Source organism: Dermacentor andersoni, chromosome 9 (genome assembly GCF_023375885.2).
Source record: "Dermacentor andersoni chromosome 9, qqDerAnde1_hic_scaffold, whole genome shotgun sequence".
NCBI lineage: Eukaryota > Metazoa > Arthropoda > Arachnida > Ixodida > Ixodidae > Dermacentor > Dermacentor andersoni.
The window spans coordinates 73,961,890-74,019,053 of NC_092822.1; the positions used below are offsets into that span (position 1 = coordinate 73,961,890).

Below are 57,164 nucleotides of genomic sequence, written 5' to 3' on the forward strand. Positions count from 1 at the left end.
ACAACTGATTGGTACTGCTCTACTGCGTCGTCGCTCGCAGTTCACATTTGGGACTTTCTCACCGAATGCCCACATCATGCCCAGCAGCGAGCGACAGGGTGCTAAACCGTAAAATTTTTAGGGTTCGGTTCGGGTTCAGGCTCCTGCGTATTTTCCTGTTCAGTTCAGGTTCAGCTTCGGAGAAAAAATATAAAGGTTTGAACCGATTTGAACCGGTTCACACGGGATTCATAACGGATCGGAATTAAAGATAATTAAATGTACAAGGACGACGCAAAATGAGTACTCCCCTCCACCTCGAGCGAAGATGAAAACATAGATTTAATGCATTCTCTTACGTTCTGTGACTACCGAATGGCTGTTATAATTATATCAAAAACAGTTGGTTCGGGAAAGTCAGCAGTTCACCGGATTTTGACTGAAATTTTTGAATTTAAAGAAGTTCCCGCCAACATGATGACGAAACTGCTGACTCCTGAGCGAAAGTCGCAATGAAAACTATAAAATTCATTGATTAGAAAACTTCTGACGACAGCGATGAATTCATGCAAGAGGTCGTCGTCAGCGGCGGCGAAACATAAATTTACGAATACGACATCGAGCTGAAGTCGCAGAGAAAGTTGTAGGGAAAGAAAGATAAGCCCCGACCAAGAAAGGACACCGAAGAACAAAGCAGAAAAAAAAAAGAAATCTGTCATGCTGGCCGCGTCTTTAAATGCCACGAAATTGTGTACCACGAACCTCAGATCTCCAACAGTTGACCCGAAGGGCAAACTGACAAAGCAGCTCCTATACGTGGAGGTCCTTAAGCGTCTGAGAGATCTCGTGCACCGCGTGCGACCAAACTTGTTAAACGAGAGACGCCGGTTTCCCTACCACGACGATGCCCCTGCGCACTCTGCATTGATAGTCCGTGAGTTTTCTTGGCACACAGTTTCCACCAGTGAGCTGGAACAACCTCCTCTACTCGCCAGACTTGGCCCCCTCCGACTTTTCTTTTGTTCCCCAAATGCGAACTGTCGCTCCAGAGGCTGCATTTCGAGACTCTGACCGTTCCGAGAGCGATTCGAAAGCGGACGACACCGCTGCTGAAGTGCTTAACAGAAGGAGACTTCCAAGGTTGCTTCCAGCAGTGAAATAAGTGAAACCAGCGTGCTTTACCTGTCGGGGGCAGTGTTTTGAAAGCGACCACACTGATGAACCTGAAAGATTGTGAAAACACGTGCATGCACGAACGTTTTGGAAAGAGCTCGTATATCTGTTGTCTTTAATATTGTTACAAACGTGAAGGTCTTGTATGATTTGGCTGTGTGCTGCCAGCAGTAGTGGGACACGGGGAAGAGAAAAAAAAAAAGAGAAGACGTTCGCCTAGCGATAACGGAGCCTCGGCTGGCGCTCAGGACCGTCGGTTGCGTCCCAATAAACCCTCTCTACACAGAGAGTAGTAGTGCGTAACAGAACCCGCCTCAACGCCGTTGCCAAGAAAGACGTATACCCTTTGTCACGGATTGATGATGCTAGAGAATGCATCTCTTCGGCCTCTCACTTTTCGAGTGTAGACTTGCGGTCCGGATACCGGCAGATTCTGATGCACAAGGCAGACAAGGAAAAAACGGCATTCGTTACACCAGACGAACTTTTCGAATTTAATGTGATGCCATTCGGGCTGTGTAACGGGCCTGCAACTTTTGAGCGCTTCATGGACAACATCGTGTGTGGTTTGAAGGGGAAAGTCCGCACGTGTTATCTGGATGATGTCGTGATTTTCGGATGCACGTTTAGCGAACACAAGGCTCGCCTCAGTCTTTTTACTAGAGTGCCTAGGAAAGCAGGCTTGGTACTACACTCCAAGAAGTGTCGCTTTGGAGAACGCCAAACACTAGTTCTAGTCCACCTAGTGGACAAAGAGGGCATAAGACCTGATCCAGCGAGAACGGCTGCGGTCGAAGCCTTTCAGCAACCTCGCTCAGTAAACGAGCTACGAAGCTTCTTGGGCCTTTGCTCATACTTCCGTCGGTTTATTCCCGGATTTGCTCACATCGCGCACCCGCTGACGCGTCTGCTTCAGAAAGGCGCTCACTTTGACTGGACCCCAGAATGTGCGTGTGCTTTTCGTGAACTGAAGTTCCGTTTGACGTCCCATCCAGTTCCCAAACACTTCGACCCCTTGGCTCCCACAGAACTGCACACGGATGCTAGCGGTATTGGTGTCGGCGCTGTTCTTATTCAAAGCTTCGACACCAAAGAACACGTCATAGCGTACGTGAGACGCTCTCTAATCAAGCCCGGGCGCAGTTACACCGTAACGGAAAAGGAATGTCTCGCGGTGATGTTCGCAGTACAGCGCTTTCGGTCATACCTGTACGGACGCCCTTTCGCTATCGTTACAGACCATCACTCTTTGAGCTGGCTCGTCAATCTGCGTGATCCATCTGGTAGGCTTGCACACTGGACACTCCGTCTACAGGAGTGCGACTTCACCATTGCCTATGAAAGCGGTCGACGACACGCCGACGCCGACTGCCTGTCGCGGCTACCGCTTCCCACGACGGACTGTGACGCGGACAACTTTGACCACTACATCGTATCCTTGGAGCCCGCATTTCCTTATCTCAATGCCTTTAAGATTGAGCAGCGAAACGACGACACTTTAAAACAACTGCTTGCTGCCGAACAGAAATCAACAGCCAATCGTTTTTGCACACGTAATGGGCTTCTATACAAGCACTATTCCCCCACAGGCTCACGATATCTCGTGGTGGTCCCGAAAAGTCTGCGCACTTCCGTCTTGCGGGCTATGCATGACGAAACAACCTTCGGTCATTTGGGAGCAGCTAGAACGCTTTGCCGTCTTCGAGAAATATTTTACTGGTCTAATATGCGTCAGACAACGCGTCAGTACGTGTCTAGCTGCAACGAATGTCAGCGTCGCAAACGTCCCACAAGTACTCCTCCTGGTAGACTACACCCTGTGCCACACCCAAGGACCCCATTCGAGCAAGTCGGCATCGATCTTCTCGGCTCGTTTGCACGGTCCTCCAACGTAGATCGTCGGATCGTAGTGTGCACTGACCACCTGACACGCTACTGTGAGACGGCTGCAATACCATCGGCGACTGCAGTCGACGTGTGCCTTTTCTTGCAACGTTTCATCATTCTCCGACACGGGCCTCCTAAAGTCGTTATTAGCGATCGTGGGCGACAGTTTACTGCAGATGTGTTTGAAGGGATGCTTCGTCTATGTTGTTCAAGTTTTCGACACCTTACGCCGTACCATCCACAAACAAACGGCCTTACGGAACGCACCAACAGAACTCTCACGAACATGTCCATGTGCGTCTCGAGGGATCACAAGAACTGCGACAGCGTTCTACCTTTCGTTACTTATGCATTTAACACCGCCCAACACGAAACTACTGGCTACAGCCCCTTCTTTCTCCTTTACGCTCGGTCGCTACGTTATACCCGTGATACGATCTTCTCATTTATGAACCACAATGACGCCTGCATATCTGAGACCATCTGTCGTGCACAAGGAGCCCGCCGCCTTGCTTATTTGCGCACTCTTGCTTCACGAGATCGCTCGAAGGCACGTCACGACCGCCGACACCGACACGTCACATATGATCCAGGTGACTTAGTGTGGCTGTGGACGCCTACCAGAAAACTTGGGTTGTGCGAAAAGCTACTGGCGCACTATGTTGGACTTTACGTTGTGTTAGACGTTGTGTTAGACGTTCGCACATATGTACCGCCACGGTTTGCCGAGCGCCTACAGGCGTTCAGCTGCTGGACACGCGGTCACGGGTCCCCGTGGTCGAAATTAATCGCGAACCTTTTCCCTATACGGCGTCTCCGAATAACCTTCCTTTTGGATACTCGATTCCACAAAATTTTAAACGGCCCAGTGCGGAGTTTTACGAGAATTGGAGAGCGGGGTATAGGGCGCGCCGGTGCTGCTATAGGCGATGATGTTGCAGCAGCTCGCTGGCTCGTGCGCTGTCGTCCAGCTGTGCGACGTCCACCAAGCACAGTTCCCCGCGGGTCGACTCCTTTACTGCAGGCGAGATTAGTGAATAGGCATGTCATAAGAAGGGTAGAGAGGCGCTGCGACGCCTCACACTCAGATTTCATTCCTCGGTGTAATAGGCACCTTGAAACTTCTAAACAAGCCTCGACTCAGCTATGACTAGCTGTCAGGTCCACCGCGAAATTCCACCTCCGCGCAAAACTTGAGCTCGAACTAGTCAGAGGCTTAGGCAGAAGGTATACACCCGTCTCACTTATTTGCTCTACTCTGTAGTGCTGTTCGTGGGCGCCTCTCTACCCCCATATCTCTCTTTCTCTCCCTTCTTTATAGTCCCCTCCTCCCTTCCCCCAGGGCAGGGTGGCCAACCGGACTCTTGACTGGTTAACATCCCTGCCTTCCTTTCATCTCTCTCTCTCTACTGAGTAGCAGACTAGAGCGCACTAACTCAGCTCTACCTATGTCTTTCCTATCAATAAGATATCTGTCTACTCTGCATTTGTTATTTGTGTGCTGAAAACATTTTTCTACACAAAGCAGCGAAAAAAGCTATAAAAATACAGAGGTTTTACGTGCCGAAAAACCACGATTTGGTTATGAGGTACGCCGCAGCGGGGGACTCCGGAATAATTTGGACCACCAGGGGTTCTTTAACGTGCACCTAAATCTAAGTACACGGGTGTCTTCGCATTTCGCCCGCATCGAAATGAGGCCACCGTGGCCGGGATTCTAAGCATGGGATCGCGGCATCGAATCCCGGCCTCGGTGGCCTCATTTCGATGCCGCGATTCCATGCTTAGCAGCCCAACATCATAGCCACCAAGCAACCACGGTGGGTAAAAAAAAAAAAAAATCTCGTGTGACCTGAAGCGCGAAATGGCCCGTGCAACGGCACGGAACACGAAGACGCATGAGCGTTTTGAAAAATTCTTAATCTTATACTGTCAAATATTCTACGCCCTCTTAAGCGGTGTTGCTCTTGGAAAGTACGTTCACCTACCACCTCTCTTTCTTACGAAACATTCTTTTCTTTTTACGCACTTGCTCAAAATTTCACTCGCACTACATAGGTGTACTGTACAACCTCCTACAAAAAAAAAAAAAAGCATCTGCCCACATACGTGTCTCGATTCAAAAACAATTTTGATGAAACAGGTGAATTGATACAAAAAAAAAAAAAAAGAAGAGGTGAGAGTCGAACTGTTTCCGCGGCCGCAGGCAAGCTATCGTAACGTACGCGAAATCGTCCATAGATATTCTCGTTGCTTCCTGGTCACAGGTGTGTGCTGTTCGTTGCAATCTCGCTGTGTAACCTATTTCCTCTCGGCCTAGCTTATCAGCCTCGCGGGACGCAATGCAGTAAGACGGATAAGGGGGCAGTGGCAAAGGTCACCGCGCCTCCAGAGCAAATGAATAATCGAGTGCCGCCTTCTCGCCTTCTAGACGCTTCTCTCCCACCTGCTTATCGGTAGCGCAATGGATGTGAAGGAATGCTGCTGGCGGCGGTGTGGCATGAACGCTACGCACGCCGAGAGGGGGATTCCATTCCTAATACGACCGCACGCGCGCGGACGGCGCGACGTCACATCTCTCTGCGGAGAGATGCTTCGAATTCCCTGAGCACAGCGCATTCCAGCTGTCTTCCGCGAGTAGCCGCTGACGCGCGGCGGGAAAGATTGCTCCGCCGCACGACGGGCGTGCAATGCGCCGAAGCTGCGTCAACTTTGAGTGATGTGGCAGTTGGCATGCCTACGTGGCGCGTCACAACTTATCCCGGAGTTTGGAAACTGGCCGACTGAGCTCGAACACCGTAGCGTGCGTGCGTGCGTGCGTCCGTTCGTTCGTTCGTTCGTTCGTTCGTTCGTTCGTTCGTTCGTTCGTTCGTTCGTTCGTTCGTTCGTTCGTTCGTTCGTTCGTTCGTTCGTTCGTTCGTTCGTTCGTTCGTTCGTTCGTTCGTTCGTTCGTTCGTTCGTTCGTTCGTTCGTTCGTTCGTTCGTTCGTTCGTTCGTTCGTTTTTCTGACTTTCACGAGATATTTGTATTTGGTAAGAACCAGTGAATGAAATGAATGAAGTAATGAATTCATCAATTAGTTCCTGGCTTTGCAATTTAACCAGTAAACGAAATAAACGAATGAGTAAGCGAATATATTAATTTATTCGTATGCTTACCTACTTGAACCGAAGCCCGAGACGTGGATGAGGCGTGATGTACAAATTAACAAGAAAAAAAAATATGAGAGTTCCCTGCCGGTCCCGCATAAAGTATCGACCAACTCCTATCATTAGGCATCGAATCAAGGCAGGAAGAATTCGGCACCGCTGACACGTTCCAGCCAATAGAAACTCGAGGCCTTCTCGAAACCCACTGGCTGTAGTTGTACAACATGTCTAAGTAAATGGGCTCGCTAAATAGCAAATGCTTTACTTTGAGGATGACCAGCAAGTTGCACGAATAGAAAACGACGACTTAATTTATCATTTATACAATCAGTTGCCGTTCCAAACGCGACGGTTGCGATCGAACAACCGGAACCTTATCGTGGGTAAACAATAGCTATTTCCTCCTCCGCCTAACCTCAAGGCAAACAAGGGAACCCGATATAGGGTGCGTCACACCGCGCTGACTGCGGAACAAAGCAACGCCTGCGAGATCAACGCAAGCTCTCCACGTCATGGGAACCATACGTGAAGCCACGCGCGTGGCCAGTCAGCCCACGCACTCTGCCGCTGCGCGGATGGGGAAGGCGCTGGCGTAGTTTTTTTTTTTTTCTTTTTTTTTTTTTTTTTTTTTGCAGTCGCTTATTTTTTTTTCCCGCAAACAGTGCGTTTGACAGAGTTCTTCGTTCCTAAGAATTCCGAAACTTTGCTTCGAACTGTGGGTAGACTGTGTGGACAGTCCCGTCGTGTACGTCCTGTGGCTCCTGTGAGACACTTAGACGTTATATTGGAGTGTCCCGCATTAGCACATTGGTCACGCAACGTGCTGAACGACGTGCACTGCTAACTAAGGAGCACGGACTCATTGGACTCAAGTGTACGACCCTTTATGATTGCCTCTTTCCGAGAGGGAGTGTTGCTGCTCAACGCGACCAGGCCCACAGAGCCTTGCTAACTTTCATGCAGAGAACTGATCTGGCCTCCTATGTATAGATATTTTTTCCGTGTTATGACTTTCTTTTGTCCGTGTCTCTTTCATTTGTTTATTTCCTATTTTCTTTCCTATTTATTTGTTTCCTATCTTCTTGTCCTCTTCACCTCTTTTCATTTCCTTCTCTCGGCAGAGTAGGCAGGCGTCGTGCCCCTCTCGGTGGCAGTTGTCAGCTTGCTCCCTCCCTGTTTCCTTTGTGTGCTTGTATGTTTCCATATATAATAATAATAATAATCATAATCATAATAATAATAATAATAATGTAGTTCACAAAGCCGCCATGCAGTGAGCGAAAAAAAATACGAAAGGAAAAGAACAGGCACCACGATTCATAACTTGTACGAGTAACGCGAAAATAAAACGGGATTTGATAAGCAAACGGGACAAGGAACTGACATCTTTTATAAGGTTGTACGCTTCCGGTCCCTCTTGCGAGCTAATTCCGGACTGCAGCAACCGGTGCTTCCCAACATAATCATCCAATTAAAGCACCCTGGCGCCGGACCTGTTGCTCCTGAAGAGCGTCGTAATGTATTGAATCATGTATTTTCATTCTATGTTCGTGGCACGAAGCCTGACACTTTCCCACTTGCACGTAATTCAGGATTTTTGTCTGTAGATCTAATCACTACTGTCTGGATTGGCGTCAGCTGCCTAACTGGCAAAAAAAGAAACAATCTTCGTCTGCCGGCTCACGCTATCTCAATTCTAAAACCCCGAAATTTTACTGACGTATTTCCTGCTGTTATATTGTCGCATATATTCGCACAGTCATCGCAAATCTCAGTTCCCCAGTATGACGTGGAAGAGGTGATTCCAATCAATAAATCAGGTAACGCGCACTGAACAGCCTAGGCGTCTCACTAACAAGCATTCTGTGTAAAATGTTCGATCATATAATACCAGCTAAAAAAATTATGGGGTTTTACGTGCCAAAACCACTTACTGATTATGAGGCACGCCGTAGTGGAGGACTCCGGAAATTTCGACCACCTGGGGTTCTTTAACGTGCACCTAAATCTAAGTACACGGGTGTTTTCGCATTTCGCCCCCATCGATATGCGGCCGCCGTGACCGGGATTCGATCCCGCGACCTCGTGCTCAGCAGCCTAACACCATAGATATAATACCAGCTGCTCAAAATTAAGCTTTATGGTTTTCTTAAAATTGGGCACTGGGAGGCACGCGAAGACCACCAGTGCAAATAAGTTCTGTGGCCAGGGGGACCCAAAGTGAGATGATAATTATCGCTGTCAGTAGCCCAATCAACCAAAATTGAATAATTAAACTTTTGTTAACTGCAGTAAGTGGGTGTGTTTGTATTGAACATTTAGACGCAGTCGTTTTCCTGGACACTATCAGTTGGAAGAATTCTTCTAGCGTGTCTGTGCTCCGAGACATCCGACTATAAATTTTAATTGTCGTTCGCTTGATTACTCATGCAAGAGAGTTAGGATCGGCGCCAAGTTCCTCCCTGATCTGACGCGGCCGTTGCGTGCGGAGTTCAGTCTGACAACAGGACGGATGCATAGGCAAATATGATAACTCTACCCCTTCCCCTCTCGGCTGGCGAAATCAAGATATGAGAGAGCGGTGCGCCGTGCAGTTGTTGCTCTTGATTTCAATAAAACTTACTGTACTTGCAAATCAGCAGTCACTTTATTTGGGCAACACAGGCAAGGGCCATGCCCGCTCGTCTAGTCACCTTTACGCATGCGCGCCGCCCACCGGCTTCTCCGCTAGCGCCATTATCTTGGCATGGCAGCTGCTGCCATTCGTTACACGCTGCGCGGTCGCGTGTTACGACAGCGGTTCCGGGTTCGTCGATTTTTTTATTTCGTCAGCCGAGAGGGGAAGAGGAACGGTTATCATCTCTGCCAATGTATCCGCCTCGTTGTCAGACTAAACGCCGCTCGCAAGAGCCGCGTCATACCAGGGAGGAACTTTGCGCCGATCCTCACTCTCTTGCATGCGTAATCGCGCGAACGACAATTAAAATTTGGAGTCGGATATCTCGGAGCACATACACGCTAGAAGAATTCTTCCAACTGATACTGTACAGAAACACGACGGCCTTATCAATGCAAGCATACCCACCTACTGCACTCAACAAAAAGCTAATTATTCAATTTTAGTTAATTGGGCTGCTGACAGCGATAATTATCATCTCACTTTGGGTCCCCCTGGCCACGGAACTTATTTGCACAGGTGGTCTTCGCGTGCCTCCCGGTGCCTAGATTGAAGAAAACCATAAAGCTTATAATTTTGAGAACCCTGTATATTGGCACATAGCAGAGCTTTTAGAATCTAACCGCTCTTTTAGCACCCTGTCAACGTGATTTTCGTAAGTTCTTCCCGTGTGAAACAGAGCTCTCATCGTTCACTAACGATTTGCTTGCATTTTCTGATCTTGGTACTGACTTCGACTGTGCATTTCTCGATTTCGCCAGAGCATTCGAGTCTGCGTCTCACGACTTATTCATGCTAAACTGAACTAAATGTATATATAAATCTGCATGGCTGGATGTCCTTCTTTTTTTAAGTTGTATCCTATACTATAACCCGCTCAGGGCGCGCATCTGCGTGGTATATAGCTCGGAGAGTTTTTCTAGCACAGGCAGGTTGGCCGTAAGGTGTACTCCACCCACGCCCAGAGACCGTCCAAGGTTCCCCTTTATTTTAATATATGTATTCTCTCTCTCTCTCTCTCTGACTGTGAGGTGGCCGGTAATTGAGAAGCGAGATGGTAATGTTATTCTAGGAAAAAGTAAAGGCCTGTTGCATGCAAATTAAATGGTGATTGAAATAGGGCGTCACTATTATAGATATCGCGGAGCCACATTTCTATTTTTTTTTATCTTCCTGTTTGCCAGATTCCCACGCAAGGACACATTCTGACGTTAATGGGAGGCATGCATGGCGATTATTGCGCGCATGTTATACAGGCTGTTTCACGCAACTTGAGCCAGACTTTGAAAATATGCAAATGCCACGTAGATGGACAGAACCAAGATAACGTTGTTTGTCGTCGCTTGGAGATACTCTATCTTTTTATTCCGCCTAATTAGATAATTAGACTCAATTAATTAATCAACTTCTCAAATATAATTAGATGAAAAGTGCCAATGAGAAAATTGCAGAGCGACAGGAGAAACTCCCGATACAGCTTTCTGTTGCTCAATACGTGCTATATAGAAGTGTTTTTACCGAGCGTGAAAGAAGTTCGCAAATACATGCAAAACTACCGCGCAACTAGCCGCTAGAGGCACTTTGAGTGCATTTGCGCGCGTCTTTCACGCTTGCATATTTTTAATCTTTGGCTCAAGTTACGTGGGACATGCTGTATAGTTGGGAGACCCGCATTGATTTTGACCACCTGGGATGCTTTGACGTACACATAAATTTAAATATACACGAGCGTTCATGCGGCCGCCTCTGCCAAAATTGCAACCGCGACCCCAAGCACAGCTGCACAAGGCCACGACCACTGCATGGGCTACAAGGTAGCACTGATTCGCATCGCTGGGCAAAGCTCGCCTGCGAACTGCGCCCGCCACCCGTGCCAAGAGCAAAGTACTCGGCGCGAATCGGGTTATGGCAGTACGCGAAGGAGACGCGACGAGAGTCGTGGTGGAAACAACAATAATGCTGACCTGCTCAGGAAAATTAAACTTTAGAGTTTCTTACGCAGGTCGGCGTGGCAGAAAATGACTATACATAACTTTGTCTGCACCCAGCGACAGCGTCAGCTGGATATCCTATGAACAACTACCAGGACATGGACATCCTGGGGATGTGTCGAATACGTCCTTGCGGGACGTCCCTGGGACGATCGTTTGCCCGCACTTTTCGTGTCCTGCGGAAGTCCCTAGTAAGTTCGCGAGGGACATCATGAAGACATGCTGCGTGCATTTCACGGACATATGTGCCAGGGCATTTTGCACAGCGTTCGCGGTCTGTTTACGTTCGCAACGCACGCTCTGCGACAGATGCTACAGGCAGAGCACGCCCGCATCAATAGAGCAGATACATTAGAGAGTTTTAGTTTACGGGACGCAAGCGGCTTGCGTACGCAAGAGCTAGGGGCAACGGTACTGCGCATGCGCAGACCCTAAACTAAAACTCCCTATTGTGTGCGCATGTTACGTGCGCACTCCCGCACGCAATTGGAAGTGCGGTATATACTTTCTCATATTCTTCTGGTCCTTCCGCCACGCGCTAGTGGCCCATTGATCAACTGAAGTTTCCAAATTTCAAAGTAAGTTGAGTCAGAAAACTCGCCAATTACGACGTACACACAAGCTGCCGACACGATGACTTCGAACTGTAATTCGAGCGTACGAGAAAGTATAATTATCTTACGAAGAAATTCAAATACAAAGCCTCTTGGAGGACAAATATTCCCATGTATGCCGAGAAAGGTCTACGAGCGATGTCATTGGGACATCCGTTGTAGAATATCCGAAGCAGGTCTATGTGCAGTATCGTTGGAACGTCCGCGGCAGGATATCCGAAACTGGGCGTCCGGTGGGTGTTCTATTTGTCTCCGAAACTGCCCATGCGTATATTGGGACACGATCCGGATGTCCTAAGGACAATGTGTTTTCACAGGGATGTTTCCTCGTGATCTAGTCAGAATGCTCTCGAGTCGCGCAAACAATCCGTCATAATCATCCCGAGTATATCGTGCATTTAATTCGCTTCTAATGACTTGATGAGCGTAAGCCGCTATGTGTTGCCGGCGGTTACGCGACAGTTACCGCGCAAGATGTAGACCAAAGGAATTATTACAGGCTTGAATGCTGCAGTTTGACGAGCGCACCGTGATAGGGAAGCACGGTGAACCGTGGCCACCCAGATAAGAATTTAAAGCATGCCGGTTTACACGCGAATAGTCGCACTTACCGAAACGATGCGAAACCACCTTGTGTGCCAGGCACGTACCCAAGGGGGGGCCCAGGGGGGCCCGCCCCCCCCCCCCCCGAAATTAAGACGCATACGCCCCCCCCCCCCTTCCCGCCCACGCCACCACTTCTCACACACATTCTATAGCGCCGTCAAATCAATGTTGAAACTTGACAGCTATTCCGCGGTCAACATTTTGTTGCCTTTTTCACTCCTTTTGGATGGCGGTAGTTATCGGCATTTTTTGGGGTGTGAAGGCCAGTTTCGTCATCGATTCGGTGCCCACGCGATTAACTCGAGATGCATTCAGTTGTCACCATCTTTTTGACGGTCACGCGCTTCGCTGTTGCTTCGTTAGTGCAGCCTTCGTCGTTTAGAGTGATCCAGGGACCAAGAAAGGGATTCGGTTCGGGGTCAGCTGGTCTGTATGCACGTGGAATGAGTTGCGGCCAGAGAAAACGCCAATTGCGTTTAATTTTTTTCTTTTGCTTCATTATTTCCTCGAGTGACGGCTCGCCGCGACGCTGACAGGTTCTCGGAACCATATAACCGCGATATGGGTTAGATAAGGTGAAAAATAAAATAATCCGAAACAGCGTTCATCATGAAACCCTGCAATAACCGTTAAATCCATAAGCAACATGAATGTCACCGTTACCTCGTCTGGTTTTTGCCTAATTGTAGAACACTTTTCTTGCAAAATTGCCAACTGTAAACGAGAGTCGCAAGGTGTGGAGAAATTAAGCGATCTACTAAGGAGTCCATTTTCGGCAACCGAAGCGCAACAACCAAACAGGACGAAAAAGCGAAAGTTAACAAATTTAACCGTTCTTTATGAAAATATTTATACATCAACACCTTTTTATTTAAAGAGGAAGTAGAAAAAACGCCACCGGAAGTGGAGAACAATTCCGTGTGCTTTGAATGACGCTTCTACAGTTATCAGTCGAACCGCCTGACGTAGCCACTTCTATGCTGTGTTTACATAAGTGTCTTGCTAAGCTTCCGCGGTGGGGGTAGTACGTCTAGAATCGCAACGTCCTGCACCCTTCGAGGTTGTACTGGACTGGCAGCCACGCATCGTTACGTAACTTCCCAAATAACAATACGAGTGGTTGCGGCACTTCACATCGTAGAGCATAAGCGAGAGATCCAAAAGAACTGTGACGGTCCCTCAAATATATATTTCTCTATAGTTCTTCCAGAGCTAATTAAAAAAAAACGCTACTATAGTCGGATACAAATTAAGTCTCTAGTGAAGCCGCGCCCACGCCCTCATAACCGCCAGCCACTGTTCCTCCGGGAGGCTGCAAATAATTCATACTTCAAACTTTTTCTGTTACCCAAATAAGGCGGTAACCACAAAAATGATATTATTAGCGCGTAATTTTATACATTTTGCCTCGCCTATTACAGTGGAATGGCCAAACCCTAATTCTTTATTGAACTGAAATAACATGCTTGCTTTGCTGCCACTATTTATTGTCAAGTTTCGCTTTAGTTGGCAGTGAAGTTTCATGAGTAAAACGGTTTCAGCAGTGAAATGAACGGCACCGCAGACTTTTGAAGAGTGAAATGCTCAGACTACATACACTTTGTCCATGTCTGTAGCAAACCTCATTGCTTTCGCTGATGAAAAGACTCTTCAAGAACAGCAGACCCTCCGGAGGTGTCAAGTACGACTACATTTCGAAAAGGCCGCATGACGACGATTTTGTTTGCTTCTGTGATTGGCTGGCGAAGTAACACAACCGCGCGCGGTTCGTGTGCTTTGGTTGCCAACTGCTGTTTTTTTTTTAGTTGTATTCTACTAATGTAATCTTTATTTTACACTTCGGCTTCTTCACTTCTCCTTGGCAGTGTTCTTCCGGCGCTTCTTTCCTGCGCAAGTCCATTTGACGTAGTTCCTTGTTTGCCAAGTAAATGAGAGGTGTATAGCACAGGGCGTACCTGTAAAATACACCTTATTTCATTTCTCTTTTGTGGGTTTACGAGTTTTTATGGCGAATGGTGGACGTTATTCACATTTGTACTAGTAAAGTACCCCCCCTCATTTGCATAGAAGTTACCTTGGGTTGGGCCCTCCCCGAAAAAAAAATCGGCGGCGCCGCAGGCGCGCACAGCACGCCCAGCGGGCGGCAGGATCGCGTGGCTTCGACACAGCTAGCGGCGGAGAAGCAATGGCGGGAGAGAAACCCTTCTACTCCCCTCACCGCAACAAATCGGCATCGAGAGGACGCTCCCGCTCCCGATCCAGAGGGCGATCCAGCAGATCGCGCTCTCGCTCCAGAGGGAGCGACAATAGCAGCGGACGCTCCCGTTCGAGAGGACGATCGGGTTCCAGGGTCCGAATCCAGGAACCAATGTCCTGGGCAGACAAGGCCAGGATAAACATCTCAAGCGGCAAAAAGGTAACACAGGGCATCTCGCCGGAGCATAAAAGAGAGCAATCTGAGATTTTAATGCTTAAGAAGGAAAATGCAGAGCTAAAAGAGGCACTACGAACGCTGAGGGCTGAGTTCGAGCTCTTCCGTAACTCGCGTGAACCCCGCGAAGTAGCCTTACCCATCCCAGTTCAAGCAGAAGGGTCGAATAAGCGCAAAGCTATTTCCCCCCCCCCCCCCCCCCCCGCGACCACGGAAAGAGAGCCAATGCAAACTGACGAGTCCCCCGCTCAGGACCCTAAGCCAGAGCCAAACATACTCGCGTCTTTGAAGGTAATTGAGGAATCGCTCACGCAGATGAGAGAGGCCTTAGCTATTCAATCTAGCACTGTCGAGCATATGGACAGTAACATCTCTCACCTAACACGTAGAGTTGGCATCCTCGAGTCTAAAATGAAAATGATAGACGCTAGCAAAATCAAAAGCATCTCCACTGGCACCACTGCAAAAGCTAAGAAAGTACAGCAGGATCCCGATAACACGAGTCCCCTGCAGGCTCTGCTAGTTCAATAGAAATCAAAATGGCGGGACAAACCGGAAACCTAATTATCTGGCAGTGGAATTGCGCCAGCTTCTTAAGGCGCAAGGCTGCTCTATTGCAGCTCATCAAAGCACAAGCGATAATGCCGCACGTCCTGCTCTTGCAAGAAACGCTTAGTGAGAAGGTCAAATTATCGGGCTACCGTTCGGTTAGCCAAAAAGGAGAAAATGGCAGAGGTATCGCCACATTCGTCAGGAAAGACACCTCTTTTCAGGAGCACGAAGTCAAAATTTGTAACTCGGATAAGAAATCCGGTCTCGAGGCACAGTTAATTGAAATCATCCCCCACGGAAAAATTCGACGAAACATTTTCATTCTCAACTTGTACAACTCTCCTTCCGCTCATAAGCATAATCTCCGGTCACTACTAAATGGGGTCACAACCGCTGCGAAATCACAGCCCTTAATAGTCGCAGGAGATTGCAACGCTCCCCACCCGGCCTGGGGTTATGTAACACGAACAAAGAAAGGAGCCAACCTAGTTGCAGCGAGTACAGACCTAAACCTGACGCTGGTCTCGGACCGACGTTTCCCCACGAGGCTGGGAAACTCGGTCGCCAGAGACACGACCCCTGATCTCAGCTTCACTAGAAATGCTGTGGCCACGTGGTCCAACTTACAGGAGAACTTGGGGAGCGACCACTACATAACAGAACTCAGGATGGAAATAATAGCAGCTCCTCCCAAAACCTATAAATACACGGACTGGGACCTCTTTAGGAAAATAAGAGGTGAAGATGAGGCAGTATACGACACGTTCAGTGAACTGCTTGTACAGATACAAATGGATGTCGAGAAGGCCACCAAGGAAATAGTTACGGATTTTGATGCCCCAGGGATGGACGCAAGGTTAGCGCATCTCCTGGAAGCCAAGCGCTCTCTCCTCGAGAGATGGAAAACACAAAGACTCAATCGCAGGCTACGGAAAAAGATCGCGGAGCTCAATAAACTCATTGAGGAGCATTGCTCCGAACTTAATAAACAGCAATGGAGAGACGCCTGCTCGGCAGCGGATGGAAAAATGCGCAAAGGAGGCAAATGGACCCTCTTTAAACATCTCTTAGACGATGGGCAATCCAAATGTAATCAGAGACTAGTCATAGACCGATTAATTAATAAGGAAAAAATGGAAGGCATCTCAGAGTCCTCCATATTTCGGAAACTAGCGAACAAATACCTTCCAATTGGCCAAAGCCCAGGTTCTCCCCTCCCTCAGTATGAGGGCGCGCCTGTCCCAGAGCTGGACGTCCCCTTCTCGGAAGCTGAGATCAGGGAAGTGCTGCACAATTTAAACGGAAGGTCTGCCCCAGGCCCCGACAGAGTTACTAACCGGCTCTTAAGAAATTTGGACGACAAAGCAATTCAAGCTTTAGTGAAGGAGATAAATGAGGTATGGGAGGAGGGCGTTGTACCAGAGAGTTGGAAGAAGGCCACAGTGGTCTTAATCCCCAAGCCAGGTAAATCACCCAGCTTGGAGAACCTCCGTCCTATCTCCCTTACTTCTTGCATTAGCAAAGTAGCGGAACATGCAGTGCATAACAGGATATCGAGACATATTGAGCGCAACGAACTATTCCCGTACAATATGGTTGGTTTCAGGCCCTTGCTTTCAACGCAGGATGTCATGCTCCTGCTCAAAACACAGATAATCGACTCTCAAAGCAAAGATGTAAAAGGGGTCCTCGCACTGGATCTATCCAAGGCATTCGATACAATTGCACATGACTATATCCTTCAGGAGATATCGGCCTTGAACTTAGGAGTTAAATTATTCTCCTTCGTTTCATCCTTCCTCGAGAGCAGGACGGCGGCGATAAAGTTGAGGCAATCAGTCTCGGAATATTTCACACTCGGAAACAGGGGTACTCCCCAAGGGGCAGTTATCTCACCCCTTCTGTTTAATATAGCAATGCGCAAGTTGTCGGAAAGCCTTGCAGCAATTCCTTACGTAGGTCATGCATTATATGCTGACGATATTACAATCTGGTGTCCTGGAGGATCGGAGGCTACGGTCGAACAAGCTCTGCAGGAGGCTCTGGATGTTACAGAGTCTTTCTTGAAAGGTACGGGACTGGCACTCTCGCCTGGAAAGTCGGAACTCCTGCTGTACAGACAGGCTAGACGAGGTGCTAGGGGACTCACCCCACTCGATCAGGTGCCCATTAGCGTTCGTACCAAAGATGGGCACGCCATCCCGAGAGTCGACTCTATCAAAATACTAGGGCTTTCAATAAACTCAAAGGGATGCAACGCTAAGACTATAGCCCAACTCACCACGAAAACTGAAAACATTATTAGATTAATTATGAGAGTGTCCAACAAGAAAGGTGGCATAGGCGAGGATATACTCCTTAGGGCTCACCATGCTTTCCTCATCAGCCATGTCATTTACATAGTCGCGGCCCTCAATTGGACGAAAACAGAAATGGATAAATTAGACACGCTTATGCGCAAAAGTATCAAAAGGGTGATCGGCGTGCCAATCACGGCTAGCACAGAGAAACTCATGACATTGGGAGTACACAACACAACTTCGGAATTAATAGAGGGACAAAGATCAGCACAAATTATTAGATTATCAAACTCCAAAGCAGGTAGAAGACTTCTGGATGCGGCAGGCCTCCGTCCTAGCTTCAATCAGGGAAATATCACGCAACTTGATATTCAGACAAGGAACTCCTTTATTGTAGACCCTTTTCCAAGAAATATCCACCCCCAACACAATAAAGGTCGAAGGTTAGCGAGGGCTAGAACTTTCCTAAAGAACATATCCGGAACGGAGACCTTTGTTGACGCGGCGCGACACGCCAGTGCCAACAGGTTCTCCGTAGCCGTAGTCGATGACAGAGGAGAACTCCTCTCGGCAGCCTCGCTGAAAACCTCCTCGGTCGATGTTGCAGAACAGGCTGCTATAGCTCTCGGATTACTGGACTCAAAACGCACTACGGTGTACACGGACTCCCGAGCAGCTGTTAGAGCGTTCGCATCGGGATTGATAGCCAAAGAAGCAGCCAGGATTCTAAACGGCAAACACCCGTCTGACATTGTTCACCACATAGTCTGGTTCCCAGCTCACATGGGACCAGATGTATTACCGGGTCACCTGAACCCCAATGAGATAGCCCACGACCGTGCGCGAGGTTTTCTATGCCGCGACGGGATGGTGTCTCGGGAGAGTTCGGGAGAGCTCGTCCACAGTGATCCACTGGTTACTTTTCATGAAATCACCTCTCATTACAGAGGGAATAGGCAGAGTTTTCCTTTCCCCCATCATAAACTCAACAGGCCACAAGCTAGCACGCTTCGCATGCTCCAGACAGGGTCCTACCCCTCTAGGGGCTTTTTGAACATCCTCCACCCGGACATCGATCCACTCTGCCCAGATTGTGGCACTGAATTTAGCTCATTAAATCACATGCTCTGGCAGTGCCCTGTGTTACAGGATTTTAATACAGAAGAAGACTGGACGAAGGCCATTACAGACCCGAGGCAGGACGTCCAGCTCCTGGCTGTCCAGAGGGCCCGTGAACGAGCGGAGAGGCATCGCCTCTCTGTTCCGACATGGGGCTAGCCAACGGCTGGGTAGGGACCTACAGGCCCCCGCTTAGCTCCTCAGGACCCCAATAAAGTCGTTTGCTGCTGCTGCTGCTGCTGCGTGCGTGCCTGGTGTGTGCAATCATTGTTTGCTCTATCATCTGGAGGTTGGGAGTATCTTATGGCTGATTTGTTATTTTCATTTTTCTAGTGGCACAACTCTTCACATTACTTCGAATATATTTTTAAAAAGCTGGTAGGAAACTTAAGCTTCGCCTTTAAGAGTAGAACGCAATAGCATTTAAAAATCCCTGGCTCTCCTCACGCTTCCCGCCAACTGCAGCTTCTGTAGCCGTAATTTTTTCCTGGAATCACTGGCGGCGAACGCTATGCACGAAGGCGAGCTTACTGGTTATTTTTTTTTTTTTCAAGCGAAGCTTGTATTGGTTTACAAGTGGCGTTGTCGCGGTCACACAAAAACTCAGTTACTCCCAGAGCAGAGCAGCTGCGGGAAAGGGCAGTTTTACGAGTTGACAGCTGCGCCGGCGCCGGAAGGATTTATTACGAAGGATTACAGCTGCATAGGCGCGCGCTCACGCCAGGCGCGCTACCGATCAGAGCCGTGTCCCTTTAGCTGGGGAGGGAAAGGGCAGGCAAGTATACCGCGCGCACTGCGCCAGCTTCGTTTCCGTTTAGTTCAGCCTCGGAAAACGGATGGGATGGCTACGCGCTGTGCGTTCTCCTGAGGAACGGGCAGCGTTCGACGAGTAGCGGCGAGAACTCGCCCGTGAAACGGCTCGCCGAGCCAGCCGTCGGAGCTACCCGAGCTCAGGGAATACGACAGCAACGAGAACACCTGGAGCTGAGGAAGCGGGAAGCCGAAGCAATCCGGCACCGTTACCTGTGGGCTACTTAACCGTTACGAAAGGCAGGTGCGCGCAGGACAAGCTTCGCTTACCCCCATTTTCCGGTAGGGGAAGGTTTTTTTTTTCTTTCCTCGCCATGGCGGGCGCCACCGCTTCCGCGGGGGCGCGGAAGCGAACGTCATCTGGATGGTGTTTCAAGGAACTGAGCGGGCGCACCGCTCCTACTTAGACGGACCTCAACGGCAACTGGAAAGAAGGTTTGCGTTTGCTAACGCCTAAGTGAATTATGTTTTCTCGTATATTCAGATTACAGTCCGACGCTATCATATTTGTAGGTTGCGTGCAAGTCGTACTTTACGAATTTTCTGGCGCATTTTACTTAGAGAAATTCAATTAGCTCAGTAACGCCTATGCGCCACGCGGAGGGCCTGCGTGGTTCGGGGGCGTGGTTCAGGATTTTTCTCTAACGGACAATGCCGCCGACATCTGATTTCCTGCGACACGGGGCCCTTAACGCTCTCGCGTTAAGACACGTATTCATTTCTTCTATATAGCCGCTTATCCCATATGGCTGTCTGCACTATATATCATATATAGAAAATACACGGATAACTACGGGATTATAATAGAGACCAGCGTTTCATTTTAAATCGCAGCTATTAGGAGCCCGTTCCCGCGTCCGCGTCGTCCCTCGTAACCGAGCGAATGAACACAGCGAAGAATGAAAGCGACCGCTGAGCGCAGCGGAAGATAAAAGACGGCGACAGCGGAGAGAGCGCGAGGAGGAGGCGTATAGCGCGTGCATGGAGTCTCATTCCTGCTCTTTGGACAAACGGGCAACACACTACTGCAAACAATCACAAGAGCATTTATTACACCTTTCATAAACTAATGCCTGCTAGCCGAGTTGCTAGCCACAAAACATGCCGATGGGCGCGTGACAAATCGAGGAAGTCCGACTCGTCGCGACCGGATAGCGAGCGAATATGTTCGCCCCATGCTAGACACCAACGCCTGGTCGTTCGCGTGTACGGTCACGCGAACGGTGACGCGTTCGAACGAGACCTCGCTATACGGTCTCGCAGAAGCATGGATCGGCGCACGCGTGCAACGTCTGCGCCGTTTGCCGAGCCAAAGAGGAAGAGCCTACTCCCTGTCGCGCCCGACCAACCCCGCCGTCAGGTGGCGCTAGCAGCTAAAGTCCCTTGCAGGTACAGTAATAGAGCAGCAACTCCCAGGTTTATTTTATGCGGACGACATTGTGTTGCTCGCTAACAAGCAAAGCGATTTGCAACGTCTGGCTAATATCTGTGGACAGGAAGGTAACAATTTAGGTTTGAAATTTAGTGTTAGAAAATCAGGTGTTATGGTATTCAATTGAAAACAGTGAACAGACAGTGGAGATACAGGGCCAAGAAATACCTCGGGTAACAGAATATAAATACCTTGGTATATGGATAAACGAAGGCAATGGATATATGGAAACACAGGAAAAAAACATAACAGTCAAGAGGAAGAGAAATGCAGCCATAATGAAGCACAGAGCGCTATGGGGATACAATAGGTACGAGGTCCTCCGAGGTATGTGGAAAGGGGTAATGGTTCCAGGACTTACTTTTGGAAATGCGGTTGTTTGCTTTAAATCAGGGGTACAATCAGGATTCGACGGGAACCAAAGGTCAGTGGGTCGCCTCGCATTGGGCGCTCACGGGAAGACTACAAATGAAGCTGTGCAGGGGGATATGGGCTGGACTAGTTTTGAAGTGAGGGAAGCTCGCAGTAAAATTGAGTATGAAGAACGGCTGAGGAATATGGAAGAAAGTAAATGGGCCGGGAAAGTGTTCAGGTATCTGTACAGGCAAAACATTGATTCACAGTGGAGGAAAAAAACTAGGAAGCTTACCAGCAAGTATGCGGCCTGTCGGGTGGGCAACACAGCAACAAGGAAGGTCAAGCGGATAGTCAGAGAGGCTGAATTAATCTCATGGGTGGCGGCAATGGAAAAGAAACCTGCCATGAGTAACTACTTAAGAGGAAAAAACGAAATCAGGAAAGAAACCATTTATGATAACTCAAAGGGAAGCTCATTACTTTTCGAAGCGAGATCGGGATGCCTTAGAACACGCACCTATAAAGCGAGATATAAGAAGGAAGAAGAAGCATGTGCTTGCTGCGGTAAAGCTAGGGAAACGACGGAGCATATTTTATTAGAATGTGAAGACGTCTACCCAGCGGTCGATTTAGGCACCACTGGCCTCCTTGAAGCCCTTGGGTTCAGCGGGAGCAGTGGTAAAGCAAACAGGTCCGCAATAGACATTAGTAAGAGGCGATTGGAGGATTGGTGGAAGAAAAGTAGGGAAACGACAAAAGACGGAGACGTACAAAAGCACAATTCGCAATAGGGGATCAGAAAGTTTGGACGCGGTAGTTCATAGTGTTTTTTTTTTTTCTTTTTTCATTGGTTAACCTAGGTTGGATATTAGGCAGCATAGTAGCAAGAGCTTGGTGGCGCAACCCACCGCCCCGTTCCAAAGGGGACGCTGATAACATCCATCCATCCATCCACCATCCCTTGATAATTTGAAAGTAGCAACACTCTTTGAACTCTGCCGCCGCCGCGCGACCTCCTCGCTTCCTCCTCGCCCCTTGCGCGTTCCCCCGCGGCAGCCAGTTTTGCCCCCGTTTTTCTGCACGACGATTGGTCTCCCTGCCGTTGCCCTTGGAAACGCCCGGATCTTGAGTTTTGCTTGTGTTTTTCTTTTTCGTTCGCGCCATTTTCCTCCTGAGCACGGCTGGCTCGGCGCTTTAGCTCGGCGTAGCGAACGTTGTCCGCTGTGTTTCCTGCTCTATGTGCTAGCGCTATGCCGGGCTGTTGCGCATATAACTGCAGTAAGAAGCTTGAGGATGGTTATGCCGTGTTTATGATACCACAAGGAAAGCGTGACGGCTTGCGCAGGAAGCAGTGGCTGCATGACATTGGCCGAAATAACTTCGTTCCGACAAACAGCGTTGTTTGCAAGCTGAGGCGTTTTTCTTATAGCTTGTAGCAAAGCATCCCGTAATGCTGAATTTTTTTTTTCATTCTTCCGGCTTGCTCACCAGCGTTTTTGTTGCGGTTGTCCTCAGTATGCTTAATATTCTGGGGCGGCTCCATCACCTCGCACGTCGCTAACTGTTATTCAGTCGGAAGTGCAGCATTATAGATTCTGCTTTGCGCCCTGAAAAAATTAGTGGCAAGTATACCCGTGGTATTGCGGGTGATGAGCGTTAGCTAGTCAGCATTGAGATTCTTTTTTTAAGTTTTAAGGCGAAAGCCTTTAGATCTCTATGTTTCAAAGTCGCGTTGTAAATTAGAAGTATCCGTGACCCAAGGAAGGCCAGAGGTGACCCAAAGCATGTCCACCACTGTATAAGAGAATGATTACCCAAGTTAATTAATGAATCATTAGTGATTGACATAAGGTGGATTAGGGAGGCTTAAGGTTGACTAGTGTATTAAAGAAGATTAAGGTGGATTAGAGTGCATTGAGAAGGATTAAGATGCATGAATAAAGATTAAGGCGGGTGGAGGATTAAGGCGGATTATGGTGGATTAAAGTGAAGGGCTGATGAAAGGGTATTAAGACTGATTAGGGTGGATGAACGAGGATTAGGGAGGACTAAGGTGGATAATGAAAGATTAAGGTCGACTAATGCGGATTAAGGAGAATTAGGGTTGACAAAGGAGGATTAAGACCGATTAGGATGGACTAGGGTAGATTAAGGTAGATTAGGGACCATGCAGCTTGATTAGGTTTGATAGAGGTGGATTAGGGTGTATTAAGGTAGGTTGGAATTAAGCTGGATTAAGGTGCATGAATAAGGATTGAGGATGGAGGATTATGGCGGATTATGATGGATTAGGGTTGATAAAGGAGGATTAAGACTGTATAGGGTAGGCTAAGGTGCATTAGGGGCGATGTAGGTTGATTAGGTTTTATTAAGGTGGATTGGGAGTATTAAGGTGGATGAAGGGGCATTAAGGTGGATTAGGGTGGACGAAGGTGAATTATGGTTCATTGAGTATTAAGACCGATTAGTCTACCATAATCCTCCTCAAGCACATTATTCCACCGAATCCACATTCATCGACCTTCATCTTCCATCTTTCACTTTAATCCACCATAATCCACGAGAGTCCTCCTTAATGCACTTCAATCCTCCTTAATCAACCGTAATGCTTCCTCATTCACCTTAATCCACTATAATCGTCCTTAATCCACCCGAATCCACATTAATCTACCTTAGTCCACCCTAACCCTCCTTAATCCACCTTCATTCACTTTAATTTATTCTAGCCCACCTTAATCCTCCTTAATGCACCTCAGTCCTTAATCCACCCTTATTCTTCTTCATGCACTTTAATCCACCCTAATCCTCCATAATCGTCCTTAATGCACCTTCATCCACCCTAAGCCACCTTTATCGACCTTAATCCAACCTTGTCCTCCTTTATGCACCTTAATCCACCTTGATTCACCCTAATGCATTTTCATCGACTTTAATCCATATTAGTCCTCCTTGATACACCCGAATTCATCTTAATCCAATCACTTATCAATCGTTACTTTGCTAACCATTAATCATCTCTTATACGCGGTTGCACATGCTTTTGTTCGCTTCCAGCCCTCCTTCGGTCACGTGATATTTTCTGTAGCTCACAACGGGACCTTGAAACAGAGGTATAAGGCTTTCGCTTAATAAGCCACACACAAAGGGATGTGTCACAAGCAATACTAGATCAGACGCACGAAGTAAAGCATCTGATCATGTGGCAGCAAAATTGTCTGGAGTATAGAACTCGCCTCAAAGCTCCCTTCACATCGGTATACCCCGTTTATACGGCTTTAAGAAAAAACCAACCTCCTCATAAACGTTGCCTCCAGCATTATCGATGCTGTTATTAGCATTTCTCAAAATTTTCAACCCCACTGGAGCGCGCAACTGGCCCAAAATAACACGCCTCCATAGAATCCTGCGGCCCGTCCGCGGGAGCCCAGGAGGAAAAGCGCGCCGTGCGCAGCCGGCGAGCGAGGATAATCGAGGAGGAAAGCGCCGTGAGGAGGAGAGTGTCGCTTTCAAATTATCAAGGGGCTTTACTAGCAGCGCTTTACTAGCAGCCCATCTCTCGTAATGCCCTGCAACCAGGCCGACCGCCGCCAGCACTTGGCTACGCGGAGAAAAGCGATTAGAGACGCGAGAACCGTGCGGGGAAAACATCAGGGCGAGTCGAGCGTCCCCGAAAGCGTGAGAAAAGCGCAGTGCCGCGCAAGACGGGCTTTGCGGCGACGATGGCTACGAGGTGGCGCCAGAGCAACGCGTCGTCTGTATGGAAACAAAGCGCTGCGTGAGCGGAGGTCTGTCTGCGGCACCTCTTGTAAATCGCGCCTACGCGCCGCCTCTCGCGACATTTCAATTAGTGAGGCCGTCGCGCCACATTTTGCTCCGTGTGCAACGTGCCGCACGAGACAGACTGTCCGCGCAAACCAATATATCCCGAAATGAGAACACTTTTACAGCTGCGCTCAAATTTCCCATTGGGTAGTATCGTAATCGTCGAACTTTTTTTTTTATTTACGTCTCCTCGTTCTAGGACAGTGGTTCTAAAACTGCAGGTCATGCAGTTTAGAACGCGAATGTAAGCGAATGGGTCCTGAACCTTCTTCAGGCAGGCCATAGAGGATCCAGCTATGGGTGCATTCTGCTTGCCAGAACAGAAATGAATCTTCAGTGTTGGTTCCCGAGCTCTTTCAACTCCGTTTACATTGAGCTATGCAATATGTCACCCCGGAAATTATAAAATGTTTACCGTGCCGCATTAGTTTAGGTCACAAGATGGACCGCAAAATGGCAAGACAAATGGCTATCTAGGCCTTCGTTTGCCACAAAAACTTCACCAAACACAGTCTCCCAACCTAAGCCAGCTTTGTTCCACTGAAACTGTAAAATTGGCAGTCGGCAGATATGACAAGAGATATGGACGGCAGAGATAGCACAAGCAAATAGATCCTTCTCATTAAAATATATGATCAATCCTTGTTAAACGACATCGTTTTTGGCAGCTATCTCTGTTGTGGTTTACCTCTTTTAAATAAATTATAACGTAAATATATCTGCGTCAATGAAAAAAAAATGTTTTTCAGAAGGCTTATAAAGGTGGAAGGTCATGGCAGGTTCGTTAATACGAAGAGGGGTCACGTACTAGAAAAGTTTGAGAAACAGTGTTCCATGGCCCAAGTCTCCCCTCTCCCCTGCAGGGTAGCATGTAAGCGAATACTTTTATATGCCGGGAAACCTATCTGCTCTTCAATAAGCCCGCTGTCTCTTGCAAGCGTTTTTCTTTACTACAGGCGTTAATTCGCTATATGCGGGTTCACATAACGATCACGGTTCTACTCTCTTAAAGCTTTTTATACGAAAAGCGGAAGAAGCATGTCAGACAAACCTGAAACCCCCAATACAAGGCCACGCTATTTTTTCACACTTCGAGATTCCTGGGCACACTCGGCTTGCATCACGGTAGCCCATTTAACACTGCTTATCTGTCGCTTACCCTAATGTCACATTCTGCTGCAATGCCGCCGGACTCACTGAATGCATGAAGGTGCCACAGCGACCACTTAATTTATTAGAACAGCATCAAATGTCTTTTGCGAATGGGCGGCAACAAACCTAAATATCCGTGGCCAATGGAGCGTGCGACCAACCATGCAGGATGAGCTGGTCAAAGGCAAACCTGAAACACGGCAGCCAAAGGCCCAATGCTGCAGTTTATCATAAAAGAGTGGTCGGCAAGTTACGAGTGCACCATAACCATGCCGTACACACACACGTGTGCATGCTGATGGCTAGCAGACAACTCAAGCAGCAACCCACACTAATCCTTGTTGCAATAGCGACATCACTCAATTTTGCAGGGAATAGTGTTTTAGAATGCCATGTTCACTGTAGCACAAACAATTGCCGAGTCACGACGTTACAAAACTCAAACAGAGTAGGTTGACCGACCGAGTGAAGCAGCCTTCACGTAGCGAGCACACATGCTGCATAGCAGCACGTTGGCAGTTTTCCACCTGCCGTCACACGCGTTAGGGCGCCACTCAAACTTCCCTGGCCTAACAAAGGTTAGCCTAACAGCTAACCCAACTTATAACCGAGATATCAGGTGGCTACAGCATGATGGAGTATGGTATTTGCAGTCAGCAGACTGACGAGTTGCACATACAAATGATATAATGACCACTGCTCACAAAAGGTATTCTTGCATCATTTATCTACGTAACGTACATTTTGGATTTCTTTATACATCAGTTTTTTTGCAGGCTCCTTCCTCATATTTGCTGTTTCAATGAACAAAACACGGAGCGTACCCAAATTTTCGTGTGTATTAATCAAATTTCTTTTTTAGAGTTTGCATTGCTGGAAACATAAATGTGGCATTTTTTAAATGCTGTAACATATGCTAAAGCACTCACTCAACGGTCTAACAAGGAATGCCACTGGAGCCAACATTTCGACAAGAAACGTTTTTGTCAGAGTAGTAACTACTATTAGCAGCGTTTATGCAGCGCAGTGGTGGCAACAATAAAATTTTTAGACCCCTGAAAAAAATTTTTAATTCCTGAAAAATAGTTTTCTCCATGATAATGAAATGTTTAACTAAGGTTCTTCAATAGCAAAATTCTTAAATGGAATCAAGTACTACTATTTGAAAAAATTGATATACCAAAATCGCATAAAATATTTCCTCATTTCTAAAAATAGAGAGTGAAAGGCACATGAAATTTGTGTGATGTCAGTCAGGTAACAAAGGCTTAATTACATTACTGAACACTTGCACGTACCGCTAGGAGCTTGTAAACGATAACTTCTGTTACCTAATGCACCATAACGACGACAGCATTAAAACAAAACAGACCGTAAACATACGCACACAGTATGTTCTGCTCACTGAAGCAGCAATATGCAATACTGCACTTGGCTTAAAGGGAAGTAAACAAGATGACACTGGTGTAACGAAAGAATGAATGACTGGGAATATTGTTTCATGCCTTTGGCGAGGAAATGGTTCCTCTCTTAAGCCTTGACAGTGGTTCTACACCGGGAAATTCGAAACAGTCCTTGCACGTGTCGGTCTTTCTCCTGGAGACTCCAATAAGTGTTATCCCTTATGTCTGAACAGAACCAAATATTTGGCAATATTGAGAAGCGAATTCTGGAATCGAAATGAACAGGCTAAACTATTCAATTCATGCTTGAAATGCTGGTAACTTGGAAGAAAAGTTCTTTCAAGTTCCTGTACCTTTCGAACACTTGTCTGGTCTTTCACTATAGATGTACAAGGTTGTACATACAACACTGAACACTTTCCATTATCTTTCTTTTTGTGAACAGCCTTGAGTAAACCTGGGTACTCCTGTCAATTTATTATTGGTGTACAACTCTATCATCCTGCTAATATTAGGCTAGGCTGTGGCAATTTGGGACCCATACAAAGACTTGCATTCACAAATTTGAAGAAGCACACAACGGAGCTTTAAACACACATAAACAACAGAACTTTAAACATGAGCCAACTAATCCTTTTTCCAAATAAAACTGCTCTTTTTGATAAATGTGTTTGTATCAGTTAAAGATTTAAAAAGTCGAAGGATTTTCTATTCCTTCAAATTTGCATGCTGATCACAAACCTACGTCTTTCCAAGGCAACCATTTCAAGTTCCCGAGATAGTAACTAACTTTGGTACAGGTAACACTAAGTTAATTCAACTATCCCAATATCAACCCCGATTTTAATTAACTGTGCACACATATCAATCACAATGGCCTTCATACCCCAGCAAGATTTCATCCCAATAAAACACTCTCTCGTGCACTATGCATGGACGTTTCTGGTGTGCACAAATTTTTCCCAAACCTTTTCTCTGCATCCTTAGGACTAAATATATTAGTTTAACAGCTATAGCCACACTGTTCAGCAGGACGTTTGTGCCATTACATCCCCCCAGCTGCTAAGAAAGCTGCAAAACTTTTCACGATATTAAAATTGTGCAAGCTCCCGTGGCCTAAAGTAACTTTTCGAACTGTGTACACCCACGTTTCAACACGACCTGCCCGTTGCTCAAGGTACCGATGCCCACTCAAAATGCAAGCAGTGCTCTTTCTAGAAGAACTGCAATTTATTCAACAAAAAAGAGGAACGCTTATTGTACAGTAGAAAGAATGTTGCCTCACTGGGAGCTCATTCTTATTAACAAAGAAGGCATTGCGACATTGCTGGCAGCAGATCGTGAGAAATCGATGTAAAAGAAACAGACTTAAGCTGTGAAAACGCAACACCGAGAAAAGGGGGACTCAATCGCACTGAAGTAAGAGTAAAGAAACAAGCTTTGCCCAGTGCAAGCGATACTGGTGCCCGACAGCGAGGGGGGGAAAAAAACAGATAAACGGAGAGATGGACCATAAGGCTTATAAGCAAGCTAGCCAATGGGAAAGGGCAGGGAAGTTAGATAAAAAAGGAATAAGAAAGTCAGGGGGAAGGGACAAATCAAAATGAGTTCACTACACAGTCTTTTTCACACAGTTGTGATGGGCTCCAAGTCCTGCACATGTCAGCAGTGTTCGGTTCCTCCGCCACTCCTTCGGTCGGATGTGACTTGCCTTTGCAGAACTCGTGTACGAAGTATTTCGTGAGAAAGGAGGAGCTAAAAAAAAAACTGTGCACTCTCCAGTTGCAAAATTTAAAAACTGTGCATTCCGCAAAAGTGAGGCAAGCACAAACCAGTTCTCCCTCTCCTTTCTCTATCTCTCTCAACGAAATGGGCAAGACAACCCGACCAGGAGGAGGAGAGATCATTTAAGGCTCTAAAATCAAGTATGCTAGTGCAGATGACGAGAGGGCGTGGGAACTGAAAGGGGGGAGGGAGGTGTAACCGCACAGTGCGACAGGTGGGAACGCGCTCTTGCCCTTGGCGAACCATGTGTCTCAGCAGCAGCAGCAGCAGCTTCTTTGTGCAGAGAGGCCAATGAGAAACTTCACACTGCATATCGTAGCCGCACCCTTTCTTGCCACTTTTTCAGCCAGTCTGCAGACACTAGCTCCACACCAGCATCACCTTGATGGCGGCACAGTCAGAGGCGCGCGACGCTTTGTCAGAGCTCGGTCTGGGCACCACGCACGCAATGTCGAACAAGGTGAATGATGACGCAGTCAATGTGCGCACCCTAGTGGCGATGATGGGTGGCACGTTTGTCGTCTGGTCTCACTCCAGGCGTGGGGGAGGCAGCTTGACGGCGAGAGTTCAAGGCCTCTCTTTGCAAAGGTGATATCAAAAGCCCCAGATTGCTCTGGGAAAGAAGAAACTGTGGCAGCTAAACAACAAGCAAACCAATAACGGTGGGCAAAAGGAATTTAAAAAAAAATAAGGGAGGAAGCTTGTACACAGATACGGCACACACATCTCAGTCATCCACTATCACAATGGGGCCCGAAAAATAGGCCCAACAGGGTTTAGAGACGGGAGAAGGCTGGGAGAGAGCCAAGAGATCGCCGCTGCTCATGACGAAGGAGGAAAAGAGCCGGGCTCAGCTTTCCTTGGTGCAAAGCACAAAAAGCGTGGTTGTTTCTTTCGGGGCCAATACGCTACAGTAAGACTGGCTTCTATTTAGCAGAGGGGGGGGGGGGGGCACAGAGCACGTCAGAAGATGCCGGGGCCTGCTCAATTTCCCTTGTGTGTTCAGTTTCTTCCTCCACTGTGCCGCTCACAGCTCCACACTGCTCACGCCAAATTTCCTGTTCCTGTGTCAAGTTGTCCCACCATTGCGCGCGAGTGTGTTGCATGTTGCGTGTGTCGTGTGTCTGTTCGTTCTCTTGCTCGTGTGTTGTCGAAGTGGCCTTCCCTCTACGCAGAATGGTGGCCGCAAGTGGAACATTCCTGGAAGAAAACAAAAGAGAAAAGATGCTGCATTGTGAAAAAAAAAAAAAGATTCTTGTCTTCTGCTCTACAGAGATTTTAGATCAGCGAAAGATCATTTTAAACAACACTGACGTTTGCATGCAAGAAACTCAGCTGTACCTTGCAGTAAATTTATTTCAATCCAGAGGTGTGTGGGATGCTGTTTTATTGACTGGCCCGGACCCAACGCTAGCAAAAGGTGGGCCACCTGGGCCCGATGTGTCAGACTCACAGCCCAGCCCAACCTAATCAAAGGCAGAGCAATACACCTGCTCCTGGCAACGCAATAGTAACATCCACAGTAACAGAGAATGAACCTATACCGTATTTACTCGCATATTGATCGCACTTTTCTTGTCAAAAAAATTGACACACATTCAAGGGTGTGATCACTTTATGCAGGTTAAATTTCCCGCGAAAAGAAACATTTTCTTTTTTCATCCCGTGTTTGCTGCGGGACACCAAAACAAAAATGGCGGGCTCCGGAACAAGCCAAACGCACCGAACGCGATTATTTTTCTTCTCGTGAGCACATTACGCAAAGTGAAATGGTTTCTTCCGTATCAGTAACGAATGATATCGTTAATATCGGCAAGTTTGCGACAATAACATAGCCCTGTACACTTTGAGGGGACAGAAACAGAGATGGGCGCACTTAGCTGCCAGTAACATAAAAACACATGGCGGGCACACTGCGGAAACCGCAGCATTTGTCTTCACTCCTATCCTAATACGGCATGTTTCCGCTAAGAGTGGGCGAATATCTTAGCTGCATTACAAGTGTCGGCGTATGAATAGGGTACACTTCTAACGTATCAGTGTAAACGTGGCCACTATCGTTGCCGCTCGTGATTTGTTGCATGCCCACGAGCGCAGACGAGAAGAATCGAAAAGCGCATTTGATGTTGTTGTTGACCAAAACCATTATGAAGCCTACAAATAATAAAGCCGAGGCAAGTTTGGTTGTAGCTTCCTTTTTTTCATGGAAGTGCGGAAAGTGATGAAAGGAATAAATGGGGCATCTGCTTAAGAATGCTGGGTGCACGCAGACTGCTTGGTATGTCTTCAAGAGTCGTTCGCGTAGCCTTTAACAGATGGTAAGCGCGATCATCATTAGCTCGACTTGGCACACGACATATCACTGCGACAAGTTCAGGGTGCGATCATTACACGGGAAAGAAAAAAAATTGAATTTTGACGACAAAATTCAGGGGTGCAATCATTATGCGAGTGCGATCATTATTCGAGTAAATACGGTATATTAAGAAAAATAACCATGCTCTCTTTGCTGCTATGTTAGCTTACTTAACTGGCTTAGGAGGCATACCTGGTATATTTGCACATGTGGTGGAACTGCAAAATGTTTTATCCAAAGAAATTTATCTTCAATTCTTGTTTACAACACTTCAATGGAGTGTGTTAGTGCGAACGTACATATTAATCCTGCCAGTATACTTTATAGTGAGCAGCATGCCTGCACTGCGTGCAATGTCACCTGCTTTATCGAATCGCTTGCTCACACCTGCCTGAAACTATCCACAGACTTGCTTTGCTAGCTCTAACTTCCATCTTGCAAGATTAGCAGCACGCACATGATTGGCCGGCATGCACGTGTTCGATACTACTGTGCACAACGCCTTCAACTGTGCACCAGCACCAAATAGGCACGTAAGCCTATGAGATAATCTGTTGCTTGACTTTCCTCTCAAAATGGAGCGCTAGCAAGTATTTTGGACCCAAGTCATGCTTCAATGCCGGCCCTGCCCGCCCCATCAAATATGCCTGCTGTCCCGTGCCCAACTAAAGATCAGTCAAGCTGTCCCAATCCAGTTGCTTAATGACATCCGGTGACTGAAAACTAAACAAACGTTTGAAATGAGGTCACCAGATATGTAATATTCCAAGCCAATGGCCACAGTGCCGTACTCTGCCTCTGTGTCATCAGATTTAAAGGGACACTAAAGGCTCATGCCAAGTTGATGTTGACTGCTTAAATACCATTCCAGAAACCTCGCAAAACTCGTTTCGTGCCAAGAAAAGACTTAGTTTACAAGAAAATTGCATCTGAAGGCTCCGAATACCTTTATCGCAATTCAAAACTCCCGCCACCCAACCAGGGCAGTGGTGAAGTTGCATATGCCACCACCACCCTTTGCTGCCCTCGAAGAGTAAAACGGTGCCCAACAGACAGCAGTACCGACCCAAGACAGAGCGGTGGATTCGCCACTGCAGCTGCTTTTCGGTCACGTGGCATAGACCATTCAGTTATCCGGCGACATCACATGGAAGTTGAATTCTTGCAGTTGTGCAGTCTTGCAGTTTGTGCGAGCTTCACGAGCCAGCAAAACCAGCGCAACACTACACGATAACTAAACCACTGAAACGCGAAAGCGGGCGTATCGCAGAGTCGAGCGAAAACGAAATCTTTCGACTGCCCGCATTGTTGTCAAGGGTAATTTCAATTAGTTATATTTTCTAAAAAGGAACTAAAAATCGACAAGCAGCATTTTATTTCGTCTTACAATACAGGGATATTTTTTTTGCAACGAATGATTGAGTACTAGTCACAGAATTTAACTGAGAAGTGCATTCGTCTTCGGGCAAGTACTTGAATGTCCTGGAGGAGTCTCTAATCATGTCCTGCACTTACCTCAATTTCTCTATTATTAAGGCTCTATTCGCAATAATATTGACGCCTTAGAGGTTCTCGAGCATTAACCTATCACTTTAGCTTGACTTTATATTTGCCTTTCGTGTCCCTTTAATTTAGAGCGAGTTCAATGTACCCAGATGTCTGTGTATCATGGCCCTGCATGGGTCAGTCTCTTGCAATATGAGGCTGCCTTGTGGAATAGGACTAATTGTGCTTTCTGATCAAAGGCTACCATAGCTACGGCCATTCAAAGCCTTAACCCTTTAATGACAAAACCAGAAAAAAAACATTTTTCTTGGCAAGTTGCGACTCTCATTACAACGTTTCTGACTAAATGCCTTCAGCCAGCACCAATTGACAACCAGCAATTGTCATTTGTTGGTTTAGAGCAGGAACACAGCACGAACGTGAGGAAGCTTGGCACGCAACTCGCTTTCTTTTGAAAGATTGGTCAGACGAGACAAGCCGGTGCAAGATCTTTGGCTGCACTGGTGTCACACAAGTGACGTAAAGCAAATGAACTTTGCACCTATGGTTTATGCATGGTGAGAGATGACAGCAGCAATTTCAAACAAAGCCATAGGTGGCTTGGGGTGAAGCCCACTTCCAGTTTTCTGCCTGGTGTTAACCCCCCACCCCCTCTTGCTGAAGAAGTTCCGCAAAACAGTTTTTGTTTTCATCGATTATGCTTATTCTTTATATGTTTTGCACATTCAGATAGAAATTTCTTTTTATATTTATATATGGTGTCAATAAAGGTTAACAGAAAGATTTACGTCGGCTACGGCCCAGAATTGAACTGTAAACACCTGCTCGATTATTCTAACATTGTATATGTCGTATACAGTTGAACTATAGTATACAACAACCGAAGTTTTTTACACCAAAAGGCATGACTTTTTTTTTCAGACCTGATCCATATGCGCAATATTAAAATTGGCAGCTGCGAAGAAAGTTCAAGCCATTCAAGTTGTCCTTCATACTATCACGCTTGCTGGTGAGATAGTTTCTTGCCTTCCCAAGAAGCTGTTCAGCCGCTGCTGCGAATAGCTCTGCGTTGACTCGACATGAAACCGTAACCTTGGTCGCAGACACCTAGCGAAGCTGTGCTAGTTTGCTGCTTGCCGATGATTGGGCCCGAGATCACATGCACGGGCTAGACTCAAGGCACGAGCGAGCAGCAAGCATGCCTAGCAAGTTTGTCTGCACACTTACTTGATGGAAAGAGCCAAGTTCTGCCTTTGTTCTACTGCCTTTTTTCTGCTTTTGTTCTAAGTTCTAACCTCGGCCTTTTACTTCAAGATGTAACTCGAGACTGGGATTTACTTTGCGATCATTGTATTTAGCCACACGAGAAGCGCTTCCTCAAGCTTCGGATAAACACCCTGACTCGCATTCTTTTTTTGAGTCCCAGTTGATTTCCCGGCCACTTCAAAGATCTTCAACTTGTTTTTCACGAAATACAAAACCATTTGCTCCGAAACTGTGAGCTCTTTGTCCACGTCTGCTTGTGACCAGCCACTTTCAACTTGCTTGATGATGGCGGCTTTCTTTTCATCATCAGCCTATGATAGGGATTTGTGCACTTAGAAGCCATGAACAAGATGACAAAGGCATAGTCGGTGCCGTAGCTGCCAGCAACGAATCCTCTTATTGAAAAGCACAGCACCAGACAGCAGGAAACTTCTTGCGAATATCGAAGAGTGTGCACAGCAGTACGACACGATCACAAGGCCTATCACAAAGCTAACCAAACAACATGCAGATAAACACAAAAAGCTATGGCCATAGCTACGGCTGGCTACAGATGCCAACGGACTGACGTGCAAGAGCGCTGGTTTGAGGTTTCAATACGATATGGTGGCCGCAGTGCTGTGGCTGGCTACGACTAGTGGATTAGCGTGCGAGAGTGGTGGTTCGAGGCTGCGAGATAATCAAAATGGCGGCAATGTATGCCGCTTTGGACCTGCTGTTTTAGGGGTAAAAAGTTTGGAAAATTGGGGGTGAAGGGTTTCAGCGTCCGAAATTTCAAATGTTTTTATAAATTGGCTCTATGGGGTACATGATGGTGCCGTGAAGGAGTCCGAATTATGGGGCATGACGGAAAAATTGGGCGTCCAGAAAATCGACGTTAACTGGATTTAACGGGCGGATTATATGTTTTCGTGCGTTCCAGAGGAATCTGTACAATGGGTGTTTCACTGTAATATCAAACGCAAACTCGTATGTGACTTTTCTGTCTGCATGGTAAGAATCTTAGCCAACTTGAGCAAAGATGTGTCTTTCTGGGCCCTATATATTTTTTTCACGCTATATTATGACAAAGATGCAAACTTAAACTGAATTCTGCAGTTTTACGTGCCAGAACCCCGATCAGATATCAAGGCACAAAATAATGGGGGAGGACTCTGGATTAATTTTAACCACCTGGGGTTCTTCTAATGTGCACTATGGTACACAGGCGCTTTTGCATTCCGCCTACCATCGGAATGCAGCCGAGATCAAACCTGTGGACTCATGCTTGGTAGTGCAATGCCATAGCCACTGAGCTACTGCAGCACGTATGCAAACTTCTCTGTGTGCAAAGTCGCCACGAGAGAAACGGCGTTAACACCAAGACTTTTCTTTTCTGAATGAGACACTTCGGCATGGCAGGATGGAGGCCACGCTCGTTCGGGAGCAGCTCCTCCGTGACACAAATGCTGCCAATCAACAGTGTGACCAAGACGGACGGAGGGCAGATACTCACCCTAGCAACAATTCATCACTTTCTTTTCAGGAGGAAGCACCTTAAGTCTATCTTGGTTCTCAGCCTGGTCCTTGCCCGCCATTTGCTGGAAAGAAAAGAAGAAAATAGGTCACACTAAACACATTGAAAAGCTCTACACTGCTTTTCACCCGGAAGTTCCACGTGCGAACACAGCTGGGCAAACCACTGTGCATAAGTGCACTGCGTATCAGAGGTTTTATGTGCAGTTTGTCAGCTGATTTCTTTAATGTGAAGCTTTCTTCTCAGAGTCAAGCCAGCTTTTGTGATGTATCTTGCAGTGGGTATCTCGCTATGTATCTTGCCATTTAGGGCTGATCCCAATTGCGCAGTTTAAAATTATGCCACTTTGTGTATATCCCTGGGGCCAATAGTGGCCGTGAGATTCCACATGTGTATACACATACATTTAAATAAATAAATATTGTCCAAAAGCAGGATTAGAACAGAGGACCTCTAGAGCAGAAACCCGATATGTAACCATTACACCAAGGATGCATGCGCTGACAGGCAGGAAAGAACATCCTGAAGAATTTCCTGCGTGCAAGCCAGTGCATTGAGACACGTAACGCATTGAGACTTGGCCATGCACGCATGCCTAGACAGGCAGAATAGAACACCATCAAGAATTTCCTGCATGTAAGCCACCATGCTGAAATGCTTGTAATGAAAACTACGTAGCTGCCAGCTGAAGTTGAGTCTGCCACATTTTTGTATGCACCTACTACTACAATAAAGTGGCCACTACAACGTTAGGATGCACTCCGGGGTAACGGCCCAGCAGCTTCATTTGAACATGCTCGCAGCATGCATAGTCCTATTATGTTTGTGTGATGGCATGAAGACGACAACACAGAGAACAGCACAAATAGCAGAACACCCAATGTAAACTTGACTCAAACTGATATTTATTTTCATACTGCACACTGTGGTCTTAACTGCCCACACACCACCCCTTTTGTAAAATAGTGTCAACCTTTGATGTGCACCGCTTCTGCCTGAACTACTGGTTAGTGTTCCATGCACACACCACAACACATCAGTAACCGACAGCACCGGTATATGCGGAGCATTGTCTGTGGGCATGTATTCACACAAAATAAATTTTTGCCGGCCAAATTGGTTAATACTTAAAGTAGGGTATGGCAACTAAAATTTGATGAACACAATGTACAGGCACTACACTCACAATGTTACTGTCCCCTCTTTTGTGCTTTGTTTATCAAATCTGCACTATTATGCCTTTCCCATGTGCGCATTTGTTGCCTGCATGCTGAACCCACAAGCATATGATATGTGTCTGAATTGCAGCCTGTGCACATCATGTAGGGGAAACTCGGCAGTGGGCTAGTCGGTTGAAAATACTGAAGTTTGTGTGCAAAAACTACAAAAGAACAAGACTAGAACAAATACACAATAAAGGACGAGTGCAAACTATCCTATGCTTATTTTTTGGAAACCTTAGAATATACAGTTAAACCTCAATATAACGAGCTTCAATATAACAAAATTCTAAATATAATGAAGTAGTTAATTTCGATAACTTCTTGTCCATAGAACACCATGTATTTTGACCCTCAATATAACGCAGTCTGTTTATACACAGCTTCACTATAACAAATTTCACTGCCACTGCGAAGGAATACTGAGACAATAAATGGAAACTTCCACAGACAGATAGTCAAATGGTTGAATTACAAGGGGCTGCTTGCAAATGCACATCCGAAATTGTGCACCCCATCACTTCCGAAGCAGAGTAGCATCATTTTCCGTGTGATAAAATCCTATCGCTCCCCGGACGCTGTATGCTTTGGGTGCGAGTGAAAGCACACGTGGGTAAATCGAGAAGGATGGTAGCTCGATGAGTGCCGTCTGCCCGCACAAGCAAGGGGAAAGAGGGGAGGGGGAGTAGGGGGTAGGTTGGGGCGCGTCTCCTTTTCTAGCGTGGCTGTGGCTGCGCGGGGCTATCAGCCTCGTTGAGGGCATACACAGCCCGCACGAGCGCTTTTAGAGGTACCGTATAATGCGGAATATAGATCGAGGTGGAATACAGGTCGACCCCCTTACATTGAAGCAAAGAAGTCAACATAAAAATTATAAGGCACAAAACTTTGTTTTATTTAGTGGTGCCGCCAGACTCGTCACCTGCTCATTTGTCTGAGCTGTCTGAACTCTCGTCCAAAGACTGCTTTTCGCTGGCTGCATCCCACATGTCATCCTCGGTGCCGTCCAAGGAGTTGCTAATGCAACACTTCTTGAATGCCCTCACCACCATGTTGTGGGGCAACGAGCGCCAAGCCTGCGACACCCATGTGGCCACAGTGGCGAGAGGCGGCCTGCGCAGCCGGCCAGTTGGGGTTGTCGGGTTGTCGCTGGCCATCCACCGATTATATTGTTCACGGACACGGTCTTTAAAGGGCTTGTTGAGCACGACGTCCAGTGGCTGAAGTGTTGAGGTCATGCCTCCCGGAATGACCGCAAGTTCCGTCCTCCCGTCGCGGAGTGCCTGCTTCACACCTGCGGTCAAGTGCCCGCGAAAGGCATCCAAGACGAGCATGCTTGGACACCGCAGGAGTGCGCCGGGTCGCCGATTATAGACGGTCTTAATCCAATTGAGCATGAGGGCCTCGTCCATATAGCCCTTTTCATTCACGCCAACGACAACATCCCGCGGAAAAGCCTCTTTCGGCATCGGACACCAAGGGGGCGATAACGATGCGGATGCCGAAAGGTCTGCGCTCCTACATGTTGCCAGACGACTATTCATGTTGTGCCAAGGGCCGGTATATAAGTCGAGGGGCGACTTTTTAGTAATATCTTTTGGAAAAAACCTCAATCTATATTCCGCACTATACGGTAATCTGCTGAGTGCGCAAAGAGTGGACGTGCCAAGATGGCATAGTGCCACGTGCACTGTCTTCCTGCGCGTTGAAGGCCACTCGCCTTCACTCAGGGGGTCCGCAAGCCGTGACCAGCATGACACAGGACCAACGGCGCAAAGAACAAAAACCGCTTTAATTTATGATAATGAAACACTCAAACAATTACCGCAGCCTCGCGGTCAATAACAGAAAAGAACAAGGCAAAGGAGGAAGCAGCAGAACAGCGAGGCAACAAAATATACAAGCCAAAGGGAGCGACGAAAGACGGCCGTTACAAACCATCAACCAACACAATCTTTCGGGCGATAACAGAATGCATAAAGCGCACAAAGCAAGCAAGCACCAAACCAGGCGCACAGACACAGTCCCAAAAGCGAACAACAAGAGCACTCTTTCATGCGGACACAATGCAAAAACGCTCTTCCCCCCTGCTCTGCAGCACGCTCGGAAAGAAACCTAGACGCGCCACGCCCCACCAGCGCCTCCACAGGCCCGCGCCCCGGCAAGAAAAGCCCCGAGTCCCGTCTCCACTGCCTTCTTATCGGGCAGCCGCCTTCCCGGCAGTCCCCGCGCGAGTTCTTACAATACGCGATCGGTGCGCATGCTCCATGCGACGAGTGCCGTTGTGGCGCGCGTTTCAAAGGCTTCCCCCGTGCGCGCTGCAGAGAGGGCCCAAGGGCCCGACAGCGTTTAGTACTGTAGGATGCATAACGTAGAGTTTCAGAGTTGCGTTGAAGCTAGAGGAAGACGGAGCATTCACTCCCCGCTGCCGGTGCTTTTCATGATGGTGTTGTCCCACTGCAGGCTGCACTATCAGCCGATGTGAAGATATAGTCAACATGGCATGAAACCATATCTTTCATCGCCAACTCTCGAGTTCAACAAAACTATTTTTCTTTTCTCATTCAAATTTGTTTTTTCCTAATGCCAGATAATTAGGAAAATTTTGCAGCCCCTTCCGTCCAAGAAAAATCGATTGATTAATCAACTGCTTATTTGCATAAAATTTCAAATATCTATACAACAAAATTTCTGTATATCGAAGCAAATTTTTAATTTTACTGACTTCATTATAATGACGTTTAACTGTATGTGGCCACATTGCATGCACAAAGATGCCCTTCCAAGCCTACTGAAACCATCAATTGCCACTGAGTCAGCGTAGCTTGTAACGGATATTTTCTAAACTGCCAAGACACGGAAGAGAACAACAGTAAACTATGTCAAATTTAACACTCAGTGGTGTATATTACCTTATTTTGCTGTAGTAACTAAGATGTTTATCTGTTCAAAACTAGCGCGGAAGAGGATGCAGAATGTTTTTCACGTAAACTCTTGCTTATGTGCACTTTGCCTCTGTAACCTTTTCTTCATTGTCACAGAAAGTTGTGCACAATTATACAATGAGTGTGTGTAGCCCATGGTGCACTTAGGGCTCTTTACACAGTGGCACTGGGTGAGTGTGTGTGGCCATTACAGCAGATGGAGCTACCCAACGAAAGATGTTCATGGTTTAATGCATTCAGGCCTAAAGACGTTCAAACTGTCATGTGGCTTAATTCAACCCTACTTACGCAAATAACAGTCAATGCACACAGCCCTTCTGATCACAATGCCAGGTCAGTGTGCATGATACAGCTCAGTGAAAGTGTACTTTGTCCACTCTTTGCATACAGGTCACGCCATAGCTGCACATTTTATATGTAATATTACATATTGGCTGCAAAAAAGAAGTAGCCTGCAAAAATATTTACCTTATTTAAGATGGCTTCGGCAAGCTCCGTGAAGGCCCGCTCAATGTTGACATTTGTCTTTGCACTTGTCTCCATGAAGCGAATATTGTGGTCTATCGCCACCTGCAAAGGTGGAAAAGGAAAACCCTCGTGTCAGAGAGGAGAAACAAAAATGCAGAGGTAACACTGCTGAGTAAGCTTCACCACCTTAGCAGAATCACGATATAAGTACCTTTAATTGCCTAAGTGCACCTTGCCCAAGTGCTGAGAAAGAAGCAACACCACCTATACGGATGTTTGTAAGTTCTTACGAAACATGCTCCTTAGTTGCACATAGACTTGAAAAGTCTACACCAGTGACATGTACTACGATAACTATGGGTATGCAGCTGTTTTTAGGTGACAAGCTGTGGTTACCACGGATTAAGTGTGCTACACTATGACTGCTCTCTAGTTACACCAAAAGAAATGTGTGTTATCAGATCAAATTATGGGGTCGTTCCAAAGCAATGGACGCTGTGAGAGATGCCATAGTGAAGGCTCAGATTAATTTTGAACCCATGGGTTTCTGTAAGGTGCATCCAAATCTAGCTCCATGAGCACTTTTGCGTTTGGAGCACGTTTTGGAACGGGGTGGCATGGAAGACTGCTCTTGGCACAATTTGGTGAAATTGGCCCAGCTGTTGCGCGCCTGGGCAGCAGGCCTAGCAAACGGTAATTTCTTTCTCGCTTGGTGAGAGGTGTGCAACGTGACAATCGTCATGGAAGCCAACAACCCATAGGATGAATGATGGTTCTACTATACTACTGTAAAATTCCGAGCAAGTCCCCCCCATCTCAAGCAAGTCGAAATTACCGGCAAAGTGTGAGGGGACGCTATCTAGGAACGGCATCAAAATTTAAGATGGCAACGACAAAATTTTCCTGCAAGAAAAAAAAATGCAGTGGGCATGGATTTAAAATATTATTTAATGTGAACTCTACTAAACTAAAGATCTTTAGTGCTGCTCATCATTCTCAAAACAAGTCGAGCTCAGCTGCAGTGCATGGCTACCGACGGCAGACAGCGAACCGTGGCTTGGCCATGCTCGCATCGCAGCTGGCGACTCCACAAATATCAGCATGTTTTCTTCTTCGTGTGAAATTATTGCAAGGAGAGGGTAAAGTGGCAACAACGGTAACAAAACATTGCTGCTTGGGAGCGTCAAAGGTTCATTCTGAAGCGCCGTTTGCTACACATTTGAAGCGAGCTGGAAAAGATTTAAAAGGTTTAGCGACGATATCGGTGGCCAGCAATCAGCAGCGGTGAGCGTAGCTGCGATAACTCCTCTGTCACTGAGTGCCCACATCACTGGGCCGCAGGGAGATCCTCTGTACGGTGTGATAAACAGATCTCGCCTTTTTCCAGCAAGATCGCTGTCAGCCAGCTGTACACAAACTCCAAACGGTGTGCGGCAAGTTGCCGTGTTGCTAACGGAGACACGCCTTAAAAAAGAAAAAAAGAAAAGACCCACGGGAACTTCTTTTCGTGATCTGGATGTGGCAGGCCAGTGTTGCTTGGACGCGGCGCGTGATAAGGGCGCGGAGTGGGGAGGGGGCTTTGTCGAAACGGTGCAGAAACTTGAAATTAGCAGTGAATATGAGGGGGGGTCACTTGCATGTGTGAGGGCACTTGCTCAAAATTTTATGGTATAGCGCAAGGGCTGACATCAAACTTGACTACACCATGATGGATGATAAGCTGCCAGGTAGCTCACTGACAAATTAATCACATCTAGTCAGATAAAGACGCACATATCTTACAGCTGCTGATGCCACACTGCAAAGGAAGCTGCGAAACTCTTGCCACTGCAGTCCACAAATGCTTGCGCCAAATAAGAGCGAGTTGATGCTGCAGGTAATTGCAGGTAACTGCAGGTGTGTTGTTTTCGTGGTCCATTCGGCCAATTCAACGTTTCCATATTTCAGACACTTCTTTTTCTCTTTTGTGTGATTTTACTGCAATTCAAAGCTTCCTTCACAGCCACATTTACTTGCCCCCCATCAGGTTCTTCGAAGAGCAGAAGCACTGCTGTGCAAATAGAGTAGCTGACTGATAATTCGGACATTGATAATACAGACAACTTAGCAACGTTGTCACTCACCTCACAGATGTATGTAACAACAGCTGATATTTTGGATGCCTTGCAGTACACCGTCTTATATTTTGAACTCTACGTGCATGACTACAAGCTATTTTCGCCACTGAGACGAGAATGAGGTGTTTTCGTTCGGTGCATTGCAGTGCGTCGTCGAAACCAAATGTGGCAAGGACTAGCCAATCCACTAGTCACAAACCATGCCCAAATCATGGTGCAGACTAAGCCAAACTGCTAATTTGTCAAGGCTGCATTCACATGTTTGTTGTCTGTGTCACACAAATCCTAGCCGCACCCTTTAGCATCAATATAAAGTTTTCATTCATTCATTTACTCATTGCAGTGTTTGTTCCTTTACTGATAAACAGTGACACGGTCTTGGGAGACTTGTCTGGTTATTGTTACGAATTTTTGTCACTCAGAATCATCAAACAACTTCAGATGATGCCAACTGCACTACATTTGTGTGAACAAAGGCAGTGGTTAATGTTAGGGACGTGTTGGACAAGGACAAAGAAACTCTCCATCACTCGGCTATCAGAGTGTGGCCGATCTCTGTTTATGTTGCTGGGATCGGCGATTTGATGCACACATCGGGTCCACTTTCCTCCATCTGTAGCTGCAGCATGCCCACAGTCAAAAGCACAGACTGCACAGGGTGATGCAAGCATATGTACAAGCAGCAACGCATTGACAGGCTTTTTGCTGCAATGTCAATTTTACAGCTGCTAGAGGCACGTGCCCACCATCGCCACTGACGCCGCCATAGTGCTGCCTCCTGCTATCAACCTGCTATGTCCTCTTACACACGACCCGTGTGTGGAGGGTTAGGTCTCCAGAGATCTGCGGAGTATTTGGCTGCAAAAGCAACAAAGTCTATGCGCCGTCACGCTCCATGCAGTCGGCTCTGCTGGAGCAAGGGCAGCATCCTGGCTTCCACTGCTGGCATGGGCGCTGTGCGTGCACATGAGTGTCCCCGATGACCAGCTGTGTAGACACCGTGGTGACACACACAGTGGTCCAAGCGGAGCAGACAGTAACCATCAAGCTAAATCTATGTAGTACTTTATTTGGGGCGCTGGCAAATGCTGACCCAGCTTAAATAATTTTCTCCAGTTTTATCTCATGCACTATCGAGATGGAATGCCTGCAAACGTCACTGGCTGCACTCCTTATAAAGCGCGCATTCCAAGATGTCTTCAGCGAAGCGCTAGACCATGCTATCACTTTCGATGCTTCGCCTTCGGACGAAACTGCCAATTCTTTTTTGTTACTTGTGGAGCAAAAGCACGAATTTTCTGGCAAATTTGCTATTGTGTAGGCTTGCCAGAAAGCTTGACTATTCTAACTTTAAGATGGCCTCATTCAGATCCAAATTATCAGTTAGCAACTGTACACAGGTAAAAACGCTGCTCACAGTAGATTAACATGTTGTCCCAAACAGTGACTGATAACCACCTATGAAACTGCAAGCATAAAGCAGCCCTCTGAGCTGAAGGTGGCAGATGGCAAATCACGAAGACAGCAGCACTGTGCTGCCAAGCATGCTGTCTCAAGGAAACCACTACGTAACACAAAAACCGGGGTTCCACAGTCAGCCTTCACTCTAGTTCCAGATCCAGATCCAGCTCCAGATCAATGCAATGATAGGAACCGTAGTCCTTGCACTAACAGTATTTCCATGCTGTGGCTCACAAGCCTGAGTTAAATCCAGCAAATGTGGCTAAGCTCAACCAAAGTAAGGCCCGTATTCAGAAACAGAACTTAAGTAGGGCGTCAATAAGTGCAGGTAAAGTACAAGTGTTAGGAAAGTTTTAGGCGAGTACTTCAAAAACGACACTTAAGTATCACTTTCGAAAGTAACACTTTTCGAGTCAAGTATGTCGTCTGGTGTCGAGGATACGTAAATATTTTACGTGTACAATAGGTTCAATCGCAAAAAAATATAATTTTTGCAGCAGAGTAATGTGGATATAACTGTTGCAGTGCTTGCTCGCACATTCTTCTGAGTAAAATACAAAGAACGGTTTTGTTTTAGCACTTTACTCAAACTCGTCTGGCCACAAGTTCACGTTGGTTCTCACAGCCACTGCGGTTCTGAGTGTCGCCGTCGCGACTTTTTTTTTGTTTTGCTGCTGAAAACTTGTGGTGTTCTTGGGCAGAGAGTGTGTGTGCGTTGCGTGTTTTCAACCCGCACGGACGATGGAAAAAAGGAAAACAAACTTTTCCGAAGAAGAACGCGCCGTGCTCCTTGAGTTCGTTTCGTGCCATCGCAGCCTTCCGACAGCTAAAAACGTCCACGTCATCTCCTCTGGGACTTCTGAAGGGTACATGAGTGCAGTCAATGCACGTGCTCACACCAGGAAACCATGCGATGGTGTAGAACTCCTCCATTACGGATGCCAAATCATTAGCATTTGGCAACTTCACGAGCTGCGAGAACAAAGTCTCGGCAATCATTCTTGACATTCGTGCAATGATTCGAGACACAGTTGCTTGCGAAACATTAACAAGGTTCCCGGTGACAACCTGAAATTTTCCGGCGACGTAGAATCGCTGCGCGATTAGAAGCTGGAGCAGCAGCGGCACGGGGTGACCGCGTTGGTTGTCTTTGGGGACCAGTGGCAGCATTTCCAACAGCCATAGCACCGCTTGCTTGGAAAAGTGGTACCGCCACGAGAATTCCGCGTCGTTGTATACTTCCATGGGATTCTGTCGATTCTTAAGCCGTGGCCGTAATGGTGACACGTATCGGTATGCCTCATCCTCTGTAATATTGTGCACACGTCCGGCGAAATTGGCAAAGTCGTCGAGGCTGCTGTAGCAGGCGGCCACTTTGCTTGCTAGGCGAGAGTAGCAAAAGTCGCACTTAAGGTTGCCAATGACCGTACTTTACGTTCCAGCACTCAAGTGTCAATTAAAGTTTACTTTAAGTACAAGATTTGTCTATGAAACGCGTTAAGCATCGACTGGCTACTTAAGTCATAAGTTAAGGGCAAGTTCCATTTGTGAATACGGGCCTAAGGCTGCTTGTGGAATAATACGATAATGATAGAGCCCAGTGTCACACTGGTTTTTGTCACAGTGATGCTTGTTATAAACCTGCAGTGCGAACTGTGAACTCACCGCCTCGCCTCGCTCCCTGGAAATGAGGCGCTTGTCCTCCATATCGCACTTGTTGCCCAGGATCATCTTCTCGACGTCCTCGTTCGCGTGCTCGTCGATGTACCGCAGCCACTTTGCGATGTTGTCAAAGCTCTTGGTATTGGTTATGTCGTACACCAGCATGATGCCCATGGCGCCCCGGTAGTACGAGGTCGTGATGGTGTGGAAACGCTCCTGGCCTGCTGTGTCCCTGCAATGTCAAGAACAAAGGCATGTTACCTAATGAACTTGATAAACACTATTGCACACTGCAGCTAACATACTAGTCAGCAGAGATGAAGGTAACATTTTGCCCCACTTTTACGTGGCTGTGCTAAAGGAAACAAAACATTGGATACTGTCACAGAGAGGAAGTGGCTGCCGACAACGCTAGAATGTGTTCATCGGCAGTTGGTTGGTCAGACAGTCAATGTGGCCAAATGAAGCCGTGTCACCAAGTGTACAGATGGTTGAAAAGAGGTCCCAATAAACAGAAGGGGCTCTTGAAGAACAATCCAAAACAAGTGGAATGCCTCACCCTTCACCCTTCTCAGAAAACTTTTGAATGAAGGAAAGCGAAGCACTCGCAACACAGAAGTATTGCACAGAAAATAATGAAAAGCTGCCCACTAACACTAAAATGCCATTTCTTTTTGGTTGTAATAGTGCAGGTGTACAGATTGTCACAAAATAAATGCCAAACCAATGCAAGCAATTTTGTGCGCAATGGCTTCGAGCAATGAAGCAGGTGACCAGGTTGCTTGTTTCTGTACACAGATCGCTCAGTTCTGGAAATATAAAATTTTTAATTCATCGCCCGGTGCAATGCTGAAACAGGAAGCCGGAACAGGGTGTACATCAGTGAAGTGCTACCAAATGTCATACGGAACAGTCAAATGAGCGAATTTTGATTCCTATAAGGAAAATAAGAAACCTATTGCAAGACCCTCAGAAATATTATGTTGCTCTGTATAGCAAAACAAATCAATTTAAATTTTAATAGTGTGTCTCAAGCCCGTTTAAGTGCGTATTTGCTGCCCTCACACCGGCAACAATGGAGGGCCATCGCCAAAAGATTGTTTCTTTGCATAAACCCTGGTCTACACACTTTTGATCACGGGTGTACCGCCTTAACATTCTGTACAGTTTACAGCCCCAAAGCTAAAGCTGAACTGCAATTTTTTCTGCAAGTCACTTCTTAGAACCTGCAGATGTCTTCAAGGACAGAAAGTGACATGCGCCCTCATGTTTCTCACTTCAACGCGTCCACAAATTGAGGCAGGAAGTACTTATTTCTGCGTGCACTCTTTACACCGGAAATTACAAAATTAAGTAAAAAGCGGGAATGCAGGTTTATATGCAAATCTTATGCTGCAGCCTAGCTGCAGGGCAATGCATGAAGCCACACCAGCAGGCACAGTAATGACTGTACAACAGTGTTTCTGGTGTTCTGCTTTTTGTCATCAGCAGCATATACATGGACACAGTAGTAGAAGCGTATGGTGTTAATTTGTCCTACTGCATGTTCTCATGCACCACCGTCAACAGGAATGCACATTTCCATGTCCAGCAAACTAACACCACCTTGTCTCATATTTAAAGGTTAGCGCTCTCACTTCCGATGAGCCTGCTTTTGCTGTCGTGTTGTAAAATGCACCAAGAGTAGCTGCAGGGTGTCAGCTACATTCTATCAGGTTCTCCTTCATTTGTCGGCACAGACAAACTTACATAAAAATATTTTGGGGAAATGTACCATATTGTAGTGGGCTATTATAATTTCCTAGTGTGTATGCAAATGTTGACAAGTCCACTGGTAGTCGAGTGCAGCTGTCTTGGCTTCTATCTCTACAAAATGGATTTGCCTATTTTACTGCCACAAATCAAGTAACTTGCATCTATTATTGACAAACAGACTGTTTCAATGTGCGTATTGCCCTCAAGAGTGAAAAGAAATTGCTTGCAGACTGCTTCGTAAGCCGCCCACAGGTGGCAGCAGCCGCCACTGGCTGGTTGACCAGTTGTCATCCTGCAGCAAATGCTTTCCCATAATTCCTGATGCGATACACTTCTGTTTACACTTGCTGCTAAAATGTGCACCCTTCACCTTAAGCTACCCCTATTTGGCGCATTTCATATGATAAACATTTCTTAGCGAATTACCTCATTTACATTACATGCGATAAGAGCTGATACAATGAGAGTTGCTACGATTTGTTTCTGTTCCATTGATGCAAACATAGCTATTAACAGGGTAACATCATTGTCAAAAAAATATGTATCACTGCGAGCAGCTCTCAGCACAGGCTATATGAATCAGAGATGAGGGTCACACGCAGAGGCTAATTATACACTCGAATGTATGTTATATAATCTGCGCATCCATGTTTGTGATATTTACATGGCATCTCCCCTTTCGCAGCGCAAATGAGCACTGCGCTAAGCATGCCCCATACAAAGAAGTAAAATCGAATAACGAAATACTTTCTATTCACGATGAAAATGCATTACTTCATTGCAAACAGAAAGAAGTTCCCGATGGAAACAAAACAGCACTTCCCATAACTGAGACTATACTCGCAGCAACTTTTCTTGGCTATGAAGCGAAGGCTACGAAGACTACGGAAACTAAACACACCTATTTCAGCGCTGCTGGAAGTAGTCCCGCAGTTTTGTTGACGTTTTCTTATGTGGGAAACTGAAAACAATATCCTTTTTGTTTTTTACAGCACCTAGTTTGAAACGATACCTAACACTATTGGTATTTATTGTATTGGTCAGCTATTGGTATGTAGTTTAGCTTGCCCTTTCGAGTTTTCGAACACCCAAAACCATCGCATGTTTTGCACATTCATCAAACGCAAAATGGTGCCCGTGTTTCTGGTGAGTGAGTGTCGCTTGCTGTCCCGCCAATCAACTCCCCTGAGAGGCTGTTGACCAACTTTAGCAGCAAAAGACGGTTGAAGCACACAAAAAAAGTGTTTGCAGCATCTGCGTGGAAACAAAGTGAACCCATCTGGAAATCGCAATCATCGGCATGTACAAACAACTGAGCGAGCTGACTGCTGCGTCGGCTTTACCGACGTCAGCGTCGGTTGTGCACCCAAGTCCTAACGACGTCATGCGGCTGCTTGGGAGCTCCGACGCAGGCTGCGATGCTTGCTGCTCAGAACTTCGTACATACCGAATGTGAATGAACATTTGATTTACGCCGAGTTAATTGTATCTTCCTTCACTAAAGAGGTCGTTCGAGGTTGGAAAAACCGAAACCTGTGCCGAGCGCGCCTGGACTACACTGCATACGAATACAGTCATCTGCAGAAGCTCCGCTGCCGCAGCTTTCGCTTCATAGCCAAGAAAAGTTGTCCACGAGTATAGAAATCCGCAGGCAACCTGAAGACAAAACATTCTCAATCAAGTAACTAAAATATAAAAGAAAACACTACTTGACACTTTAAATACAAAACCAATGTGTCTCAGTATTGGTTCATTATTTCAGGTTTAAATGGATTATCGTGACACACCAAATGGTTCAGGGGCATCACATATCCCTATTGTTACTAACAATCACTGCCATTTCATATTGTTCTGCTATGCATGAATATTCAAGAATTTCATAATCCTGAAACACTGCAATAAAGTTAAGCATGCTCTGAAGCAATACAATGTAACAACATATCCTACTAGTGCTGTTCTTCATTTCTATAATGTCCAGTGCATGTCTACACTTCACGAGATAAAAATATCTCTTTATGTACATTTCCTGTTCCATATAAAAAATCTGCCTCAATGCCCAAAACATGTTCGCATATTTCTAAAAAGCAGTTATCCTTGCATTTTAGCATAGGCATTTAACATTTAGCAATATTCTAGCATTTTACAGCACAAGCAATTCAAACCTGTTCACTCTGAAGGCCGAAACAAGCTACACCAACTACGAAAATGAGAACAGCGAGAACTGCAAAGTAAGGAATGTGCAGCAAGTCTTAGCTGCTGCAGCTGTGCTATTGAACAATGCCAAACGGCATGACAATAACATACTTGCAATGCCAAAGCACAATGGATTCCACAATGACAAGGAGTTAAGTTTACTGTAGAACAAGGGACACCACAGTGCGCGACATCAGCAGCACAACAAATACAGGTGCCAAAATCAAGTGCAAGCCGGCCAGGGTAGCTTTACTCACCATATCTGAAGCTTTATTTTCTTGCCTTTCAGCTCGATGGTTTTGATCTTGAAGTCGATTCCTGAAACACGACAAGAGTACATATAAGACAGTGCCGAGTATGGCAGTCCGTTTGACATGAAGCCAACAACATTTATATAGTACTTAATTACATATCAACCCTTGAACTGCGTGCACTTAATGCAACCCTCACTTATTTGTGGCAGCGGCTTGGCAAGGCTCACAGCCACAGGTTGTATATCTACCACATCTGAAAATTATATATGCTCCTTTCCAACAACGTGCAAGGTACGACTAAACGAAAACCCTGGATACAGCATCAAATTGACCAACAATGACCAAAACATGAGCAAGCAAGCATCCATTTTCCCTTGATATTTTGTGTTGGAATGCCATTGACAATATGGCCCCAACCCCCTAGTGCACATAGAAAATTAGAAATCTAAGTTGAGGTACAAGCAAGCATAACTTCCCAATGTTAACAATTATGCAAGGTCTGGCTAACTTATGTAAAAATTAGTAAAAAGGAAACAACTCTACATGTTTCCCAGAGGTTATCTTTGGTATTAATGAAAAGATGTTCCTAGGCACATATACTCATTGCGTGCACATAGGAGTTGGCATACAGAGCAGCAGGTCCAAAGGGAAATATTCAACAGAAACCAAAGCTGCAGCAAGGCTACCTTTAATCTCAACTTATATTTTTTTTTTTCCAGGGACTTATTACTCTGTAACTGAGGTCTTTTAGCACACGAAAAGGGACGAAAGACACTGACGTACCCAGCATTAGCTATAGGATTAAACTAGGTTGTTATACCCTATAGTAGACTATACTACACTAGGGTTGTGCAAAACAATCAAGTGCCTGGATAACAAAGGATACCAAACATAACATACCTTCGGCAAACTTCAATGTACTCAAATACATGCCATTTTACTGTAGATATGTTTGTGGTAAAAGTGTGCAATTTCAAATACTAGTGAATTCACCTGCAGCAAACAGAACTGCACTTTCTATGGCATCCACAACAAACAAGCCAGTCCAACAAACCCATCAAGCATGTGAACCCTGGGAAACCTTCAAAAAACACACTGCATTGAAGCAACCAGTGGAAGCTTTTAGCTTAGCTACAACCCTGCTACAATGTCTGGCAGTGTTTTTGTGCAGACGCTATTCCAGCTGCTACGAACAGCAAAGTTTGTATTTCAGGACCCCTTGGTGCTGTGTAGTACTAAAGCCATTCACCTTGTTGATGGGCCGACAACCTTTACATATTTGTTGAAGTAAACTTTGCTGCTTCAACGAAGTTGGCTCATCCTAAAGCATGTAATAGTGAATGAACGTTTTGCATTATCCTAGATTGTTGACGGTGATTGTACTCTACTTCAATTACTCGGGACATGCTCCAATATGTCACAGAACCAAATGTTGAATTTTTAGGTGGATTCTTACATTAAAGGTATAGTAATTACTCCCAAACTACTGATGTGGCTTCGAAGTCTCATCGCAGCGCAACTAGATTTCCTTAGAAAATATGTACTTTTCGCACGTTTTCCCGCAGTGTCACTATGTGATCAGAAATATAAACTACCTACTGCGACATCATTAGCCAACCCTTTAATGACACCAGCCGTAGTAAATGGCGAGAAGTCAGAAAACCCAGCTTCCAGATTCGCTAACAGCTGCTACTGGACCTGCTCTAGGCGAATGGTTAAGTATAACCTTTAAAAAAAAAAAAAAAAAAAGATGCGCACGACCCAAAGCGCTGATGCTTCAAGCTAAGATCCTTGAACGTGCTTTGTCAAATACCGCGACTGTTCCCGATAAAATTGTGCCCCACTAAAAAGATCGCCTCAAAGGAGCGCTCAAACGACCCCAACACGTCAGCGCACCGCGGCGACAGACAGGTAGTCAGACGCCCCACCCCCCTGGAGTTCTTTAACCCCGCGCCGGCGCGAAATAGAATAAATATACGAAGAAGAGAAAAAGAAAAAGTCAGAAATCGGGCAAGAAGGCAGTGGCCGAGATGAATAGGAGTGCAGCGAAAACGTCGCTGCTCTTTTCACGCCGTCGGCTGTCCCTGCACGCGTGGTCGAACGCTCGCTAATCAGCAGACTCGGCTCACTCGAACAAGGTGACCAACCGCTCCCAGCAGCGCCCATTCGTTCCAGAGCAACTGCGGTCGCCTCGTCAGCAAACGTGAAGTGGGCGCTTTCTATCTCGAACAGGGCACAAAAGATGCCTCTCAAAGGAAACGATGTTGTTGTCGCCCCCTCAAGTTTAGCTCTTCTCGACGAAGGCTATCCTTCCCCCGTCACAAGGTGCACAGGCAAAATACATTTCTATTAGCGTGTCCCGATGGACATAACGTTCCAATTCGCCTGCGCTCAGCGTTGGTTTGTTTATTGTTGTCTCTTCAACGACGCCCACGTCGCAAAGCGTAAAACGGTTAAACGCCGGCTTGCGATCGGTTTGTTACGTGTGAGCGGACCTTGACGGAAGGTCGTTTCGGAAATCGCTCACGGGAGCGGCTCGTCCGACGCCGGCAGTACCGTCGGCAGGGGAACGCGCTCGTGCCCAAGGGGGGAAATCGCTATCGCGCACCCGCGACCGACAGCGACGAACGAATAAACGAGCGCACATACACAAGAAAAGCCTCTTGGGTGTTACCCCCCGGTCCGATTCCGAAGACATCGGTGACGCGACCGCGGGGAGAGGAAATAACGCGAAGCACAAGGAAGAAAAAAAGTAGCAAAAAAGCTCACCTATGGTGGAGATGAACGTGGTGTGAAAGGCGTCGTCGGAGAACCTAAAGAGAATGCACGTCTTTCCGACTCCGGAGTCGCCGATGAGGAGCAGCTTGAAGAGTAGGTCGTAGGTTTTCTTGGCCATAACGCCAAACTTACCCCCCGCTCCCTCGCAATGGCCGACTCGGGGCACGGAAAACGCCTCAACGGCAGCTCAGACGCAAGGCGATCACGTCGGCACAGCGGACGACACGGCTGGCTTATCTCCAAGGAGCGCTGGCGTCGTTGCCGGTGGAGGCACCGTTGGGGCAGTTGTTGCACACTCGAGGATCGGCACCCGCGATTAACGCCACAAGCGAGTCATCGGCGTTCCACTGTTCAACAGTCCTTTTTTTTTCACAGGCCTAACCAAGCAAGCGCTCGCTCACTTGCGCACGGAGTCTAGCGCTGCTAGTGTCCAGTGACGTCACGAACGGCGCCGCGTGGAGCGGATATCCGCTGGAGCTGGGGCGTTTTCTCGAGTGCCGCGTTTCTTATTTTCGGTTTCATTTTATTTTTCTCACACAGCACGCGGCAACTGGAGGCTGTCGCGTCACAGATAAAGGCGACGTCATCCGCTGCGCAATCGAAAACATAGAGACGCATTCTGTTGCCGTTTGAATCTGCCGGTGCAGTGCCTGAATCGAATGCATTCGGCGCGTTCGCGATCATTGTTTTGCGTTAAGAGTGCAACGCACGCGACTGTTGTCGGAGCCGGTCATGTGGTCGGTCGTCGCGTGTTCCTTTTTGGTGATTCTGCGCCGTTTACGACGTCGCATCCCAGTTTGCCGCATCGTTTGCGTAGAGCTCTCTTTTACGAGTGCGCTTGCGTACGCCGACGACGGCCAACGGCTCGGGTTACTGCTCTGCACTACTGTACGAGCGAGTGCGCAGTCAGTTTCGGAACGCACCAAGACGCGACACCGCTCTCCGTTTATCGCGTTTGTCACGGGTCCTTGCTCCGCGCTGCGCACGACTCGAAGACGATGTGGCAGAGCCAGCCGCTCTCCATCTACATCTAACTCGTACGAAAATATTTTCGTCATGACGCCATGCGTGTCGGACGCCTACAATCGCGCCGCGGAAGGCTGCGTCCGTGTAAGGAGCGTGTACAACAAACCTCCTTGCGGATGCAACACACGCGCAGTATCGGTACGCTTGCGTGTCAGCAGGTTAACATCCTACCACGATTCCTGGTATTTTTCGCGTCAGCAAACTTTAAGTAGCGAAACAAATAGAGAGCGAAAAAGACTGGTTTAAATCGTGGATCCGGGAAGCCAATAAAGGTGCTACGTAATAATAACGCGTTTCGCTCGGATTTACCGCTAAATCGCCACTGAATTATTTTCTTGTCGGATTGAAGATTGAAATAATTGTTAGTGATGTATTTAGCGATGCTGCAATGCTATAATTAAGCGCTTTAATAACGCTCCCCTGAAATTTTTCAAGCGCTCAAGTCACACGACTCAGAAGAACAACAACTCATACAACTCGTAACATTATGTAGCAGTTGATGTCACCAATCACGACGCAACGATCATCGTCTAAAGAATGAGAGCGCAACAACAGAAGCAGAAGTCGACCGTGCATCTGTTCTAAACGAAAGGATAAACAAACGATTTATTGGTTCGCTATGAGACTCCGCCTTCTTCGTACCTGAAATGAGGCTTCGCGCGCTTACGTCTCACCCCGTACTCCACAAACTCGGGGGTTCCTAAATCTTCGTTCCTTGTTCCTTCCTGGAAACAAGGAAGTTCCGCGCTTCAAAGGGATGCTCGAAAACAAAGTATTGCGCCCTTGAGGCTAGCAATATCTATAAGCTGTTGTTTTACTCTGTCCTCCTCTCCGATATATTCTCTCTCCCTGTAACATCACTATATATATATATATATATATATATATATATATATATATATATATATATGTGTGTGTGTGTGTGTGTGTGTGTGTGTGTGTGTGTGTGTGTGTGTGTGTGGTGCAATATTAGTGCCGGGCATTGCCCGTAAAGCTTTTGTGGCTTTCGCAAGCCCAAAGATGTACTTGTAACAATAAGCAATATATTATTATTATTATTATTATTATTATTATTAGTAGTAGTAGTATTATTATTATTATTATTATTATTATTATTATTATTATTATTGATTGATTGATTGATTGATTGATTGATTGATTGATTGATTGATTGATTGATTGATTGATTGATTGATTGATTGATTGATTGATTGATTGATTGATTGCGTTTAACGTCCCAAAGCAACGCTCGTGCGATTACAGACGCCATGGGTGCGGATTAATAATAATGTTGACCGCCTGGGGCGGGCCTCTTAAAGTACACACACACGAGCCTTCTTTGCAGTGCTCTCCCCCCCCTATAGAAGTGTCGCCTCTGCCGCAGGCGGAATCGAACCCGCGCCCTTGTGGTGCTCAGCGGAGAGCGGCATGGACACTGTGGCGGGTATTTTTATTTAATAAACAACCAACTACTACTACTACTGCTGCTGCTGCTGCTATACTGCTACCAAGTAGTAGTATAGAATCAGAGATGAGATGAAGGGCCGCTGCCTAAATGAACTCAAAGTGAAAAGAAACTGAAGCGACATACAGAGTAATCAGAGAGGAGGAAACCGCAACAAAAGATCCCCACGGCTAAAGCTTATAGGGCCGTGGTTCACCCGAAGCTACGAGAAGCACTTTTTCTCTGGTTTGAAAAGTGGCAGCGGGATTAATGTACTCTATTGATTCGCTTTCAATACGGGTGTAACGCAGAGGGGTCAGCAATCATTTAATGGCATTATTATGTGATAAAAACATCCTGCGTATCGCTGCATGACGTAACCCGCACCTGGAAAAAACAGAAATCACAGGTGGACTGAGTGACCCTGTGTAACTCCCGAGCTCATTTAAACATTATTCGCGGTGACAGGTCCCTTCAAACAAACAAGTATGCACAGTTCGCGGGATTTAAACAGCGCACATCGAATTATTCCCACATGAGCGTTTTCCTTTTTGTACCCACAACTCTCTCACCCCTACCCCCCCCCCAAAAAAAAGAAGAAAGAAATGGAAGTAATTGTGCAGAAATACCCTTATCGCAGGCGGAACTCACAGCATTACACTCTCGTAACGCCAGATTGTAATGGGTGTAATTATGACGTTACGGCTATCAGGAAGGGATAAAAACGCGATTTGACAAGTGCATATAATAACGCTTGCAGAGTAGTCTTTCTCTTTCTCCTAATAAAATATCTGACTTCGCATTCGCAAAATGTACAAAATGAACAGCAAAATAATTTCAGTCGAAATCTGCATCGACACCAAGATGCGAACAGGAAATCATCACTATATACAAGTGCCACAACCGTTACAGCTACACGTCACAACAGCTAAGCAATCACTATCGATAGTGACATCACACGTTTACAGGGCACTGATGGGAGTAATGAGCGCATGTGTGCTTTGCGCAAACACCGGTTATCTGCGCGCATTCCGGAAATCTATCGTGCGAACCGTCGCGTGTTTGTGAACGACATACAAGCGTTAATTTAGCTGATATAAAGACAGCGATTGAGTCTCAGGTAAATAACGCAATGTCGTCATCCCCCAAGTGTTACTGAATTGCCAAAATAAAACACCAGTGCATTCTTACGCCCTTATAAGGCATAACTAACACTCTAAAAATTTTTTTTTGCATCCTTTGGTGCTTATCTTGTCCCCAAACAATAATCGCCCTCTGCCTTGCTTGCGTTTCCTCTCTTGAAAACTCGGCGCTCGCTACTTTCCTGTCGGGAACGCTGTGTCAAGCTGATAACGCGCAAGCCGTTCGTGACTGGGAAGTATACCGGGCTCGCAGCGTTAAAGAAAGGATACGCGGGCAAGGCAGATGACAATTATCGTTTGGGGACAAAATACAACTCAACGGGTGTAAACTTTTTTTAGAGTGTACCAAAGCATGCCCTTCGTGCGCCCTCGAATAGCGCAAGGGTGTGACATGAGTGTTTTCGTGAGATTTACACTTTTTTCACACTTTTACACTTTTATGCAAAGTTACACCCTTTGGGGTGTATATCTGCCACACTACGATAATCGTCATCTTCCTTGCTTGCGTTTCCTTTCTTCAAAACGCCGCGCCTGCAACTTTCCGATCGGGAACGCTATGTTATGCTGATAAGGCGCATGCCGTTCGTTGCTGGGAAGTACCGTGTTCGCCGCGTAAAAGAAAGGAAATGCGGACAAGACAGATGACGATTGTTGTTGTGTGGTAAAAGGGTGTAATTTTGCTTAAATTAAGAGTGTAAAACAGATGCGCCCTTTGGAGTGTACATTTGTCCCACAACGACAATCGTCATCTGTCTTGCTTGCGCTTCATTTCTTGAAAACGCTGCGCTCGCTACTTTCCTGTCGAGAATGCTATAT

The 57,164-nt window shown here is 46.7% G+C and overlaps 1 protein-coding gene across 1 annotated transcript; it reads right to left on the reverse strand.

Moving 5' to 3' along the window:
* Positions 1 to 28,645: 28,645 nt before the first annotated feature.
* On the reverse strand, positions 28,646 to 53,165 carry Rab10 (RAS oncogene family member Rab10). Its single transcript, XM_050176142.3, has 6 exons — positions 52,728 to 53,165; positions 49,962 to 50,022; positions 45,760 to 45,988; positions 40,517 to 40,618; positions 35,863 to 35,947; positions 28,646 to 30,439 (listed from the first exon to the last, which is right to left on the reverse strand). The coding sequence occupies exons 1-5, from the start codon at positions 52,852 to 52,854 to the stop codon at positions 35,864 to 35,866; spliced, it is 603 nt and encodes a 200-aa protein (XP_050032099.1). The 5' UTR covers positions 52,855 to 53,165; the 3' UTR covers positions 28,646 to 30,439; position 35,863.
* Between the last annotated feature and the right edge of the window lie 3,999 nt (positions 53,166 to 57,164).

Excerpts from the sequence above, each read along its gene's own strand:
- Rab10 (XM_050176142.3), bottom strand. The coding sequence starts at position 52,854 with ATGGCCAAGAAAACCTACGACCTACTCTTCAAGCTGCTCCTCATCGGC. Across the intron at positions 50,023-52,727 it reads CACGTTCATCTCCACCATAG|GAATCGACTTCAAGATCAAA; the intron begins GTGAGCTTTTTT and ends GTCGTGTTTCAG. Across the intron at positions 40,619-45,759 it reads CCAGGGAGCGAGGCGAGGCG|GTGGCGATAGACCACAATAT; the intron begins GTGAGTTCACAG and ends CCACCTTTGCAG.